Source organism: Peromyscus eremicus, chromosome 2, assembly GCF_949786415.1.
Source record: "Peromyscus eremicus chromosome 2, PerEre_H2_v1, whole genome shotgun sequence".
In the NCBI taxonomy this organism is placed as follows: Eukaryota; Metazoa; Chordata; class Mammalia; order Rodentia; family Cricetidae; genus Peromyscus; species Peromyscus eremicus.
Window position 1 is genome coordinate 128393675 of NC_081417.1, and position 69970 is coordinate 128463644.

The following is a 69970-nucleotide window of genomic DNA, read 5'->3' on the forward strand; positions in this document are numbered from 1 at the left end:
GTATGGATTTTTGTATATTGATACAAATTTAAGGTTATTTTTGTTATACTGTATATATGTTTCTACTCTTGTTTAAGGTATTGTATCTATGCAGCTTATTTAAAAATGTAATGTAAAGTTCTGGTCCTTGAAAGCTATTATTACAAACTGTTTAGGATAATTTAGAAATGCACATTAGCAGTTAGTCATCTATAACAATCAAATTTGTAGTCATGTTAGGTATGCTTTCAAGGTTAAACAGATACATTTTAGATACATAGATGGTCTTCAAACACTTCAGAGATCTACAGAATATGGCATTGAAGATGTTTTAATAACATAAGACTTTTCATGACAGTGAGACATGTCTGCTCCTGGCAGCGTCAATCTACTTGAAAAAAGGATATTGGTTATCAAACAACCTCCATGTGGAGTTTGCTTTCTTGTGGCAAAGCTAGCCACTGGGCAAGAAACGGCCCTTGCCTTGACTGCTGACAGTATGCTGGCCAGATTCAAGCAAGGCACAAAAGAAGGTGACTGCCAAACTTTGGCAAGACAAGGTAGGAGAGTCTTTCAAAATTCTTGCTTCACAGAAATGTCTGTCAGATATTCTAGGCCTGTAGGCTGAAGATGGATGCCCCAATGCTGCAAAAGAACCTTGGGTGACTGTCCAGGCAGCCAGCTGTCTCTGTAATTTCTATAGCTTTAGAAGCTGTCTGTCTGCTTTGCACTTCCTGTCTATTCAGGTAATATTATATCCTCAGGTCTATGATGGGGTTGAAAACTAGATAGTTATAGTTACAGTTTTCCTTGTTACCAAATTCAAAAGAGAAACTTACAAAAAAAGGTGTAAAGTATATAAGGTTAAGAGACATAAAGCTTAAGTTGTTTATCTAAAAAAATGTTTTGAGGTCTAAAAAGATAGTTTTGGGTTGGTAGTACAAGTTAAAGTAGAAAGTAAATTAGGTACAAAACTTTAGGTTTATCAAGATAAGATAGATAATAGAGTATTTTTGCCAAAATTGCTGAATACAAATGGACTGGACATTGTAAATGTAATTCTTACCTGATAATTGTTCTTATTGTATATAGTTCTCTTATGTTAGAGTCAAAACATTTCCTTTTCATTTAGACAAAAGTGGAAAATGTTGTGGGATATTTATACACTGTGTGAAGATGTATTGCTGTTATTGGTGTAATAAAATGCTAGATGGCCAACAGCTAGGCAGAAGGTATAGGCAGGATTTCCAGGGAGAGAAAGGAAGAGGAGGAGAATCTAGTTGTGCAGGGGAAGCCAGGAGACACAAAGAGGAAGCAGGAGGTGCAAGATGGAAGAGAGGTAACACCATGTGGCAGGACATAGATAAATAGTAATGGGTTTATTTAAGTTATAAGAACTAGTTAGGAACAAGACTAAGCTATAGGCCAAGCTTTCATAATTAATAAGAAGTCTCCATGTCATTATTTGGGAGCTGGCTGCCAGGACAGGACTCATTACACCAGGGGACTATGAATTTACCCCATTTATGCAAACTGGGCTCCTATTAAAAAAAAAAAAACCTACAGAAATCTTCCCAAGACAGAAGACCCTAAACCTGGAGAAGTGAAAGCTGTCTCCAGCTCAAAGAGTAAGTGAGGAGTTGGAAGGGAGGAGGACTTGGGAGCAAAGAACATGGCAGTCTGCAGTTCCCAGAGGAAGTAAGACCCTGAATGTGATATCACAAGGGGCTGGTTCACTTCTGCTTGCACATCTCCCTCTCAGAAAGGAACACAACCATGGAGGCGCCATGACTGGCCAGCTCTAATGTGCCAGTGTCTTCTCATATTGTCCTGAGCCTTTGCTACTGCCCCCCAGGGCCCCAGAACAAGCTCCATTCTTCTTCACAAACACTTTGAAAGCAGCACCCCTCAAACATACTGGCCATCACCTTCTGCTGTTTGCAAGAGCTATCACATTTAATCCTAACAGCTCTTCAGAGGAGCAGATGGTGTTTCTATTTTAGAGAAGAGGAAATAGGCTCAGCAAGAATGTGTACCTTGTTCAAGGTCACACTAAATCTTAATGTAGATCCTTGTCAATCCTGTCTTCTCTGGTCATATTCCACTGAACTTTGTCTTCTTCGAGCTAAAGGAAGCCTCACCTCAATTCCTTTGATTGCCAGGCTGGCACTAATAGGCTAGGATGCGCGATCCTGCCTCCTGGGAAGGGCAGAGGCTGACTTAGAAACTGCAGTGACTGAGGAGAGAGTTGGCCCCAAAAGCCTCTAACAGATGCCAGATGCTTGGTAAAGTGAAGTGGGATGTAGTAGCTCATTTCAGGAAGGAGATAGGTGTCTTTCCTGGCATGGGAGGGCCAGGGAGTACCCAGGAAGTGGCCACTCTTTCTCTGGTTACAGGCCTGGAGAGATGCAGCTGACAGCCAGTTCTAATAAGACACTTGGAGAACACTTGGTGTGCCACAAGATGTTTTGGTAGTACAAGTAAGGAAACTGAGTCCCAAAAAGGGGCTAAGGGTTTTCCCAGAACACCAAAGGGTGTGGTGGGGGAGTAAGGAGTCCAGATCTCCTGAACACACAATGCAGTCACATGGATCTGCCATCTTGGAGGTAGGTGCCTGGGCTGTGCAATGGAAGAGGGCACATGCTCTCCTAGAGGCTCCCACCAACCTGAAGAGATGGGCCCTGTTTGAGCCCTCTGGAGCCACTTAACACAGTTAAGACACGGGGGGGGGGGGGGGGGGGGGGGGGGGGGAACACAGTGACTTACTTGAAGAGGTGTACAGTGAGTGCTGGACGTACTCACTGAGTATACCACCAGAGAGGTTCAGACTAACCCAAGGTCACCCAGTCAATGCACCATGAAGCAGGAATTTGTCTGCATGGTCTGGGTCCCCTCAGCCCCAGAAGGGCCTCCTGAAAGAACACAGTCTTTCCAGCCTAGACTGAGGGCAGCAGGAAGCGGTACAGGCTCTAAGAAATCTGGACCATCCCGGTGATGCCCCCACCCCAACTCTTCTGATCTGCCCTGCAGATGTCCAAGACTCTGCGGATGAGCCTGGAACTTCAAAAATTCCTTCAGAATGGGTCACCTACATTTCCCACAGAGTGAGAGTCTGTGTTTTTCATTCTTCACTAAACCCTGCCTTTCCTATAAAACCTAGCTCAGAGGCACAGAAAATGACCATGTGCAAAGCCACAGAGGAAGTCGTATCAAATTCCAAAGAATCTCATAGACCAAGATCTCTGACCACAAGGCAATGTAATGAGAAGTGAACAAGAAAAACATAAACCTTCCTAGGCCGAGAAACTAAAAACCCACCTCCAAATCATCCAAGAGTTAGAGGGAGGAAATTATAAATGACATTTGTAAAATATTTAGAATGGAAGGATAAGAAAAGCACAAGCACTTTCTAAGTCATTTCCCCTGTGAAGTCATCCCTGACCCAATGCTGTTCCTCCAGATAACTTTCTACCCTTCTCCCAGCTCTGTGTCCAGGGGGCTGACCTCTGGGCTGTGGCAACAGGTTTCCTTGTCTTTGGCTTTTAGTAGGACTCAGCTATGGGGAACTTGGCCAGAGATGAGAGGAAAATCATAGGGAAATGAGGCCTTTATTGGCTGGTAGATTTCCCTTGATTGCTGTGAGCTGGGTATGGCCTCTACCTTAGGCCTTCTCATATCTCCCATTCCCAGCTGCTGACAGCTATCTGCAGCCCTTGCTCCCTCATTGGTAATAAAGTCTCTACATGGCTTCCCTACCACTAACTACACCTGTATGCAGCACCACTGCTAAACTCTCCTGAAAATACTCAGGGTGCTCTGCGTGTTTCCTGTGGATATATATCCCCACTCTTGTCTAATGTTTGACCATCAATGCATTGTTATCTCATTTCCACTTCTGAATGACTAAGCTCTGACCCTGTTACCTGTATATGTTGTGTCCCAACTGCTAACCTATCAGCACCTGAGATCAGAGACTGATTCATCATCTTGATCTCAGCGCACTCTCACACTCAACAAAATGCACTGATTATCATATCAAATTAATAGGAGCAAATAGGAATCCCATCAATATGTGTTTATTTATAGGAAATTTGGGGCAGATTAAGACTTGGGCACAAAACAGTAGAGAATTTTATGCTGGAAAAGAAATAACCCTTGGTCAAAGAATGGATCCATGCAATTGAGAAAGCAGGCCCAGGCCCAGGCCCAGGCCCAAGGAATCCCAATGGAGCATTTGTGCCAAGGTATAAAACCACCTGTGGCTCTAGTGGTTCCCCAGTCACACTTGTTCGCCATTCACTTCCTCCCGGGTGACTTCTGTGTTAGTTGCTTTTCATGCTGTGACTAAATACTCAGGAGAAGCATTTTATTTCGGCTCACACTTTGAGAGTGCAGACCATCTTGGTGGGGAAAGTATGGCAGGAAGAGAGGCTCTACGCTGTGGCAGCAGTTGCATGAGGCAGCTGGTCACGCCCCCAGAGATGTGTCTCCTTGGCAGTTCTGAAGCCGGTGAAGCTAACAATGAAGATTAACCATAACGCTTGTCTAGTCTAGAAAGCGAACCCTATTGAGTTCAGAGACAGATGAAGCACAGATGACCGCAGGAGAGCTACGGAACCATTCAGTCTTTTTCTTTCTGCTTCAGAGAGAAGCTGGACTTGCTCCCATTCTACAGCCTAGGAATCTGAGGCTGCCTCCTTAAGATCCAGATGGCTCCTTGGGACCGCTGCTCAGTTAAGTCCTTGGCCCTCGGGGAGGCTGCGAGCCCCGTCGGACTTCCCACTTCCCGGAAAGGCTGGAGAGAAGAGTGTGTGTCCTGGGACGGGGGAGTCCCTTTCCCCGCCCCTCCCCGCCCCGTGGCTACGGCGTGGCTGAGCCCGGGGCGGAGCTGGCGTCTCCTCGCGGACGGGCGGCGGGACGGCGGCCGCAGCCCGGGGCAGGCAGGCGGACAGGCACAGCGACCGGCCCGGCGGGATCACCCGCAGGACGACAACCCAGCGCGCTGCGGTGTGGCGGCGCCGACAGAGACCCGGAGCTGTCCACCCAGGCGGAGCGCGGTGAGTGAGCGCCGTGTCCCCGCGCCCCTCGCGGCCCGGTCTTGCTTCCACTTTCAGTTCTTCTTGGTCCTCGCCTGGCACTTTCTGGAAGCGACCCCAGCCCGAAAGCAGGCTGGTCACCGTCCTCGGCCCCGGGTCCGAGGCTCAGCGCCCGAAGTCCGGGGTGGGGGTGGCGGTGGCGGTGGCTGGTGAGGGGGCGTGTCTTCAGGAGCGGAAATGTCAGGCTAGCTCCTCTGGGTCCTAGGACCTGTTTGGCCCTAGCAGCTGGAGATAAGGGGAGGTTCTTAGGGGCTCGAAGGAGGTGGGGGCGGGTCTGGCTGGACAAGCGCTGTGTCTTATGCTCTTACTTTTATTTTGGATCTTGTCCTGCAGGGCATACCAGGCTAGATTCTGAGTTCAAACTGGGGCCATCTTCTGGCTGTTTGAGCCAGGCCCCAGGGAGGGGCAGGTGTGTCCCTGGCAGGGGGCTAGATATTAGAAACAGGCTGGGTCAGTCAGCCTGTGCCTTCATCTGGGAAGATTAGATGCTCAGTCACAGAGAGAGCAAACCACTGGCCACCCACCCAGTAATTAAAGTGGAGGGTCTACGGGGAAGGGGAACAGAGGCGCTGTGAGAAACAATCTCAGTGATGGCATGAGGCTGAGGAGAGACAGCAGCTACAGACAGAGCTAGGAGGGGACCTGCCTTCTTAGCTTACCTCCTGTACTCAACCTCCAAGTTTACTCTTTCTAGGAAAAGTCCTGGGCCTTAAAGTTCTGCAGCAAGGAGAACTTTACTCCCTTCCTCTCCCCTTATCTACACCAGGCCAGTGAATAGACCGAGCAGAAAAAGAGCCTTTGTACCCTGTCATAGGCCGAGTTCCTCTTTATCCCAAACCCCAACTTCTTATAACTGGCTATGCAAGGTCACGCTCCTCAAATCCTCTTCCTTTTCCCCATCTTCAGTTTCCCCATCTATTCACGCAGGTTGGGCCTCTTGATTTCTCAGGGCTATTTTAACTTGAAGACTTGTATTCCTATTTGTGTATGTGTGTCTGGTATTATGGGTAACTGAAGGTGGGCATGCAGGTATGGGGAGGCCCAAAGCTGACATCAGCTGTCTTTCTCACTCACTCTCGGCTTAATTTATTGAGGCAAGTTCTATTTAAAAATAATTACATTTATATATGTGCATGCATATACACATATATATACACACTCATGTATGTACCACAGTGTACATGGAGGTTAAAGACAGCTTGTGGGAGTTCTCTCCTACCATGTGGGTCCCATGGAATCAAACTCGGGCAAGCAAGTTTACCCATTGAGCCGTCTCACCAGCCCAAGGCAAGGTCTTTCTGAACCTGGGGTTTCCAGGGATCCCCTGCCTCTACCTCCTGAGTGCTAGGGTTACAGGAGGCTGAAAGGCCTTGTCAGGTTTCTCATGGGTTCTGGGGATCAAAACTGGTCCTCATGCTTGCACTACAGGCTCTTTCCCCGCTGAAGCATCTCCCTGGCCAACTCTAAGACTCTTTGAGTCTAAGCTTTCCCTAAAGCCTGGCCACCAATGTTATGCCAATCCTGACTTACTCTAGAGAGAACTAGTCAAAGAGCAGTCAGCACACAAGGTTGAGGTCTGGAGGAGGCTACTGAAGGAGGCAGCATTCATTTGGATGGAATGAGAAATCAGGAATCTACCAACAAAAAGACACAGGCAGGAAGGAGAGTAAGGGCATGCTCAGGGGTCAAGAAGTCCAGGGTGGCTGCTGGTGGGAGGTGGGCCGGAGAAGTTAGGGTGCAGAGTTGAAAGGCAAAGTGAGAGTTTCTAACAGTAACAGAGTGGCCATACCAAGGTGGAGGACCCCGAAACCCCACTGATTGCATGAGTGATTTTGGAAGCCCTGCCTCAGGCAGAGCCTACAAGGGAGACAGCAACTGAAGTATACAGAGCTCTTCATTCAGCCTGACTTTTCTTTGGGAAGAAGCTGGTGGTGGCTAGAATAAATGAGAGGACCTTCCACATCTTCAAGCTTCTCTCAAGAGGTCAGGAACTCTCTCTGCGCTCCAAACTGCTCTCATTTTTCCTGACTGTTCCATTCTGCCTGCCTGCTGTGATGAGAAGGAAAAACTGTTGCAAACATTTCTGTAAGTTTGATCTGTTGCCAAAAGTAACATCTCTCTATGCTCAGTGCCTTTGGTTACACTAACCACCTTATTCCCACCCTCTTCCCCAGTCCTTTCCCAATAGTTATCAAAAATGTGAGAAAGGAAACTGCTTCCAAGTCAAGCCAGTATGAGGTGAGGGATAAGCTTTGTCTGCCGCTGTCTCAGGCCTCATTCGGTGTGGAGCTAGGCTCAGGGCTCAGACTAACCTGAGCTGAGGACAATTTAGAGTCAGCATGGAGCCTGAGCTCACTGCTTAGCTTGTACAGCCTAGTGGTCAGGGTCTGTGCTCAGTTTGTGGCGGTCTCAGTCTTGGCAGTTGCCTGGATCTGCATTCCCCAATAGCTTATATACATTGGTGGGGGGATGAAATGCCTGAGATGCTCAGAAACCTGGCTATATCAGGATGTTCAAGGATTTACATGGACTAAATCCGTGGTGATGTAAGCAAGCCAGTTCTGAAGCAGGGGCTGGATCCCAGGACTTGGGGGGCTCTGATGGATGCCCCCTGAAATCTGTTCTGTGTCTGGGATCCTTCCATTCTAAAAGGCAAAGCAGACAGACATCCAGAATGACCAGCAGGATGGGTCTGGCTGCTCACCCTCTGCCCCCAGCGCCAGGCACATAGTAGGCATTTTGGTAATCTACGGAGTGTCAGGTGCAAGGGGAAGGCCAGAGGCTTATTCAGGTTTGGGACGGAAGGAGGTTGGCTTGGAGGAAAGGAGTGCTAGCATTTGTCGGAGGAAGTAGCACTCTTCCAGCCCTGCCACCCTCCCCTTCCTGCAGCGCCTGCAGCCACACTTAAGGCCACCCAGCTGGCCCTGTGAGGGCCCTTTCCTCTTTCAGTGTAGAGAAAAAGGAAAGGACATTTTTGGTAGAAAAGTCCCTTCTGCTCCCTGGGAATCCCCGGTGGCCGGATGGACTTTGGGATATCCCAGAGGAAATCAAAGTCCAGCTCCCCCCACACACATACACACCCCACCCCCGCCCCAGCACAATGTGGCCAGGCTCTCTCACACTATACAGCTGGCCCTTGGGGCCTCCAGAGAACATCTTATCTGGGGTCCCTGTTCCCTGGTGGGCCTGCAAAATCCTCTGTCACTTCTATAATGGTCAACAGTAAGTCATGTAAGTACTTGTTTGTAGCCCAGGCTCACCTGCAAGATTCAAAGAAAGCAGGGAGCAAACTAAACAAAATAAAAGGCATGTGGGAGTGCTAAGGGGGGCAGGGGCAGGCGGGGCTGAAGGAGTCCACAAAAGGTCAGACACTGCTAGGGGATGAGTGTTTCAGTGAGGTAAAGAAACTGCCCCAAGGCTGACAGTTAATAGGAAAATGATGTATGGGGAAGTCAAAGCCCATTTTATAAGGCCCTGACCACCTACTTCTCCTGCCCTTATCCCTGGCAGGGCATCTTCAGGTCCCTGGGCGTAGACATCCCGCTCTACGAAGCCTGGCCATGGCACTGTGCCTGAAGCAGGTGTTTGCTAAGGACAAGACTTTCCGGCCCCGGAAGCGCTTTGAACCTGGTACACAGCGCTTTGAGCTTTATAAGAAGGCACAGGCCTCGCTCAAATCCGGCCTGGACCTTCGAAGTGTGGTGAGGCTGCCACCTGGTGAGAGCATCGATGACTGGATCGCTGTGCATGTGGTGGACTTCTTCAACCGCATCAACCTCATCTACGGCACCATGGCTGAGCACTGCAGTGAGACCAGCTGCCCAGTCATGGCCGGTGGGCCTCGCTATGAGTACCGCTGGCAGGATGAGCGCCAGTACCGAAGGCCCGCCAAGCTCTCGGCGCCCCGCTATATGGCATTGCTCATGGACTGGATCGAGGGTCTCATCAATGATGAGGATGTCTTTCCTACACGTGTGGGTGAGCACTGTCTGGGTGGACAGTTAGCCTAGCCAAGGAGGGTCATTCCCATATTGTAGAAGAGGAAACTGAGGCAGGATCTCGGTTACAATCAAACCTTTACCAAGGACAACGTGACTCCCATTTGGGGCTCCTCATGTCCTCCTCATGGAGGCAGGATTCAAACCTTCTTTGCACAGCAGTACCTCTCAGAGATAAATGATACAGATCCTGCCTGGCCAGGAAAGGCAGTGTGTGCGCGGGCCCCACTAGGAACTCTCCCAACAAGACCACCAACACTGTTTCTCCACTTTCCAGAACAAATAACTACAGTCGTGCATGGGCTGATCTGGCTTCCAGCTTCCTGAGAATCCCCTTTGAGCCCTGGCCCCAGAAAGGGAAGGACTGGAAGCTGGATCGGCCCAAAAGGTACCTTTTCCTCAGGCTGTACTCTACCGTCAGGTCCAGGCCATGGGGCCTTTTCTTATCTCAGCTGGGCCTGGGCGGGGGAGGGTGGGGAGAGGAGATGAATGATGTCACCCTGGCCCAGGTTCCCCACCCAGAGACACTGTGTTCATCACAGCAGCCCCACCTGCAGCCTGGGTCCCAGGGATCTGGGCTTTGGGGATTCAAATGGGTGGGGGCAGATGGTCAAGCCTAGAGGGAAGGAGTCTGAATGCTGAGGAAAGCTGGGCACTGAGTCACGATTCAAGCCCATGGCTCCTCCCCAACTGTTGCTATTTCCTGCACTGTTGTTTGTGTACAACAGGTCCCATCATTTTACACAGAAGGACACTGAGGCCAACAGTAGGAAAGCACATTGACTAGAAAAGGGATCAGAACTGGAACTCGGGTGTCGTGGGGCCCGGATGCCATAGCCCAGATAGGTTGGATAGGAGTTGTGGGGACTAGGCCGGGCTCTCAGAGAGGCAGAGCACAAGCTCCAAAGAGCAGTGAGAAGGAAGGGGGTCTGTGGAGGTGTATGGACTAGGGCTCAGTCTGTTCCTGCTTTTTATTCTCCTCTAGCCTACATCTCTGGGTTTGTGAGCCCTGAGTAAACTTTTAACTGGATGACTGGATGATTTTGTCATAGCAGAAAAGAGGGTGTAAGCCACCAGGATCTCTGCCTTTCCTGGCCAGGCAGGATCTGTATCATTTATCTCTGAGAGGTACTGCCGTGCAAAGAGGGTTTATATCCTGCTTCCAGTCTGTACTAATTAATAATTGCGTGTCCTCGGGCGAGTGACTTCCCCTTTACACATCACCTGCATTTTATCATATCTAGAATGACTATCAGACCCATCAGCACAGTTGTAAAGAGCAGAGGACAGAGGTACAAAGGGCCTAGCTCAGGGCTGGGCTCACAGAGGGAAAGTTCTTTATGTTATGGGATATCTGAAGGAATGAGTGATATCGGAAGTAGTTCTTGAAGTGTTGGCATGGGAGATGGGGTATGAGCCAGCTGTGAGAATAGTAAGCAGAGGAACTGGGGGTGTGGCTGGAGTGGGCAATCTGGATTGGCTCATAAAGGCTCCATGCCTTTGCTCCATGCCATGCGGGGATATTAAAACTTAACTCTGAATGCCCATGTTCTTAAAAACTGGCCCACAACCTCTGCATTGACCTGTGTAGGAGAAAGTGATGTGCATATCTCTGCAGGTGCACAGGTTTCTGGGGAATGGTTAGGCCATAATTTTCATTGTGGTCTGAGGCAGACTGGCCAGTGACAAGCTTGAAAAGCCCTGCTTCAGGCAGTGGGAAATGTGGGAGTGATCTGTGTTACAGAATAGGAAAAGCACTTTCAGATTGGTGCTTCATTAAAAAGGAAAGACGGGGACTGGTGCTGGAGCTCAATGATGTGAATGAATTCCTGGGTTCAATCCCAGCACTACCTACCACCCAAAAAAGAAAGGTACAGGAGAAAACCAAGCTCTTGCTCTGCCTTCCTCTATGGTCCTATGCTGAGAGGTGAAGAGTGCCTGTGGGGAGGGGCGGAGTTTTGTCCCTAGGATTTTGACCCCCCTTCTACCCCTCTCCACCCGCAGGAGTTCCCTTCCCCAAGAACTTCCAGCAGGTCTGCACCAAGATCCTGACCCGACTGTTCCGCGTCTTTGTCCATGTCTACATCCACCACTTTGATAGCATCCTCAGCATGGGAGCAGAGGCACATGTCAACACCTGCTATAAACACTTTTACTACTTCATCCAAGAGTTCAGCCTGGTGGACCAGAGGGAACTAGAACCACTGGTAAGGCCAAGTCTCCCTTACCCTTCACTGCCAAGGCTCTTCCCTGGAAGTTCAGATCCAAAGGATCCGTATGAAACTTCTGTTGTTGTTTGGTTTTGCTCTTTTTGGGGGCCCTCCACCCAACTCCCAAATAAATCACACACTGAGGTTTATACTTAATTATAAATGCCCGGCCTTAGCTTGGCTTAGTTTCTTGCCAGCTTTTCTTAACTTAAATTATCCCATCTATCTTTTGCCCCTGGGCTTTTCCTTTTCTATGCCTGTATACCTTTCTTTGTTTCTTACTCCATGGCTTGCTGTATAGCTGGGTGGCTGGCCCCTGGCGTCCTTCTCCTTCTCTGGCTCCTAGATCATCTTCTCCCATATTTCTCTTTCTATATCTTCTCTCTGCCTGCCTTGCTATTGGCCTATCTTTTCTCCTGCTTTGCTGTTGGCCAATCAGTTCTTTATTACACCATCAGGTGTTTTAGACAGGCACAGTAACACAGCTTCACAGAGTTAAACAAATGCAACATAAACAAAAGTAACACAGCTTAAAATAATATTCAATGGGGTTGGGGATTTAGCTCAGTGGTAGAGCACTTGCCTAGCAAGTGCAAGACCCTGGGTTCAGTCCTCAGCTCTGAATAATAATAATAATAATAATAATAATAATAATAATAATATTCTACTACAAACTCCCATACCCAGGTGGATAAATAAGGGGAGACAACTCATTTAACAGTGGATTCTGTACTCTCATAGAGGATTCATGGAGGTGTCAGTTTACAAACCCAGATCTGCTGCCATGGTTTACAGCTGGAGTGGGAGAAGAGTTAGGCTCATAAACCCCATGATTAGGCAAGGATTGCCCAGCAGGCTGAACTCAAACTAACCCTTCCTTCCTTTGTGTCTCTACAGAGGGAGATGACAGAACGGATCTGTCACTGAGTCCAGATCTGGATGTTGTTGCCAATCAACTGGACCATCGAACACAGTGTAGCTGGGAGAGGGGACCCTTAGGAACCTGTTGGGAGAGCAATCTGAAGGCCTATAGGACCCCTCTAGAGACCAAACAGCCCTGGACTTCTCCGAAGTCTGACTGTGTGTCCCCGACTGCACGGAGAAGGGAGGGCTTCAAGTGGGCAACAGAAGGAAAGGAGGAGGTTAGCCCCTCACATTAAGTCCAAGAGTAGGGTAGGCTACCAAGTGTCTGCTCTGATACTTCACCCTTTCATCCTACCATTGTGGGTCTCAAATCCATTTTGGGAATATGGATGTGGCTGAAGTGATGGCAAGAAAATTATGAGTGTTAGTGGCTGTATCTGAGCAAGCAGGTAGGTGTGGGGAGGGGGTGAGTGTGGGTGTTTTGATTGTGGGATTTGCCTGAGAGATCCAGGTCCTTCCTGGCACATAGTAGGCCCTCCTGTTGGATGGATGGATAAATGGATGGATGGATAAATAAATGGATGGATGGGTGGATGGATGGATGGATGGATGGACAGGCTGACCATAAGTCCATGACCCCTATAGGAGTAATGACAGCATAGTGACCCAATTCAACTCTGACCACATGCACAAGTGTACAAAATGTGCATGTAGATGGACTTGTACCTCTGAATCTTCTAGACCACCATTTTCTATCAACACAAGTCGCAGGCAGCTGAGAGGAGGTTAGAAAGTGCAGCTTTGCCCTGAGTTCCTTAAACCCCTGACCTACCACCATGCAGGCTGATTTGCTCAGCCAAGGATGTCCATAAATTATTTCACTCATCTGCTTCCTGGAGGGCCTGGTAACAGTAAGCCTCTAAGCTAGGCCGTGGTGGCACATACCTTTAATTCCAGCATTCATGAGGCAGAGCCAGGAGGATCTCTGAGTTCGAGGCCAGCCTCGTCTACAGAGTGAGTTCCAGGACAGCCAGGGCTACACAGAAAAACCCTGTCTCAAAAAACAAACAAACAAACAAAAAAAACCCAGTAAGCCTTTTGAGGGTTGAGATTGATCCCTCATGTCCACAAAGATCCCCTGGATCTTGAACTGGAACTCAAGATACTTCAGTCTCATACCCAGAATCTACTGACCTGAGTGAAGGCCAGCACAAAATAGGCCTCTAGTCCAGAGAGCCACTGGAACTTGAACTGGGAAATCTAGAGTCTTTTCTCCTATCTCAGGACACCGAGGATCATGTAGCTAGTGGAGACCTTCCCATCCTAAAAATACCTGCCTCCACCCAACCATTCTGAGACATCCCAGCTGCTTGGATCTCCAAGCACAGCTATCCAAAGAGGCTGGGATGCTCTTTCAGTAGCCATTACTCAGTACCACCATGCTGAGCCCTGGGCAGAAACTCACAGGTAGGGAAACCATGGCAGAAACAGGCTTCTGCCCTTCCAGAGCCTTTATCCTGAGAGGCCAGGATGGAGAACAAGAAATCATGTAAGAATCCTGTCTATCTCTCGGTGTGCAAAGGAGGACACTGAAACCCGGAGGCTTTTATAAAGCTGGTATAAAAGCCAAGGCTCTTGACTTCTACTCTAGGGCCTGCTGATTGTGACACTGAGATGCATGTGGAATAGGGTTTGTCAGACACTCTCCAGGACACAACTTCCTGCTTTGAGCAAGGATTTCTAGCCTGATGTCAGAGAGCCCCACCACCCCTGGGTTGGCTCGAGGTGACTGCTGAGACAAACCTCCAAAACCAGACCCGTCATCATGGCCTCGGAACTGCCTGCCCTCCAGAGAAACAGCTGGGGCTCTCCAGACCAGCAGGACCTGGAACTTCTCTCTCTGCTGGCTCCAGAAAAGTCTCCAAGGGAAGCATGCTGTCCTGCAGCTCTGGCAGTGGTTCAGAACTGGGGAAAGTGGGAAATTTCCCCCACACTGGGCTGCAGAATATACTCTGAAATCTAGGCTGTGAAAAGGGATGATGGGGGGAGGGAAATATATTTTTGTGAAAAAGGGAAGATTTTGCTATTTTTGGTAAAATAAAGACACAAAGCAACAGCTGGTGGGAAACTGTGGTCTGGGTGCCACCTGGGTCTTGGCAGATTGTAGGAGAGACCACCAGAATGGGATGAAAAAGACAATTCTTTCCTCAGCTCCTGACCATATAGGCATAGCATGACTGACCTAGCTCTCCAGGGTGAGGACACCCAAGTTCTCTCAGGGCTTCTAATTTTAGATAATCTAAGTTAGGAGCCTTGAGCAGGAGAGGAGAGGGCAAGGCAGGCCCTTGCCTTTAAGGGACTCAGTCTGATGGGGGAAATCTCCTTGTTAAGGCACTTGGCCCTGGCTATCTCCATTCATATTTGGGAGGTCTGGAGGAACCAATGGCTAAAAGTGCCGTGGGAAATTCATCCACAACCCCAATCACAGGAGAGGAAGCCTCTCTCAGGACTCAAAGTAGGGGAGGTGTACCAGGTTTCACTCCAGATCTTATTCCCCAGGAGACAGAACTAACTGCTCCCACACTGTAAGCCACTCAGCAGCTTGATTGTGAAGCATCAACAAAGGCCCACCTAGAGCTCCTCCTACACCTGCAAAGGAGCCAGGAGGGACTGCCTGGGAGGGGGAGGCCTGAGCTCTAGCCTCAGCCAGCCCCCAAGGTCTTATCCATTTTATGGTCAGAAGTGGTGAGCTAACAAGATGGCTGAGTGGATGAAGGCACTTGCCGCCCAACAATGCACACTTAATGACCTGCGTTCAATTCTCAGGACCCATGTAAAGGTGAAAGGAGAGACGCCAGTGTGGCACGCACAACTATACATACATCACACACACGGTAGTAACATTTTTTGTTGTTGTTTTGAGACAAGGTCTCATTATGTCGTGCTGGCTAAACTGGAACTCACTCTGTAGACTAGCCTGGCCTCAAACTCACAGGGATCCACCTTTCTCTGTCTCCTGGGTGCTGCGATTAAGGTATTCACCACCACACCTGGTATAAATAAATTAAAAAAAAAAAAAAAAGTGGAAGTGAAGATCTGAATGATCTCTAAGCTCCTTCATTCTCAACCCGTGAAGGTAGATGATAATAACTTAGCTAATACTTACTATGTCTCTGGTACAGCCTCAAGTGCTTGACTTATAATCAAGTCTCTCTTTAGCCAGCTGTCTGGCCTTCCTCCCAGCCCCCCCAACGCCCCCCCATCTCTCCCCTCTTTTACTGCTGTAGAATCTATAAGGTTCTCCATTTTGCTGCTCCTTCTAATGCCCAAGGTCCAGCATTCTAAAAGAGTGGTGTTTTCAAACCTATTACAAACCACTATCTCTTCAATCATTGGACAGTCCAACTGCCAGCAGGTCCACAAACATTACGGAAGTAAGAATTAGATTTATCTCAAAACTGAGGTGTTTAGAAATACATTAGAAGCACACACACACGCTACTTGCTTTGAGAGATTGCGAGGGATGCTTAGAGGATAAAGAAGAGCTTCGACCTCAGTAATGACAGAAAAGATCCTCTCTCACCCAAACAGGCAAAACCTAGCAAAAGCAGCTTACCACCCTGGGGCAGAACATCCCCCATTGATGCTGCATAACCTGTGACTTTCATGAACACCACAGCCCCTTCTATGCTCCCTGCTGCCACTGTATGGAGCTGTGGAATGTAGTGGCATAGGCCAAAAGAAGGTCTGGGTTTCACATGGTTTGCCCTCCTTCCTGGAATCCCGCCAGAGCCTTTATCCAATGTTAATTAACCTTGGTTGCCATGTGCATGGGAGAGTAGTTAACTTTGAGAATCTGGATGACAATCTATGTTTGAGCAACTCAGGACTAGTTGGCTATTGAGCATTGGGGAATAGGCTAGAAAGGCCTGTGAAGACATGAAGCTTGGTGGGCCTGGAAGGTTGGAAGTTGGAAGAGGTTGGGATGTACATCCTTTGGGTAGGACTCAAATTCTGGAAGGGATGAAATACAAAAGCTTAGGGGAAAGACTCCCTAATCTTCATCTAGATTGGAAATCTAGCAAAGTCTTGAATACTCCCACTTCCTTCCATCATAGAGTTGAACACACAGACCAGCAGAGAGAGGAGGGAACTGATGGGAAAGCTGAGAAGCTCTTTAAGTGCCTTGCTCACAACAATACTGAATGGGATAGGGGTGTTTACTTCCCCCACACAAACAAAAACTGCATCAGAACCTGAACTAAAGCCGAACAGCAGTCCTCCCTTCTCTCTGGTACCTGCAGCCTGCGGCAGGGAGGCAGGGAGGCTGGCTGAGGGATTAATCGAATTAGTGTATACACACACAGCTGGTTGTGGTATTAATCTAATTAGTGTGCACACACAGCTGGTTGAGGTATTAATCTAATTAGTGTATACACACACACACAGAGTAGAATAAGACAGTTTGTTTTAGCTGGTGTAGTGGTACACATCTTTAGTCCCAGCACTTGGGAGGCAGAGGAAGATGGATCTCTGTGGTTTCAGGACAGTAAGGTCTACACCAGTGAGTTTTAGGACAGCCAAGGCTACATAGTGAGACCGGCTCGAAAACAAAAACATAACAAAACAAAAAAAGTTTCAATTACTGTTTTACTCATACTCTCATGAAATTCCGTAGACACAGACCTTTACAGAAATTTTATAGTTGTGTCTGGTGGTGTGCGGGTCTGTAATCACAGAACTCTGGAGACGGAGTCAAGAGAAAAAAAAAACGAGTTCGAGGCCAGCCTGGGGTATATAGCAAGGCCTTGTCTCAAAATTAAACTTTAAAAGGAAGAAATTTTAACAGAGCTGCCCTCAGTTTAGAAAAGCCTCGGTCCTGGCTCGCAGAAGTAACTATTTGCACCTGCGGATCTTCCTCTCTCAGCTTTGAAAACAGTAACACACGCCGGCGACCTACCACGGCTCCGACACGCCGCGCCTGCGCAGTGCATTCGGCTCGCGACTCTAGCCACGTGTGGCCCTCAGGGCGCAGGCGTGACTCCGCCCCCTCCCTCCCCTTTCGGCCCGGACCCGCCCCCCTCGAGTCTAGCTCCGCCTCTTCCGCGTTCTCGGCAGAGACCTGCAGGTGGGGGTGCGCGCGGCCGCTCCCGCGGTGGTCAGCTAAGGTAAAAGTGAGGCAGCGAGGAGTCCCTCCGGGCGGAACGGGACCGGGGTCTGGAGTGCGGCGGTGCACCCGGGAGGGGCAGTCAGGGCCTTCTGAGCAGTTCGAGGTCACGACCCGATTCCTCTGCGGAGGGACAGCCGAAGGGGACATCCTTTTAGGACTGCCCTCTGAGCTGCTTCCCTGCCGAGACTGCAGCGTGTAAAACCCCATTCGAGGCTCTCAGCCTGTGTCTGGGGATGGGCTTGGACTGTGACAGGTCGGGACCCGGTGGGTACCTGCCGTCGGAGCTCAGCCTGTATGGGATTTGAGCCTCAGACCAAACAAGGATCTATCTGCTCAAGGCTGTAGGAGGGCTCAAGGCTCATACAGTCCGCTGGCATGAGTACGTTATCAAGTGTGTGTACTTAGTTGTGGTAAATTAACTATTTACAGTTATTTTGCAATACAATATTTAAAAGCTCCTGCCACATTTGTCCAGCAGAGAGATGTAGAACTGTGGGTAGGATGCAGGCTCTCTTCTATAGCTGTAGGACTGTGGACGATCAGAAGCGAGGAATGAGCGTGGGAGTGCTTGACTTTTGGGTCAGCCATGCTTTCCCATCTCCTATCTGTCTATCCTAGGACAACTCATTTTCTCCCTCAGAGCCTTTTCTCTATTAAAATGGATATAATAATGTCATTTTGAGGGTTAAGTATGATTACTTGTAAATTGCCTACATGCAATGGGTATTGATACGTAACTGTTGTGATTTCTAGGAAAGAGTATTTTGGTCTGGCACATTTCAGGGAGGCCCTGGGGGAAAAGCTGATGTAACCGGAGCCTTGGAGCCTCTGTGGGATTTACACACTGGAATTGACCTTGCAGTATGAGGAGGGAGCTAAAACTTGTTGACCGCAGGCCATGTGCCAAGCACCAGCTGAGTAGTTGACATATAGTGTCTCCCTGGGCCAGCTAAGCCAAAGAGCTTCAACCCACTGTCCTTAGCTTGAGGCCTTCTAAAGGGCCCTGGGCTTGGAGTGATATGAAGAATAGACACAGGGTCAGGATTCTGTATCGATGTGAGCTAGTTGGGAACCTTGGAGCCCCTTCCCCAAACCTGCTCACACCTCAAAGTTTCTCTTTTTATAATCGAGGGTTAGTAGCTGGGCTTTGGCTTGTGTAGGAGTTGTCATTGCTGTAGTGCTTTAGCAGATTTGGCTCAGAGGGCCTGGCAACAGGCAGCCAAACTGTGGGGAGAGAAGGTCTGAGAACAAGCTGGCAAATTGCAGCACATGCCTCGTTAGGAAGAGCATGGTCTCCTATTATGTGGTCTATAGTAATTCAGTAATATGGCACCTGTTGTAGCTTCATGGGTGCTCTTATGACCTCCTTTTTTGTAGCTTCGTGGGTGATCACACCACATCTTATGACCTCCTGGGTGAAGCTTCTCATCCTCCCATCTGCTGGATTAGACACTCCCATTCCAGCCTCCTGTAGCAGAGATCGAACTTCCAATAGAGTTCTTAGCAAAGAACTCTTGGGGTACATTACTCATATGTACCCTGACAACAGTTGGTAGCAAGGAGCCATGTCTGTGTCATACCTCCTCTTCAGGGCACAGGACTGGCACATAGTAGGTCTCTGTAATGCTTGTGGTTAAATGAGTCAGTAACTTTTTTTATTTACTCGCTTCGGTCCTTGTTTTACAAGCTGTCAGGTTTAGAAGGAGACTTTGCATTTTCCTTCATGACTAAGGAGGGCCCTGGTTTAGATGGATGATGCCCTACTTACAGGCATCAGAGGCACAAAGGTGCAGGAACTATTCATGAATCAAGATTCTTCATTGCTATTATTGATTTCAGGCCCTGGTCTTGCTATTGTTGAGTTTAGTTACGAAAGAAGTTGTGCCGTGTCCAGGGACCTGTATAGTCTGTGATATAGCTCATGTAGGGAAAGCTCACAGGTGGATGACTAATCAATTGTTCTGCCCTTGGCCTTGGTAAACAGTAGTCCCTTCCATGTGGGACCAGCAGCTACAAATTCACATTTTTCCTTGCCAACAGCCCCAGCATATGGAACAAAAAGTCCTTTATTGATTGTGTATGTTTGTGTGTGTGTGTGTGTGTGTGTGTGTGTGTGTGTGGGCACGCACACACATTTTTGAAGGCCGAAGGAACAAAGGAACCATCTGGTTCCACTACCTTCATCTTATAGATAGGGAAAAACTGGACCAAGATTACACAAGGACTCAGTCAAGGATAGAGAGTTCTTGAAGTGAAATGTCCAGACAATTGTTTTTTCCAATTCTACTCTAGTGAACTAATTAATTAATTTGAGACACTATGTCAGTATGTATCTCTGACTGGCCTGGAACTCAGTATGTATACAAGCTGGCATTACACTCAGAGAGATCCACGCACTTCTGCTTCCCACATGCTGAGATTAAAATTACCATCACCACCTCTGACCTTATTTGTATTATGTACGTGTGCACATAAGTGCAGGTGCCCAGAGAGACCGGAAGAGGGTGTTAGATTCTCTGGAGCTGGTGTTACAGGTTATTTTGAGCAATTCGGCATGGATGTTGGAACTGAACTCAGGTCCTTTGCAAGAGCAGCACTTGCCCTTAACTACTGAGCCATCTTTCTGGCTCTCTACTAAATAAAAGAAAAAACCTTTAATTAATTAATTTTCATTCTTTGAGATTGGAATCTCTCTGTGATGCCCAGACTGGCCTCTGATTATTAAGCTCAAGTGATTACCCTGCCTATAAGGCCTCCCAAGTAGCTCTACATGATTGATAAAGCTAACACTTACCAAGTACTTACTATAGACTGAACTATAGTTTTTAAGTATATTAAACTATTTTATAGACTCAGAAACCAGATAGGAATCATTCCCATTGTTCTCTAATCCTATAGTTCTGGGTTTTAGTATGGTTGTAGTGGCAGTCACCTACCCAGTGGAGTAAGCAGTTCTCTGGAGAGCTGATCCTGAAGCCCTCTTCCTCTGGGAGTGAAAGCCATCCTCCCAGTAATGTCTCCCTGAACACTGAAGAGATGTCCCAAGAGGAGTCCATAATGTGCCAGAAGGCTGGACAAAGGAATGAAGCAAGTCCACATGAGCACTAATGGATCTTAGTTTGAGACTATGAATATACTTACAAAATTGCCTGTTGGGCTGGTACTGTAGCTCAATGGTATATCCGTGGCCTAGCGTTCACCAGGCTCCAACTTTGATCCCCAGGAGCACAAAAATTGTCTGTTTATTGTCAGGCAGTAAAATGCATAGTTTTAGGGAAAACTCAATCCTGGATCTTTCAATAAAGATTCCCATTGTGACATGGAAGGATTCAATTCAGCAACACATACAAGACTTATGCTGTGAAGAGCCTCTAGTATTGAGAAATACACGCACCAAGGGTAGCAACATTTTTTTTTTCTCTCCTGTAAGTAATTGTCTCTTCAAAGCCTTCTCCCTCATGTGTAGTTAAGAAGATGGATCAGTGCATAAATAACTGAAATCAGACTGACTTGGGCAAATGAAGTAAGGGATGTAAGCCAAGTGGGAGTTTGGAAGGAGGAAAAATCAATCCCTACATGACCAGATTCCTGAAGGGAGAGAAGTTAAGCTGGAACATGGAGGAAGTTCATTCCTGGGAGAAAGGGCAGCTGGAGCCCTGTTGGGAGGCAGAAATGCCTGGAAGGGGGCACACACACACGAGGGCACAGGCACACTGAGGAGGAGAAGGGGGTTTGCTGATGTGAGGAGGAAAGGCTAACATTCGTCAAGTGTCTGCTTTGTGGCCTGCAAGGAGCCACATAGTTTACACGCTATAATTTACTTAATCCTTACAACCTCTGTAAGAGAGGGACATTATCCCCAATTTAAAGACTAGGGAACCAGACCTCAGAAAGATTAAAGTAGCTTCACCAAGCTCGGGTAAAGCTAGTAATCGGACAGCATAGTTCAGACCGACCTAGGAGGGTTGAGGTCAAAGGCTCCTCTTCTTTCCCTTATGCTGTAGGGCTCCAGATGCCATGATGAGGCCTCTGTTGATTGTGGCTGTGGGACAGAGGCTAACTGGAACAAAGAAGCTTCCAGAATAGGGACTAAGTGAGGAGGGTTTAGCTGTAAAGTACCTGAGATGCCTGGTCTGAGTCTGCTTGGGCAGGCTATGTAGGCCTATGACTTCTGTCACAGTGCTGTCAATCAATGCATCTCTGTCCTTAGCTCCTATGATCTTAGAATGAGTTTACAGAGGCTGTGGCACCCTTGGATTTCAGGTACAGATCCTGAGGTAAAATGGACAGTCTCATAATGCTTCATTTTTTTCACCATCAAATTCAACAAGAATCTGTAATGGAAAGAGCTGGAGCCAGGAGTCTGGCCTTTGGTCCAGGTATCACTCATCCCCCCCCCCCCCCCCCCGTTGTGTTTCTCAGCCTTCTTCCCCCAGGATAAAGGGTCCGGGCTCACTTGGCAGGTCTTCTGTCTTGCTAATGCCATGTGTTGCTTTTCTCTCCCTGCCTGAGACTGTCTAAATATAAAGCAGAGAGGATGAACCTGAACTCAGAAAGAAGGGTTTAAACTCCAGCCTTTCGTCCCTGTGGGGAAGCAGTAAGTCAGGTACGAACTTTAAATCAGACTGTCTGGGTTTGAGTCCTGCCTCTGTCACTGGCTAACTGTGGGACTTGGACAAGTTATTTAACTCTGCCTAGTTTCAGATTTCTTCATCTGGAAAATGAGGTACAGATATTCCCTACCTCGTGGGGCTGCTGTAAGAACTAAAATGACATTAAGCAGCTCAGTGACTACCAGGTAATAGATACTTAGTGAATAATAGTTGTATCAGTAACAATATTAGTAATTGCATTAATACCCAGTCTGGTACTAATTTCACAGGAAGTGTATTTATTAGGGCCATTCTCCCTACTCTCTTACTCTGACATTGCTGTTTTCTCTTTTCATTGCCCCACCAAGAAACTTAGAAATGCTAGGTGATTCTGTCACAGGGTTCTAAAGCATGACACCACTTAAAGTACTTGGTGGGAAACAGTCAACAGAAAAGCCAGTGGCTTGATTGAAAATCTCACCTGACTCATGTTTTCCACACTTCTCTCCACAGTAAACAGGACCAGAGCAGGTGTTCACTTCCTTTTGCACAGCCTTCAGCAAAAGCGCCAAGCAAGGCCCCTTCAGTTCACTTGCCAAAAGGAACAACAGTATGGTGTCTCCAGAAAGTGGTGTCTAATTTAGCTCCTCCCAGCTTAAACCCCTCCTTAGCTTAAGCCAGTTCTTATTGTTCTGTTTTCCATGAATATGGAAAAGTTCTTTCTGATTATAAAGGGTGGATGAGATCAAGATTTTCTCATGAGAACCTTTTCTGTACTTAAAGCCAGAATCCAGTTAGGCCTCATCTTCGCTTCGCCGGGCTACACCGCCTGGCTGCTTTCACCTCATCCGCAAAACCTATTTTCCATCCCTTGGATCACATTGGTTATGCTTCTTTTCTTTCTCGGAGTTTTTCCCTCTTCCTAGCAGTGACCCAGACTGTGCTCAGTCTGCTAATAAGAGTCCAGTTAGAATAGTTTAAGGGGAGAATGCTCCGAACTCTCATTGAGTCATTAAGCAACAGCCCTATGCTAGGTAGAGGGACCCAGAGCTGACTCAGGTTAGTCCCCTCTATCTCTGGCTCAGGCTAAGGGAAGACTGTGATAAAACATCACAGATATCCTGGTGAGTTGTACACAGTCGTGGGAAATTGGAAATGATTTAGGACGATCAGGTAGAAGCAACCCTTTGATGTGCAGTTGTGGGAAACTGGAAATGATTTAGGGCAATCAGGTAGAAGCAGCCCTTTGGCCAGACTGCAGGCCAAGTCTTCTGGAAAAGAATGGAAGCATAGTGTAGGAAAGCTGATCTGGGCAGTGCAAGGGAGGCCCAAGGCACCCCAGCAGAGGCAGCGGCACCTATTAGACGTCCTGCAAAGACATGGCAAGCTCAGGTCTGGCTTTTGGGATTAGGAGTAGAAATGCCATAAACCTTAACCTTTTCTGTGTCCTCCATATATATACTCTGTCTTGGAAGTCAAGGGTTGGATCCTTTGCATTCTCTGAGTCTCAAGTTCTTGGTGAAAAGGGAAAGTGGCCCAAATATGGTGGCAGAACAATCAGGCTAACTGGGCCCTTAGATTCCCGTGTGTATGTATCTAAAACTTCTCTCTGCTTTTGGCCTTTGCTGACACATTTTCTCTCTTGCTGTCCAGATGTAGTATCCAGTGTCTAGGTTGTTTTCCAGAGCTATGGTTGACATGAGGAGGCTGTCTCACAAGGTGTAATAATGGGAGTTATGTAGTGCCTCTTAAATGCCAGGCATTTAAGTTTGATATGCACACTCTACTTTAATTCTCACACATATGTTATTGCCCCTGTTTTGTAGGTGATGACGGTGAAAAAGAGTTAAGGAGTGTGTCCAGTTCTGCCTTGCTAGTAGAAGTCAGGGCCAGAAGCTGAATCTAGACTCTAATGTTTGAAAGCCCATACGCTTTCTACTTCCTCAGCCCTAGAGTGACTCCAAATGGCTGGGTAATACAAAGTCTGTAATGGAATTCTGGATATTGCTTTTTTTTTTTTTTAACAGTAGACTAGCTGTTGGCAAACTAGGGTTTGCCACCCGTTATTGTAGAGACTGTAAGCTGAGGGTGCTTTCTTGCAGTTTTAAGTGTTTGGAGATGGAGAATCAAGAGGGGATGAACATTTTGTGAGACATGAAACGTATTTGAAATTCTAACTGTGGTTTCCATAATTAAAGTTTGGTTGGCATATGCCATAATCACTCATTTACATACAATCTGTGGCTGCACTCTCCTTAACAAAGGCTAAACTGAGAAGATGAAGCAACAAAGTGTAAAATATTTACTATCCGGCCCTTTACAGAAAAATAATTGCAGGCTGAAGAGATGGCTCAGCAGTTAAGAGCACTGGCTGCTCTTCCAGAGGTCCTGAGTTCAATTCCCAGCAACCACATGGTGGCTCACAATGAGATCTGGTGACACCTGGTTCTCTCTTCTGGCTGCAGGCATGCAGGCAGAACACATTTATTATTATACATAATAAATAAATCTTTAAAAAAGAAAAGAAAAAGAATTGCTAGCCTCTAATAACACTAAAGGCAGCAAGCTAAAGTTCATAGATGTTCAAGGTTGACCCTGGAGGGCAGTGGTGGGAACAGGAAAGCATATCAGCCAAACTCCCTTGGGCTCTAGAAATAGTTTCATTGAGCCTGGGAGATTCCCTGGGGAACAAAAGCACAATAGATAGGGCTGTCCAATGTGCTGAAGTTTCTAATAAGCAATGAACAGGATACTTTGTGGATGAAGTCATTCATTCAGATTCACTAGAGCCCTTTTGAGCCAGATGCTGTATTAAATGCTAGGAATAGCTAACTGGAAATATCTACATCTTGCCTTTGAGGAACCTGTAGCCTGGTGGGAGAATCACGGTGTGTATTTTGTGTTGTAATGGAATGCTGTGAGCTAGATGAGATGCTGGAGAGAATAGAAAAGGAAGTCCAGACTGCTTCTAAAGTTGATAGGATCCTCTCTGCAATTTGCTATGGGCCTCGAAAGATAAATAGAAATTCCTTTGTAAGGAGCTGTAGGCAAGCTGAGGGAAAACCTGGAATGTGAGCATTTGGAACTTACGTAGATGGGAGAGAAATGATTTAATGACTTTATGGCTAGCTGACTGGCAGGATGATGTAATCTGATAGGGAAGAAGAGAAATCAGGAGGAAGGAAGCCATGGTAGGGGCTGGGGACAAGTCCAACTTGGGAAATGTGATTTGAGGTAACTTTGAAATGCATCCAGTTTCCAGTTAGAAACCTTTGAAATTTTGGCACAGAAGCCCAGGATTCAGACTTAAGCACATTTTCAGTGCTTTTCCCCCAGAGAAAAGGGGAAGTGCGAGTGTGTTTCACTGAGAAGAAGTTGAGCAACTTTGGCACATGATAAGTAAAGCCAAGGGGTTAAATATAGCACTGGTCTACAGAAAATGAAGTCATCACATTGGGAATCAGCGATGATTGTTGTGGGCACAAAACTGTCTCCATTCTTGCCACCTGCTGCTCTCAGGGTCTGCTTTATCTTGTTGGCACTGTTACCTCTTGCCTGAGACTTGGGCCTGGCTACTAGGAGCCAGAGCCAGGGCTTAATCTTCTCTCACAAGCAAGCAGCTGAAAGAGTCAGCTTGAACCCTCTGTGTGAGACTTTAGGAGCCAAGAGAAGGGTCCAACTCTGTCACCCTGGCAAGTTACAGCTTTTCGTGTCTGGAATCCACAATGGGAGTAAGTCTGAAATTTCTTTATTCAGACCCTTGATAAATTTTCTAGTGTTTGGCATAAGTATTTTCAGTCACCCATCGGTTTTAAAGCCCGGGGACATCTGTGTACACATTGCTTCCTAGTGTAACTCACAGAGCGGGGGGGCGGGGGGGGGGGCTCTTGGGTTGATCAGTGTCTCCCCTGGTCCCCTTGAAGCTATCAAGTCTCACACCCTCTCTCCTGCTTTTTGAAGATTTCCGTGCTGGATGGGATGAAGCAGAGACAGGTGGTAAACTGAAGGACATTGGCCAGGCAGAGGCCAGTGGATAGCTCCCTGTGTCTGGAAGACGCCATCCTTGGGGTTCCTCTGGGATTTCAGGAGCCTCGCTGCTGAGTTGAAGAATTTTGTGGGTAAGATGGGTGAACTGTTGACCTCCTCCCTTTTTTTTTACAGCCACAGCTTTAATTACTTTGTGTTCATTGGAGATGCGCTGTGGCTGTCATGTTGTGTGTGTAGGTCACGGGACAACTTTCAGATGTCAGTTCTCTTCTTCTGCCAAGTGGGTCCCAGGGATCAGACTCAAGTCATCAGACTTGGAGACAGGTCCCTCTATCTACTGATCCATCATGCCAGTCCCCATTTACCCTTCTCACATTACTTTGAATTGAGCTTCCCTCCTATTTCCAGAGAAAAGGATGAGTTCAGGGTCATCTGAGCAGTTGATGGTTTTCAGTATTTGCTTGGGTGGCTTGGCTTATCCACCCACGTAAAGGGGTGGCTTTAGCCATCTCAGGTCCCATAGTAAACAGGATCACATTTCTTCTGGAACAAAACGGCAGAGGGACCGAAGGAAACTGGAACAGTAAGTAAAACATGTTTATTTCCTTTTGACTATAAAAGTAAAGCTACCACGTCATAGCTCAATGAACCAAGCACAGCAGAAGGGTAAAAAGTGAAATGTGTGTGCCCATGGAGTCTTGTTCTCCCCAAGGAAATGTTGGAAATTCTGTTGGTTTGTTTTTTATATCTCACACATGGCACAGATACTGAGGCTGTGGTGTGTTCTGTGTTTTGCTCTAGCTGGAGGCCTCGTCATGGTATCAGTCAAGCCTCGGTGACTGATTTGGGACACATGAGGGTTGAGTAAGGTTGTTTTAGCCTGTCCTGTGCTTTTTCGTAATACTCAACAGCTGTGTGTCACCTGTCTTCACCTGAAGCTTCCTGGTGACACTGCCATCTTACCCTGCTCCCCACTCCCAGAGCTGCCCCTCCGCCCATCAAGTTCTCCCCTTCTTGATGACACTGCTGGTTGAAAAGGACGTATTAATACACCTACACTGAGGCCCTACTCTGTGGCTGATCCCGTGCTAAGCCAGGGGGTTAGAGAAGAATCAACCATTGGCCTCTCTTTTAAGGATGGTCATAACTGTCAAGGACAGTGACTCCTCCACTGTCTCCCGTCGTTTGACGGGACCATTTCTGCCTCTGTGGCTTCCTCCCTGGTTCTATAACATGCCCTTCCCTCTGATTCCTTGACGGGATCATTTCTGCCTCTGTGGCTTCCTCCCTGGCTCTATAACATGCCCTTCCCTCCGATCCCTGCTGCCCCTGCCTCTGGTGCAGGCCTTCCTCACCTCTCCAGCCTGCTGCTGCAGCCTCAGTCCACCTTGTCTCTCAGCATCTGCTGTTTGTGCTGTATGTCACAGCCAGCTTGAAGGCCATAGTACCCTCCCACCCCCCCATTGCCTAGAACAGGGGTTCACAAGTGTGCCACACAGAAACCCTTGCAGGGGATCTGCAAGATCAAAACTCTTCAAAGTAAGCCGGGCAGTGGTGGCGCATGTCTTTAATTCCAGCACTCGGGAGGCAGAGGCAGGCGGATCTCTGTGAGTTCGAGGCCAGCCTGGGCTACAGAGTGAGTTCCAGGAAAGGCACAAAACTACACAGAGAAACCCTGTCTCGCAAAACAAACAAACAAACAAAAAAGTCTTCAAAGTAGTAACCAGGTATTATTTGTTGTTTCATGTTGTTGCCCAGTGACAGTGAGGAAGCTGCTGATGCCTTAGTACAAGTCAGGGCAGTGGCATGGAGCCATGCTCACAGCCATGTTCCTCCATGCCAGCTACTTAGCCATTTTAGCTTAAGAATGTCCTTGATGAAGCAGCAGAAGATGTTAATTTTTCTGAGTCTCACCTGAGGACTGTCTTCTAGTGTTCTGTATGATGTATAGAGGATGCACTTACAGGGCCCTTCTTTTGCGTAGCAAAGCACAACAATGATATACCAAGGAATGGCACTTGTAAGCACTGTTTGAATTGTAAGCTGAGCAAGAAGCAGCTGTTGTCGTTTTCTGTGGAAGAATGATGGATGGTTATTAAGGGTGGGAAGAATACAGGGACCAGTGCTGGAGGGCCTTGTGGACTGTGTTACATGAGCTTAGATGGCTAGCTTAGCTTGCTTTTCTCAGCCTTTATAGTATGCTTCCTACCCAAGCCCTGCCCTTTGCTACCACTTTGTTTCATGTTCTGTAAACACACACTTCCTGTTTCTGCTTCCATATCCTTCTGATGTCATTCCTTCCACCAGGAATTGCAATGTGGCTATGAGAGCTCCTTGTGACCCCAGGATCAGAGCAAAGGGAGAAGACGAGTCTGAGTGTTTGCCCCTTAGCATCTGAGTATCATAGCCTACAAAGCATCTCCCTGATGCCGTTTTCACTGCAGCTGTGTTGAACCACATGGCCCAGCCTTTCTACACATGGAAGTTGTCTTAGTTAGAGTTTCTATTGCTGTGAAGAGACACCGTGACCATGGCAACTCTTATAGAGAAAAGCATTTAATTGGGGTGGCTTACAGTTTCAGAGATTCAGTCCATTATCATCATGGCAGGACATAGTGGCATGCAGGCAGACATGGTGCTGGAGAAGGAGCTGAGAGTTCTACATCTTGATCTGCAGGCCACGGGAAGTGAACTGTGACGCTGGATGTAGCATGAGCATAGGAGACCTCAAAGCCCACTCCCACAGTGACACATTTCCTTCAACAAGGCCATAACTACTCCAACAAGGCCACACCTCCTAATAGTGCCACTTCCTTTGGAGGCCATTTTCTTTCAAACCAACACAGAGGTCCTGAAATTAAAAAAACCTCCAGCTCTGTGGAATCTCACAGATGGAGCTAATTTCATACATGGCTCCTGACATTTACTGTCTTGTTATATTTGACCAGCTTCTGCTCAAATATGCCTTTTCCTTTTCCCTTTCTACCTAGTGATGTCATCAGAAACCACATTTACAAACTCCCAGGTCAGACAGGAGAAGATTGTCACCTTATACTTCATTCTGGACTGCCATAAATAATGTGCTTAGACATTGGTTTGTAGTTTGTTTTCTATAAGATGACAAAACACAGAATACTATGGCATCTCAGGGCAAGAAGAGACTTCTGGAAGGTTAAAGTTAATATAGTAGTGAGGATGTGACTATTAGGCCTTTGTGTTTAGGTAAACTAGAAGAGAGCTTCCCAACCTTTTTGACATCGGAGCACATGCAAGAAACACGTGTGTAAACAGTGAGCTGGGGGACTGGAGGCCTGCTGAAAGATGAGAATCTCATAGCACTTGTCTTAGTTAGAGTTTCTGTTGCTGTGATGAAACACCATGAGCAAAAGCAAGTTGTGGAGGAAAGTGTTTATTTCAGCTTACACTTCAGGTAACAGTCCATCACTGAAGGAAGTCAGGGCAGGAACTCAAACAGGGCAGGAATCTGGAGACAGGATCTGATGCAGAGGCCATGGACAGGTGCTGCTTACTGGGTTGCTCCCCATGGCTTGCTCAGCCTGCTTTTTTATAGAACTCAGGACCACCAGCCCAGGGATAGCCCCACCTACAATGGGCTGGGCTCTCCCCTCATTAAATACTAATTAAGAAAATGCCCTACAGCCAGATCTTATGGAGGCATTTTCTCAATTGAGGTCGCCTCCTTTCAGATGACTCTAGGTTGTGTCAAGTTGACATAAAATTATCCAGCACAGTACATCAGTAAAGAAGCACTGTACTAAGATTTATAAACAGTAGCCCTGGTGCCTGGTTGTCACCAGCTCCCACCTCTGCCTTCCAGAGTTAGTGTTTGAGAACAGCGTCATCACAGGTTAGAAGCTTACGTTCTTGAGCCAGAGTGTAGGCTTACATTCTAGCACTGCGGCTTGCTTACTCAATAGATGAGCATGACATAGCACGTTTACCAATTTGTATCGGTTTCTTCATTTGTAAAATATAGGCAATAATTATGCTTTCCTCGTAGTTGTGATGATTGCATCAGTGAGTCTGTAGAGTATAGTAACTGTAAAGGACTTCAGACATTGCCTGGCACGTGCAGACCACATGAGAGTGTGCACTGTAGATACTATGGTAGTGTGCACCGGAACTTCTGTTGCTACAGAGGCACAGATGACCCCAGTCTCCTGGGTTCCCTCTTCTCTTATCTCACATGGCTTACTCAACCCCTCCCTTAAGTGTGTGCCAAACTTCCTTCAGGTCCTCCATTTCTGTTTTTGTCTGTGGTTTTGTTGTGATTGCTGATGGGGACGGGACCTAGGGTCCTGTGCGTGGTAGACAAGCACTCTTACTAAGCTACTCCCAGACCCTCAGTTTCCTTCCATTGTCCATTCTCCTCAGCTGACCCTGAGGAAGCAGCTGAATTTGTCTCTGATTATGCCCTTCAACCTGCTCTCCACCAATCTTTTCTAGAAAGCCCTTCAGAATGAAGGAAGTACTCAGACAGATTGGGGTCCTCAAAGAGCTCCAGAGTTGGAGCAGGGAGTGAGTAAGAGTTATTTGCAGAGCTGAGTGAACCATATGACCCTCTGGTGTTATACATGAGACATGAAAGCTGGCAATCTGTGTGTAGACTCTCTCTGGTAACCTGAGGGACAGTGGGGCTAACTCATCAGGCTCTGTCAAGAAATGGCAGTTACTTTGGAAAGTAGACCTTGAGGTTATCTAGGGAAAGCAGTGGCTAGTACCTGTTATTGCTATGGGTTGTGCCCCCACCCCCAGGACTCCTTGGCCTCTCCCAATTGTTCCATGAGTGAAGGTGCCAGGCTGAGTCTTAGATCTGTATCCTTAAAACCTATACAGCTATACTTCTAATGTAATCTGTTCCTATGGATGTATACGTGTGTATGTATGTAAGTGCAGATATACATTTGTGCACAGAGGTGTGGAGGCAGGAGGTTAACACCGAACATCTTCTTCAATTGCTCTCCACCATTATTTAAACAGGGACTCACTGTGTGGCCCTGCCTTGACTCTTGATTTGTAGACCAGACTGACATTGAGCTCATAGAGATCTGCCTGCCTCTGCCTCCTGAGTGCTAGGATTAAAGGCTTTTGCTTCCACACACAGCTAAACACTGGATTTTAATACAGAGAAATCTGGACACAATTTGAAAAACTGTAATTAGCCTCTAAATTACCAAGTGTTTTCAATAAAAGTTTCCCAGTGTTGAAGAGCAAAACTAAGGCCTTGAAGATGCTAAAAGCTCTGCCACTGAGCTCCTTTTAATACATTTTTGAAGCACATTTGTTTTGTTTTGTTTTGTTTTTGGCTATTAAAGTCTGTGTTCTCTTTTTATTTTTCCCCCTTCTTTTTATTAAGAAAAATTTTTCATTCGTTTTACACACCAATCAAAGATCCCCCTCTTCCTCCCCCCACCTCCCCAGCCTCCCCCTCCAAACCCACCCCCTATTCCCACCCACAAGAAGGGAAGGCCTCCCATGGGGAGGCACATCCAGTAGAGGCAAGTCCAAACCCTTCCCCCTGCCTCAAGGCTGCACGAGGTGTCCCATCATAGGTAGTGGGCTCCAAAAGCCCACTCATGCACCAGGGATGGATTCTAATCCTACCGCCAGGGGGACCCCCAAGCAGATCAAGCTACACAACTCTGTCACCATGCAGAGTGCCTAGTCCAGTCCCACCTAGGCTCCATAGCCTTTGATCCAACTTTCATGAGTTCCCTCTAGTTTGGTTTGGTCGTTCCTGCATGTTTCCATATCATGATCCTGATGCACTTGCTCATAGAATCCCTCCTCTCTCTCTTTGACTGGACTCCTGGGGCTCAGTCTGGTGATTGGCTGTGGATCTCTGCATCTGCCTCCATCAGTCATTGGAGAAAAGCTCTGTGAAGACAGTTAGGGTATTTACCAGTCTGATCACTGGGGCAAGCCAGTTGAAGCACATTTGTATTGACTGTGTCGTTGGGATCTTAGAACAACTTAGCAGGCAGACAGGGAGGTGTGTTTTTAAACCAATTCTCAGGATGAAGGAACTAGGCTCTTAAGAGGCAGAATTGCTTGACCTTGAGGTTGTCTGGTAATGCCAGCACCAGAATGTCTCCTTTGTTCTCCTGACCCGGCCCCACGTGCCTTCCCTGTCTACAGTGTGCCTCCCCTCATTCCACGTGTGCCTCTACCAGAATACACAGATGGGGTCCCCAAGCACTGCTAATGTGAGAGGGAGAGCTGGAGGCGGTAGAAGTTTTGGGAGCCCCCAGACCACTGCTTGCTGGAACCTGAAAAGAACTGCTTGCTCACTTTCTCCTCACATTACCTAGTCTAAAAGAGGACCAGGCTTCTAGAAAATAAGTTAAGGACCTTTTGTGTCTGAGACCTTTTAGGAGAGGGAATGTGATAGAGTTGATGGGATTCATAGCCTAGACTACCCTTTCCCTGCATCATCTGCAAGGCACATGTGTGCCCACATTTCTTTCAGAGTATGCACTGGGCACCCAAGGGGTCTATGTGCCGTGCACCATATGTGCCATATACGATTTCCATTTCAGTGCAATTTGTGATGGATGATATTCACCTGATGCTGTACTGTGACTTATAGAAGAGACAGAGGTGCATAGGGGACAGTAGGAACACAGGGAATGATCAAAGCCAAAGAAGATCAGTGTCCTAGTAGAGCTTCTCTTGGAGACTTGGGGACAGAGGCTGGAATACCAGCCACTAGTTCTACACAGTACTACCCCTTTTGCCTCATGCCTGACTTCCAGAGTGATTGATTGCACACACTGTAACTCATCTGGAGTTATTGCGGAGCTGTGTGGGGTTAGGACTTTTGAGCTAGCTTTCATGGTCAGGAAGAGTTCCTAAACCGGGGAATCAGGGAGGTCAAGGTGCAGTGTGATTGTGGGGCTTCCCTGAGGATGCATTTGTCCAGTGGCTGAGACATACTCTGTGATAAAACTAGAGTGTGGCCCACCTCATTCCCAGCAACCTCTCCCACCCATTACCTCTTGCTGTGAAAACAGGGTAAGTTATGCATGCTTCTTTCATTTCACTGTTTTCATACGTTTCCTTCCTAGTTTCAAAAACAACTCTCCCTCAACAAGTTCTGTTTGCAAGAAAAACCTTAACCATTTGTCCCCTCTGGCGTACCTTCTTCCATTGAGATCCATGCAGAATAGACCAGGTATTCTGTCTTTGTGTGTGAAGCCATAAAATCTAATATTGAATGTGTGGCTCTGCCCAGGGGTATGCTGCTTCCACCAGAGGCTCCACGGTCCTGCTGTGGTAAAGAGCACGTATAAATTGCCGCTAACAGGGTTTTCTATCTAGAGCTGTAAGTATGTCTGAGAGTCCCCTGTGAGTCACAATGCCGCCAGCACTCCTGCTGTTCTCCACACTGCCTGCCTGTTGGCTGTTTGGTTTGTCCACAGGCCACTAATCGGAGTGTGGCCGGGGAGGGTGAAGGAGCTGGAACCACAGTCTGTTCACTCCACTCTGGGTTTGCAGCACTGGTGAGAAAATAGTTGGGACGAGCGTTGACACTAGATTGCACACCAGAGGGACAGTAGTCCAGTCGTGTCCAATCCCACCCCATCCTGTCCCCCTCCTCTAAACCCTCAAAGATGAATGGCCTTGTGCTTTATTTCTGAAGGATTTCTCACCACGTCCTGTAAATGCATCTGAATAGCATTTTTCCTTGTAATTTGCCTTATGAGTGTGGCTACTTCAGTGACAGTATTTAATCCTTTGAGAGTCATATGGCATTGTCCCCAGGTAGAACTTGTGCTTGAAGCTGTTGGCAGGAGTAGTATTTTTAGATACTCTGTGGATTCTTTTTATCTGTGTGTTTTTTCTTCTCTGTGCTGGAGTATAATTGAAAACCTGCTGCTATCAGTTCCCTAAAATGGAAGGATGGATGCATCTAAGTAGAGCCGTCAGACATTGGGCTGCTTAGCTGTAGTTTCTGGATTGTGGTGTTGAAAGTGCCCTTCTGCATGCTTCCTGCTAACAGCTGCCAAGTGCCTGCCTCTATGCACAGCATGTATTTGGGCAGTGGCACTAAGCAATCTTCCATCAGATCCTTGGAGGAGGGAGTGAGCCTTCCCCTCAGTGAGCAAAGAGCCAGATTCCATTTTAAATTTCTCAGGAAAAACCAACCCTCAGAGCCTATGTTTATTGAAGTTTGGTGTAAAAGTCCCTCACATCCTCTGCCCATCAGCTCTCGGGTGCCTCTATTTTAGAAGGATGTAGAGGTTTAATCACCCTGGTGGGGATTTAGACCCAGAGACTTCAGAGAAATCTTATTATTTCTAACTGCAGGCAAAGAGTATTAAGGCTCCACTCTGGATCAGGGGCATGACATGTTCTATAAGTAATTTATCTTTAACAGGGGAAGGCCCCTACTAGAGTGGCCTAGAAACAAAACTGCAGTTGGCTGTCATTGTTCCTCCTTTTCTCCTTCCCATCCCAGTCTCCTGCTGCCTCATTCTGTCCTGACCCTTCCTGCCCAATATGTCCCGTGTCTGTGTCTGCCAGCATGGGAGCCAGGTGCCTGCCAGGGAGAGATAATGATGTTTTTACAATAAGTGACCTCATCCAGCAGCCTGTCTTAGACTTGTCAGCTGCAGGCCTCCCTGCATTCTTTCAAGGAAGAACCAGGGAAGGAGAGGGTGATGTGGCACTCATCTGTGCTCCTGGGAGTGAAGAAATTGGGGGCTATTCTCAACCCAGCCCCCCTACCCATCTTGTTACCTTTGGGGATAAGGCAGACTCCATAGCAGGCCTTTCACAGCCCCAGTGCATATCCATGGAAATATTGCTCAGCTTCTGGTTTTACCGTCAGGTTCTATTCCTACCTAGCTCCTAGCCCCAGGGATCCTCCCTTTCTGATGATCACAGGTGGGCCCTGCTTGTAGATTGCTTGTTCTGTTTGGGAACTCTGGTTTAGCTGCTGGCAGATCTAAATCCATGTGCTAATGAGCTTGGCAAATGCAGACTTCTGGTCCCCTCTCCTAATCTAGCTGCCTGTCTGAGTCCCTTCCTACAGTTAATGATCTCCTATAATGGTTTTGCCTTTAGTTTTGCCTCCTGGGTCCAAACAAATCAATATCCCTCACAGATGTTTAAAACCGTCAGTATAAAACTCCTGGGTCTCACTCTTCTCCTTCTGAGTGAACTCACTGCTTGATCGGTACAGTGCAATTTCCCTCCCGTTCCCTCTTGTCTCCCAGAGATGGGCAGCAGTGAGCCCCTTCCCATCGTGGATAGTGACAAGAGGAGGAAGAAGAAGCGCAAGACCCGGGCCACTGACTCTCTGCCAGGAAAGTTTGAAGGTTGGTCTAGGCCTGAGTGCTGCAGGAGGGGGGAGGCATCTCTGATATCCACGGGACCAGATTCCAGGCCACCTCACCTTAGAGCCAGCTTGTCCTTGTGATTAATAAGACAGGGGTGAGTGAGAAGCGGTCAAGAGGGAGAAAGGATGGGCAAATCTCTCAGGCGAGGCACTGGCCTCCTCTGAGTGGTGTGAGCATCATCTCAGTGGCAGAACAACCAATCTTCGAGAGCTGAGAGCCTCCCGTGTGTCAGCCCCTCTTCCATATGAGCCGCCGCCTCGTGGTTCCTGGAAGGCTGGGAGGCAGAAGAACCAGGAAAGAGGAAGCGAAAACACCCAGGCCACAGCTGCAGTGACACCGCAGTCTTCTCCCAGTGGGAAACTGGCCTCCCAGAGGCTGCAGCGACTTGTGTTGCGTGTGCTTGGCTCCTCTGAGAATTCATTGCATCCAAGGGACAGGATGTTGCATCATCAGAAGTTTTGGTTGACCAAGCTCAAGGCACTAGGCTGGGGGATGCCAGGGTTACCTCTGGGCATTCGGTGAGAAGATGTGAATCACTGGGTGTTTCTACAAAGTGGTCAAAGGATGAGTAGCCACCTTTAGGAATAGCATATCCCCTTTATATGGTTTTTCACTGTAAGACTTGAAGTAGCTTCCCCTCATGGGCCCTCTTCCTAGCCTCGCACATATACCAGCAAACTGATAGTTTTGTAGACTGTTCTGATAACAAACACTGTATGAATCAGGAATACTTTACTCCAATCAGCTAACATCCTGGTATGTGTAAAAGGCCCGTACTAAAGGATGTTCTAGGGAAAAAAGCATGCCATTTAAATCACCTACAAATAATAGTGAACAGTGTAGCATCCATTCATATAGACAGCTGCAAGACCAGACTGTAATGGAACCAAGAAAGTACTTAGAATAGAGGTTTATGGTTTGTTCTTTTTTTTTTTTTCTGAGATAGGGTCTCCCTATATAGCCCTGACTATCCTAGAACTCACTGTGTAGACTAGGCTAGCCTTGAACTCATAGAGATCTATCTTCTTTGCCTCCTAGATGCTGGGATTAAAGGCATGCACCACCACACCTGGTGTGTGTGTGTGTGTGTGTGTGTGTATGTGTGTGTGTGTGTTGGGCAGTGAGGGAGAGTAAAGTACCTGGGACTTTAGAAGAGTTCACAGATCAGCAGGTCTTTTGTTTGTTTATTGAACACAGAAGGGTTTCCTGTCACTCAGGGTTAGTTGATGCAAGCACAGACATCTCATGACTGAGAGTGATAAAACCTCTTGACGTTGATTAAGTCTTCTGCCCAGGCCCTGGGTTTAAAGTCTAGGTTGCCTCAAGAGAGCAGCCAGGGAAAGAGCAAGGGAGGATGAGGTTGGCTCAGCAGGGGTTGTGGTAGAGCCACAGCTTCCTTTGGAAGGGGCTCAGAGAACTTTAGTGTTCTGAACACTCGTCCAGCCTGGGTCTGTCACTGCTCTGTATGACCATTCTGACCTGGAACTTTAAGACATTGTTTGCATCCTGCTCTGTGTCTTGATTTCCTGTGGGTGACTTTCAGAAACCTCTGAGGCTCCTCCGGTGACCTCCACTTTTGTATGTATAAAATAGTTATTATTATTCCATTCACATCCTCCATTCCTGGCACAGAGCTTGGCACATAGTAGGTGTTCAGCAAATGAGTAAATGAATGAATGCTGTTCATTCAAATAATACCCTTCTTCGAGGATCCCCGGATGGCCCAGTGGGTTTCCCCCTTCTCTTCCCCTGCTTGCTCCTCCCCCACTCCTCCCTCTTGCCATGCTGTCCCTGAGGTACTCACCAGGGCCTGGGTTACTCTGGGCTGCTGGGTAGGTTTGCCTTCCATAATGGACTCAACCCTTGGAGGGGAGGGGCTGGATTCTGTCCCTCACTCTGTCCCTATCATATTACCCGACACAGTAGATGCCCAGAAAGCAGGTTCTGAACTGAAACCCCTCCTCTGACCTCATCTCTAAAATGAGGAACAGGGGTCTGCTGAGTCTTGTTGAGAGTCGGGAGCTGTCTGGGAAAGTTGGGAGGTCCTTGTCACTGAGGCTGCAGAGGTACCATGGCCCCTTCTGCCTGGGTAAGCAGACCAAAGCAGCCAAGTGACAGTAGCTTTTCCCATCCTGGCTTGCGGTGGGGTGACTCACTTGGTGTTCTTCTCGCCTGTTTCACCTCTAGATATGTACAAGCTGACCTCTGAGTTGCTGGGAGAGGGAGCCTATGCCAAAGTCCAGGGTGCTGTGAGCCTGCAGACTGGCAAAGAATATGCTGTCAAAGTGAGTGTCGCACTGGGTCTCCACCTCTACTTTGCAAAATTGTCATTCCTAGCTTGTCCCAAACCAAATAGTGTATTATGCAACATGGTAGCTCAGAAAGAAGAGGATGGAGGGGAGTGCATACCTGTATTCGCTGGACTCAACTCTGGGCTTTTCTACTTAATTGCTTTGTAACCTTGAACAGGTTACTCAGCCTTCTGTCCTCCAGTTTCCTCTTCTGTAAAATGGGTGTAAATAATAGAACTTATATAGGATTATGGGGATTAAATAAATTAATATGTGTAATGTGCTTATATCCATGTCTGGCACATAGTAGGCTGTTTCTGATTTCTGTAATAAACAGTATCAGCTTTGGAAGTAGAAGCTCTGTCTGAATCATTTTTAACAAACTTAGTTGACTTCAGGAAACTCACTGAACCTCCTTAAGCTCTGGTTTCTATAACTAAATGAAAGTTAGTTAGTTCCTGCCCTCAAAATCTGGTGAAATGATTATGAAGGTATGAGTAAAAATGAACTGGTGAACACACTTGATAAACCACAAAGTACAAGCGATGACCAGTATCAGGACAGTGAGGCCGAAGATCTGAAGTGACTGAGCACTCGGCTTTGGGGCAGGAGACGTGGACTTAGCCTCAGTGCTGCCTTTAAGTAGCTGCATGACTCTGGCATGTCTCACTTTCAAACCCTTTGGCTACTGAAGGAATAGAGGCAGAGCTGTGGTTCTCAAAGTTGGGTCCCTCGGCCAACAGCACCAGTATCCCCTGGAGAGAGTGAGAAATGCACATGATCTGGCCCTAATACATTAGAAATTGGGCCTGGCCCAGCACTGTGCATGTCCCCATCCTGGTGAGTGTGATCCTCAGGACAGTTTGAACACCCTGATGGAGGGTGGATTTAAACTGCAGTGGGCAGGCATCAGCCAGTGAGCTAAGAGCACAAAGAGCCAGGTTTCTCAGTGTAGGAGAGAACCTGGAGCTGCATCTTTGCAAATGTGCCCCAGTGATTCTGAGACCCACTGTTTGAGGACCACTGAGCTCTATGGAAAGGCTTACTGAAGCTGGAGGCATATTGGTTAAGCTTATTCAAATCAGCCAACTGAGCCATCAAGTCTAAAAGCACTGCCTCCTTAGAGAACCCTGCTGAACTGGATCCATAAAAACATCTCTTCCAACCAACTCTCCTCAGTCCCAACTGTGGATCATCTCTGCTAAACCTTCTGGCTGGGGTATTGTTCTACATATAACAAAAGAGCTACTTCCATTCCTCTTTGTAAACAAATTACTATAAATTAAAAAGAATTTGTAATATGCCTAAAAGTGATTAAAGCATACACACATACAAAAATGTTAAACTGAATGGAGCCCAGTGTGGTGGCATACAACCTCTAGTCTCAGCACTTGGGAGGCCAAGACAGGCAAGTCTCTATGAGTTCCAGACCATCCTGATCTACATAGTAAACTTCAGGCCAGCCAGCACTATATATATAGAGAGAGAGACTCTGTCTCAAAAAGCATATGGATGAATGAGTAGGTAGGTGGATGAATGGATGAGTGGGTGGATGGGTGGACGGATGGGTGGATGGATGGATGGATGGATGGATGGATGGATGGATGAGTGGGTGGATGGATGGATGGATGGATGAACAAGCAACAGTTCTGCTTCTTCCAGAATGAGTCACAGGAGGAAAACATGTCCCTCTGATCCGTGTCCCTCTGGAAGCTTTAGGCAACCTAAGACAAGCTAGGTCTCCCAGCATGACTCCCCAAGACATGGCTTACTACTGCTTTTCCTCTAAGCATCCACTCAGTGACCATAGAGCTGGGATGGAATGTCCCAACAATCTGATCCACACTGCCTCTAACTCAAAGTAATTATCCATGTTCTGCTCCCTGGCTAGTGGTCAGAACCCGTTGGTTATCTCCTCAGAGAGAAGTCAGCTGTTGCTGGAAAGCCTGCCTGCTGGAGAGTTGTCTCTGACTCTGACCACTCCTGCTTGATGAATGCAGCTAAATAGCTCAGAGTAACATGGTTTCTGTTCCCCAGCGCTGCACCTTGCTGATAGGTCCAGAGTGATTTCCTAACAGGTGTGACTAACTTCCAAGTTACAGTTGGATACACATGTTTGTGCTACATCATAGTAGAATCTTTTGAAGTGTTGTGCCAAGCAGCTAGAAGGAAGGGGCAGGATGTTCCCTTCTGAGCTGTGAAGCAGAACTAGCTCTGCCTGCAGGCTCTGTTAACAATGCACCAGGGCTCTGGATGGCTCCAGAGGGCTTCTCAGAGTCAGCTAGACCCCCACACAAACCACTGCTGAGTGGGCTCATGTCTTCTTGCAGTCAACACTTGCCAAGCAGCTCCAAGTGGAGGTGTAGCCATGTAGCGGGAGCTGCCCACACTATGGGAGGAGAAGTGAAGCCTCTTGGTGCTGAAGGAGCTGTCTAGGCTGGGTGCAAGTGTGGTCTAGAGAGAAGACTGGGAGTAGACAGAAGACATACACTTTCCTTACCTTTTTTACATGGTTGTCAGGGTTGACCAACACGGAATGTCTGAATTACTTACACAGAGAGTAAGATTAGCAGAAGAGGAAGTATTTTTCTTCTATCTGTAGGAGTTGCAGAGTGGCATCTGGGTAGAGAGTCTTTGCTTCCTCTCCACTCTTCCTCCCTCATCCTTGCCTTCCTCTATCTCAACACAGTCATACCTGCTCTTTGGGATTAAGAGCCAGTAGAAATCACTGTCTCGGGCTAGAGACATGGCTCAGAGGTTAAGAGCACTGGCTGCTCTTCCAGAGGTCCTGAGTTCAATTCCCAGCAACCACATGGTGGCTCACAAGCATCTATAATGAGATCTGGTGACCCCCTCTTCTGTCATGCAGGCATACATGCAGGCAGAACACTGTATACATAAATAAATAAATCTTTAAAAAAAAAGAAAGAAGTCACTGTCTCACTGGTTGCTCCAGCCCTCCATGTATAACCAAGAGCCAGCAGCTTCATATTTTATTTATTTTTATTTTATGTGTACATTTGTCTGTGTGCGGGTGTCAGATGCCCTGGAACTGGAGTTGCAGACAGTTGTGAGCTGTCATGTGGGTGCTGGGTATTGAACCTGGGTCCTCTGGAAGAGCAGCCAATGTTCTTAACCACTGAGCCATCTCTCCAGCCCCAGAGCAGCAGCTTTGTAAGCTGCCGTGATAGTGCACATGGCCAGAGACAACAACATGGAAGCCCTAGGGCCTGTGTCCTGCTTCCCCATGTCACTGAAGCCCACTCCGGACTCTGCTGGAGAGTAGATTTGGATTGTGTCTAACCTCGCCTCCTCCCAGGGGCTCTGGCTGGGGATCTGTCTTGAGGTCAGGTAGTGTACATGACAGGTTTCATTCTTCCCACAGATCATTGAAAAGCAAGCAGGGCACAGTCGGAGTCGAGTATTCCGTGAAGTGGAGACGCTATATCAGTGTCAAGGAAACAGGTAAGTTATGTAGGTGACTGATCCTCTGGGGAACGCTTGGCTGCAGGAGGGATTACTTCTTACCATCCCGACTCCAGCATGTCATTGGAACTGCTTCTCCACAATTGCATGTAACTCCTTCCATCTTTCAAGGGGGGAGAAGGGATAGTGGTAACTCCCATAAATTATCTTTTCTTGGCTGAAAATACCGTAAATGACAGTAGTCCATAGGTAGGAAAATGAGCACCCCCAATCAGTGTCTATTTGAGGAAGAAATGGGGTTTCGTTTTCTTCCAGTGCCTATGGAAGATGGGCCAGCAGCGTAGTGCCTGGTAGCAGTCTTTAGGGCTGCTTTAATACAGACACCATGTTGAAGACCGTTCACTGCTGTTTCCTGTTCCCAATGTAAGATGCCATTACCGTGCTGAAGCTGGACCAGCACTCTTTGCTTGATGATAACTGGGCCACAGTAACCTTTAGCCCTGTGTTACACAGCTCCAAATGAGTGGCCCTCCCACTGTGGCTTTAAATCAGGGTCACCTCCAAGATTTGTTCCCCCCCCCCTTCCTTGGCAGGGTCAGCAGGGAGCCAGTGGCCTAGTATTGATGGCTTTGTCATTAAGCTTGGACGATGGGGGCCGCTGTTGATTTAACTCCAGGCACTGCCTCTACAATCTTCTTTCAAATTAGGCCATTTTGGCCATCTTATTTGGACGCCTTCACACTAGTAAAAGCCTGGTATCTCCCCAAGTGGTCAGCATTTTTTTACGAGGGACAGATTTTTATTTCCAGCCCTGCAGCTTCTTAGTCCAGCATTAGAGACTCGACTGGGTTTATTTCGTTCTTCCAAAGAAAAAAGCCCCCAACACCTCCAATATCCAGGCTGGTGGCTTCCCCACTGAGCTACAAGACGACCTTGTTGGCAGAGCACTGCAATCCTCGGGTAGACAGAGAGTGCTCACCGGGGAAGGCCACAAGTGCTACGGTGGCCAGGAACGCGGCGGTTTCATTAAGCAGCGCTTAGCAGTTAGGGTCTAGCGGTGCCCACGTTCGGCCCCAAGTCTATTTGACAGCTGTTTCCATCTTCTCCAGGCAATGTAAATACTGCCCCATGATTTATGGGCAAGAGGGAGGGCAAGTAATTATTTGCTGCTTGCCTCCAGGACACACACCTACTATTCAGTGTTATTAGCCGCAATTGCTTCCAGTCGGCTGCAGATTTTATTCAGTTTAATGTGACCAGGACTTTTTATAACTCTACCTAGTGGGTTTTAGGGTTGGGGTTTGACAGCACAGACCTGGTGAAAGCACCAGAGACTAAACATTATGGAAAGATAAGGTGACCTGAATCTTGCTAACACTGTTGGCTGCTTCTCAAACATGAGTCTTTAATAGGCATTCTGACTTCAAGTTGATTTTTGCCCACTACAGCCACTGTATTGGATATTTATTAGTGGACTTTAGCATATAATGCTCCCCCCCCCTTCCTTTTCTCTATTTAAGGAACATTTTGGAGCTGATTGAATTCTTTGAAGATGACACACGGTTTTACTTGGTCTTTGAGAAATTGCAAGGAGGTATATCTCGTTGAGTATGTGTTTGGACTTTGGATTAAGACCCAGGGTGGTGATCATCCATCATGAATCCCAGAGACTTCTAAAATGAGTCAAGCTAATAAAAAGGATGAAGGACTTAAAAACTGCCCTTGGTTTGGGAGAAGGGAGGCCGGAGGGAAGGAGGATAATTAGCATTTTGCAGAGCTTAGAATGTCACCTGTGTGGGCAGTCTATAAATGCCTTTTCATTATAATAGGAGCCATATATAGATACTATTAGTGATCAATTTATCAATCCCCTGTTTTGACACATTTACTATTTAACTAAATTAATTATGAAGTGGAAGCTTTGGCTTACATTGTGAAGTCCAGAGAGGCTAAACAGAGGAGAAGAGGGCCCCATTGTTTGGAACACAGACTCAGGATACAGAGGAGGACAAGAACATGCCACCCTTCAGGTAGAAGGAAGATACCCGTCTGCCACCACACTGCTGTCACTGGAATGTACATTTAAGTTGCTCTTCTGACCTAGTGAAAGCAAAAACAGCACATTCCCTCCCCTTTGCTCACCCAGCCCTAGGACACATTCGCAAGGTGAAGTTACAGGAATGTGCAGAGCTGAGTTGAAGGCTCCATGGAGGGGCTTTTAGAAACTAACAAGCTAAACTTAAGTCACACTTATCAGCCACCGTGACCTTGGAAACATCAGTTAGCCTTTTCCAAATGGTATTCTCATCTGTACAGTAGAGCTATTGGTAGCACCTACCTCGTAGGGCCGCTGTGAAGACTGAATGAGATAGTAATTGTGAAATACTTAAGCACCGTGCTGATAGGCACAAAGAGTCAATAAGGGCTGGCTGACTGTTAGTAAAACAACTGACTGCTTGGGGACACCTGAGAAGTATGTAGAATAGTATTCTCTGCCTAAAGAATATTGGGCGCAACTGGGGTCCTCTCCAGCCATATTGCTTAAGGTGTAGCTCTAGTGGTGAAGCCAGACTATGGGGTTAAAAGGGTTGTGGGTGGGCTCAAGACTGCCTATCCCCCCAACAGTTGGACCACAGTCTTACTGAAAGGAAGTATGCACATGCTGGATTTACTAGGCTAAAGTCATAGCTCCACAACTTGCTAGTGTATGAGCTTAGGCAAATTACTTGACCATTTTTGACATGAAGTTGCCCATTCATAAAATGGCAAGAGGTTCTATCTATTTTGTGCATTTGTGTTGAGATAATGTATTTAAAGAAGATGGAACAGTTCTTGGCACATAGTAAATACTCAATAAATGTTCATCATTGCCAACAAAATTAATGACATGTAAAGGAGATTTTTAGGAGGAAAAGCAATCTTGTCTTCTCATATCGCTACCCCCAGGGTTTTACTTATACAATGAGGGTGGGAATTTCCACTGGAAGGTCTGTGTTCTCATCTGGATCTGAGTTCCGATGAAGAAGAGGAAATGTCTCTAAGCCCCCACAGCCCTGTGCGTGTGTTCACTTTTAATTCCTTTTGGTTTCAGAAGCCAGATCAGCCCCAGTAGCATTAGCATCTTTTTACCTTGTATATGATTTGTTTTCTGCCTCTGAACTCATAGACAGGCATAGAAGGTAGCGATCTGATTCAGCAGACTTGTGCTGGACATTAAGCAGTGAGTGAGCCCTGTGTCCCTACCCCAGACTCGTGCTGTAGGAAGTTATGCTTACCGGAGCCTCCGCCTCCAAAGCCTTCTTTCTCATCCCTCTGCTCCCCAGGCTCCATCCTCGCACACATCCAGAAGCGGAAGCACTTCAACGAGCTAGAAGCCAGCAGAGTGGTGCGGGACGTTGCCACTGCCCTTGACTTCCTGCACACTAAAGGTGATCCAAGCCTTGGCCTTGGGTGGGCAGGTTGGGCTGGCCAGCCTCCAGGTACCAAGGTAGAGGTCACAGTCCCGACAGGGAACCTGTCTGAGAGGTAGCAGAGCTGGCACCTCAAGATTCTAACTTGTTCACTTGGAAAGGAAGGTGACATGACTCCTAGGCTTCACTGTGGAAGGTGGAGGATGGTAGTAGAGTGGCAGGACAGAGGTCCAGGAAAAAAAAGGGAGAAGAAGACTGGAGTTCACACTGCCCAAAGCATGCGTGGGTTTGTGCGCTGTTGCTCTATGTGGGTGATGTTTCTTTTCTTTTCTTTTTTTCTTTAAATTCATTTGATTTTTTTAACTATGCGTATGTGTGTCTGTGTGGTAGTGCATGTAAGTAATCACTGGTGCCCAAGGAGGCCAAAGGCATCAGATCCCCCTGGAGCTAGACTTACAGGTGGTTATGAACTGCCTGCTTTGGGTGCTGGGATCCACACTTCTGAAAGAATGATTAATACTCCTGACCATGGAGCCATCTCTCCACCCACCCCCCTTTTCCTTTACAAATAATGTAAAACTCATAAATGAATGGCCCGTTCCCATGTGAGCATTAACGTCATTCCTTTTCATCTTTTAAAACATATCACCTGGATTTCTCCTTCACATTAGCCTGATAGGGTATAGTTAGTCTTGTGTATCTGATAGTTTAAAAACTTGTGCAGTGAATTAAATCTTTTCACATGTCTGTAAGTCTGTTAGACTACTACATACATTTTTTTTAACGCTATAGAAAACTGAGTTACCCTCCTGTAACCCTCTTGTGTTCCTTCAGTGGTAGCACTCACCCTGTGGTGTTATGGTAAGGATTAGGAAAGATGACTGTGTCCTCCATAGTACTTAACACATTATACTTGTTATGTGTTAGATGAATTCACTTATGTAATTGTGTGTATCTTCTGTGCATATGTGTGCACACATGTCAGGAACTATACCAATGTATAGTGATGGGGTCACTATGCACAGTTCTTGTCATATATATGTATATATACACAGTACGTACAGAAGATGCACACAGCTATGTACATAAATTCATACATAATAAAGGCTTATAGCAGTGCTGTGTATGTGTATGTGTGTATATGTGTGTATGTATATGTGTGTGTATGTGTGTGTGTGTGTGTGTGTGTGTGTGTATGGCCCCTAGCACAGAGTAGTCCTTTGTTAAATGTTACTTCCTCTACCCTCTCCCACTAGACATAAAGAGTTTTTATTTCTAAAATTACTTTCCTTGAAGTAAAGCGTTCTGCCTGGTTGGGCAGGGAATGGAGGTGGCACAAATAGTTTGAGTTAGCTCTACTCCCTGCACAGCTGTGGCGGTGAGCGCTCAGACCCAGCTGTGGGTGTGTTGTAGATGCCTTCCACTCTGTGTCAGACCTATATCATATCCAGGTGTGGCAGGTGAGCAGAGGTTCAGGCTCATTGACTCCTCCTGGTCCCTCAGTGGCTGAAAGTGATCTGCAAACTGCTAGTGTCCATGCTGGAGCCCTGACTTTGCACCTGGGCTGAAAATTCCTAGAAGGGGGTGTCTGTACTTTGTGCAGCGTGATGAATGGAGGGGGTTCTGTTTCTGAAAGCTGGGATGCATGCAGGTAACACCTGCCTGACAAAGATTTACAGCCGCTCCCCAAGCTGCCTCTGTAGATTGCAAAACTGGGTCACGCTTTTCACGGGAGCATACCTTGGAGGAGGGGTACAGGCAGTTTTATTTTTTATTTATTTATTTATTTACAAGAATGCACTAAAGGGAACAGAGGCCAGTGGTGTCTTAGGAGTTCTGAAGTGCTTGTTACCATCTAGCTGGCCCGCTGCCCGTGTGACTAGAAGTTGGAGGGGATGAAAAACGATTTCCAGCTGAACTTGGCTGTTTTCTAAATAACTTCATGCCGGAAAGATGAATTGGGCAAGAATGGGTCAGCCCCAAAACAAGTTCCCTACTTTTAAATACTGGACCTACTGCAGCTTAACCTCTGGGAAATGAACCAGAGCAGCTGGATGACTGGTACGTTCACTCAGGCAGACCCATTATTACAGCCCGGCTCCCTGAGTTCTCAGGCTGAGGCACAGATGGGCCATGGACACCTATTTGGAGAGTAAGGCTCCATGTGCAGCTTGTGATCTTCTGTGGGAGCACTTGCCATAATGGAAAATATCCTTCACTTTTAGTATGGTGAGCGGTAGCCTGACTCAATTTGTGCAGGCCGGGCTGAGTTGCTCTGGGTTCTCATTCAATTAGGTGACTGATGAAGTTACTTAGCTTGCTGGAGCTCAGCTGTTTCTTCTCTAGTGAAGTGACTTCAGAAGCCTGGGCCTGGCCTGTTATAGGGAATTGGAAGGCTGCCTGAGAAGATGATCATCCAGGGAGTTTGAGTGTGGCAGGTTCGCTTTCTCCTCGCTCTGTAGAAGCAGCAGCTGTCTGACTCTTGTTCGGTCTTCCAGGCCTGTGTCTCAGTGCTGTGTGCGCTGTGTGCACTGTGGCAGGTAGGAGGGAAGAATTCTGTGTTCTCTGCCAGAAACACCATGGCCTCATTTGTTGACTCTGTCCCTTTCTATGGTTAGAAGATATTTTTCCCCCAGGTGCCTTCTTGGCCATTTCAGCAAAATTTAACCCCATCATGGGTCAGCCACTATTTGCCAGGCCTCTGCAGGAGGTCTGGCCCAAACACTGGGGTGTCTGTCTCTAAAGAGCAGCATGCTCGGTCAAAGCTTTGCTGCAGACAGGGCAGCCGCAACAGACATGCCATGCCGAGCAGGTGAGAAGGAACTTCAAGAAGCCTTGGGAGAATTGCAGGCTAACACTTGGTCCTCTGAGCATTCTAGGAGTCACACTGGAGGAATCTTTTTCTAAAATCAGTTGCACAAGAAGAAATGAGGTAGAGCCATCCAGACCCCCAAGATACTCTCAAACAAGGCACTAATTATTTCTGCATCGCTGTCCCAAGCCTTGCCATCTGCAGGGCTGCCTGCTCTGCTTCGTGTCAGGTGGCACAGTACGAACTCGCTGATGTCTCCGCAGTGCTGAAAGTAGGCTGGCTGGCATTCATGTAGCGCTTCTGATCCCTGCCAGACTTCTAAAGCCTCCACTTCAAAAGAACTTGCAGAATCAACTGTGCTTTCTGTTTGTGTCTCTGGTTACTGCTGCCTCCTGCAGCTCGTTGATTTTTTAATGTACCATAATTGGGAATTAATCCGCGAACAACAGCATTTGGGAAAAATTAATTGTGTGTAGAATGTTTGATAATTATGTGCATATGTTAACCCCTTCTTTGCTGTTTGTCACTCTAGGCATTGCTCACCGTGATCTGAAGCCAGAAAATATACTGTGTGAATCTCCAGAAAAGGTACTTAGGGCCTGGTTTGGAGTATTACAGTTCATGTTGATCAGGAGTGCCTCCCTGACTCAATGCAGGGAGTTAGAAGTTCCCCTGACAAAGAACCAGGTTCAGCTTATTATCATGAACACATGAGAATGTTGTACCTAACATGGAACGTTCCCACATTCCTGCTAGATGTGGCAGCTCACACCTGTAATCCCCACACTCAGGAGGCTGAAACAGGAGGGTCACCACGAGTTCAAAGCCAGCCTTAGCTACAGAATGAGAGCCTGTCTGAAATGACCTCCACACACACCAAAAAAAATTCCAGGTAGTTGGTCTTTGTGCCTCTTTGATCTTATCATCTGTATAAATGGCTTCAGCCTGAGAGCTCGTAAAACATGTGAGCCTTGCACAACATTAATATTTCCTATCCCAGTGCTTCAGAGTAGTTGTATGAGTCAGAGACAACTAAAAAAATGTTCTTTTATGTGCCTATGTCTCTGCCTATAAATGCTAATTATAGAGTGGTATTATGTGTCCACTATTAGAGTTAATAGTTAGGAACTCCTCTTGATAAGAGTTTGTTTCTATTTCTATCTCCAAAGGTGCTCATTAATAGTAAAACATCAATGCTTATGTTGAACAGTGCAACCTATGTAAACATTACCTTAGCCCATCTATTAGTAGATGGAAATGTTTGCTTTTCCATAAGAGTCTATGGATTTAACAAATTCTGTATTAGAAGAGGTTGATAGTACCAGTAGTCCACATCCACAGCTTCATGTGTGTGCATGCATGTACTTATGCAAGAACAGTTCGTCTGGGTGCAGAAGCTTTAGCTCATGGCTAAGGGATAGCTGGAAGTGAACGTGTGAGTCAGTCCACTACACACGGTCCTTTGTGGGGATGCTAATGTATTAGCTCAAGTAAAATTTTGTGACTTCTGCTGGTTTTGGAAATGCATACCTTTAATCACAGCACTGAAGGGGTAGAGGCAGGTGGATCTCCATGAGTTCCAGGCCAGCCTGATCTACATAGTGAGTTCCAGGACAGCCAGGCCTACATAGAATCTGTCTCAGGAAAAAAAAAAAAAAGATTTTGTGGTGACTGTGACTTCCTTTCAGTGGTTCTGGCACACACCTTCATAATGTATCATTATTATGATCATTAATAAAAATTACAGTTAACATTTCAAATATTCACATTGTACCAGGCATCTATGCTTATTTAGTATTTATAAAACATCTTAAGATAGATATCACTAGTATCTTCATTTTATGGATGAGGAAACTGACTCTCAGAGAGGTTTTTTAAAAAAAACTTACACAAAATCATTCCATGGCAAATGGAGAAGCCTGGACAAACACTAAGGTAACCTGCCTGGCCCTAGAGCCCATGGATGCTCAGAACTTCCTGTTACTGCCTCTGACTTACAAGGTGTTTTCAGCTTCTCTATTTCATTTGTTCCCCATAGTACATGTTTATTGCCCCTTTTTATGGTTAAAAAAAAAAAACCTAAATTCTAGGAGAGGCTAAATGTCAAAAGGCATTATCAAGAAACAGAAAAGATAACTTGAATAATGGGAGAAAATATTTGAAAGTCATTTATCTGATAAAGGTTTAACGTCCAAAATACATAAAGGCCTCCTAAAACTCTACAGCAGAGTGGCAGCTCAGTTCTGAAATGGTCAGAGGACTTAGGAAATAGACTTTACCCCAAGAACATTTGTAGATGGCTCACAAGCACATGAAAAGATGCTCTGCAGACCAAAGTGATGGACACTACTATACACCTACTAGACTGGCTACGTTTTTTAATAGAAAATGATTAGTGATGGTGAGGATATGGTTAAGTTGGAATCTTCAAACATTGCTGGTACTATGAAATGTGGGAAACGGTTTGGCAGATCCTCCAAAGGCTAGGTGTAGAAACAGGGTATGACTCAGCAGTTCTCCTAGGTATGTGCTCAAAATTGAAAAGAGAAACTGGAACAGGTATTCGTGTGCTAACCTATATAACAATATGATTCATAGTGGCCACTGTGGAAACAACCCTGTGTCCATCAATAGAAAGATAAACAAAATTGATCTCTACATACAAAGGGTTATTACTTAGCCTTAAAACAGAATGAAGTTCTGACACCTGCTTTAACATACATCAATCTTGAAAACATTTATGCCAGGACTGGAGATACGGCAGTGGGAGGGGGGACGGGGTACTAACCTAGCATGCACAAGGCCTAGGGTCCCATTCCCAGCACTGCCCAAAACAACAGTGAAAACATTTACACTAAGTGAAAGGAGTACATATACAAATACGTATGTCCCAATTACGTGAAATAGCTAAAACAGGGCAATTAATCAAGACAGAAGTAGGCTGGAGGGGTCAAAAACGGGCAGTAATTGCTAGAGTTTAGTTCCCACTTAGAAGGATGGAAGAATTTTGGAAACTGATGGTGGTAATGGTGTATATAATTGATGCCACTAGGTTGTAATTTAAGAATTGCTAAAACAGCCAAGCAGTAGTGGTACATGCCTTTAATCCCAGCACTCGGGAGGCAGAGCCAGGCGGATCTCTGTGAGTTCAAGCTCTACAGAGCGAGATCCAGAATAGGCACCAAAACTATACTGAGAAACCCTGTCTCGAAAAACCAAAAAAAAAAAAAAAAAAAAAAAAAAAGAATTGCTAAAACAGGGAGGTGTGATACATGCCTTTAATCCCAGCACTCAGGAAACAGACGCAGACGCAGGCAGTCTCTGTGAGTTTGAGATCAGCCTGGTCTACATAGTGAGTTCAGGACAGCCAGACTATGTAGAGAGACCCTGTTGCGGGGGGTGGGGGGGTGGGGGGCAGGGGGTGAGGAGGAAGGGAAGGAAGCTATGATGAAAAAAGAGGGAGGATCATAATAAGGTCACAGCAATCTTAATACCATCTAGTTCAGCTCCTCCCTTGGGAAATAAGATTGTATAGGGAAGAAGAGAGTCCATCCTCAGGTGCCTAGCTAACCCAAGGACAGCAAATATGGCCTGGCGGATAGAGCAGCTGCTGTTGACAGCCAAACCCCTGTTAGTCATGCTGTTGTCCCCACGACCTCCGGCTTCTTATAACAACTCCTGGATTCTGTCTTCCTTTGCAGGTGTCTCCAGTGAAAATTTGTGACTTTGACTTGGGCAGTGGGGTGAAACTGAACAACTCCTGCACACCCATAACCACACCAGAGCTGACAACTCCAGTACGTATTCCTAGTATGTGCCCCTGCTACTGTATGGTGGAGCATCTGAATCTGTGGCACCCTGAACAGACGGATAGGAAAGGAAATCGTACGTAGCACTTAAATGGTCCTTTGGCTCTCAAACCAATCCCCACCCAGTTGCTAATGAAACTGCCATTGGAGCTTTCATTAGGGGTGTGGCCCCTCTGCCAAAAAAGAGTCCATTGTCTCCACAAATACAGACTGCATCCTATCTCTTGTCCCAAATAAAAACAGACACTGCACAGCCCGCCCTATTGCATGGAAACTGTGGAGAGCCTGTAAACCCCTCATCCCTGCTTATCCCCTTATGGTAGAGGATAGGAACAATCATCCCACCCGGGAAAGTACATAATTCACTCTGTGGGAAAACTGTGAGGTCCCAGGCCACATGCCCAGAGGATCACTTGTCCTATTGCTTCTCCCCCTTCACATTTCGTATTTCAAATGGTAGCACTGGGAGCTGCTTCTCCGGAAGACATCTCCCCCACATCCTTAATATGCTGTAATTAGGATGATTCTTTGGAGATTTGCATGCTTCATCAGTGAATGTTCCTAATAGCCTTTTTTTTAAAAAAAAAAGACTTGCCTTTAAATATGCTTATATTGTGTCTTAGTCTAAGCAACATTATTAGCAATGTTTCTATGTTGGCATCCAATATATAGCACTCGCTTGTTCTGGAATTCATTAACTCTAATTGCCAGTAACAGAAAATATTATCTGTTCTTGAGAGCACTCACCATCTTCTAACCAAATTAGGGTAGGGTAGAGGGGTGGGTAGGAGTAGGTGAGCCTGAAATAGTGAGGGGGAAGCAAGAGGCATATGTTTAATTTGTCTCACCAGTCTTCTGTGCAAGGCCTGGGAGGATCCTGGCCCGAGACTGCTGTGGCTATGCCACTGTCCATCCTGAGCCTCATTTCCTAAAGGGCAGGGAGACTGGACATTTCATCAGAGCTCTTCAAGATTCAATGGCCTCTGAATTTTAAACCCTGAGGTTTCCTTCCTGTAAGCTAGTGAAGAGCTGGGCAAGAGTCACTTTAAAAAACTCTCTGCAGGATAGAAGCAAATCTCCCCAGATTACCCCCCTGTGCCATTCTTGGCATTTAAGTGTATACATACAGGGTCTGCTTTATAGAGAGATGAGGTAGGGAGGCCCTCCTGGGGCTCCAAGACCCAAGAACACAAGACAGTAACTTAGAGTTGGCCATGTGAGCCACAGGGGATGACACCTCAGCTGGTTTCTCTTGTGTCTTTGGGGTACTAATGAGTCCTACAGCTTTCACAAGAACTGTGACTCCATCTCTTCATCCTCTTGCTTGAATTACGTTTTACACTTTGCCATCTGCTCACCCGTGAACTCACTCTCTCTCTCTGCCATCTCCCCTTCCCATGCCCTTACCCTACAGTGCGGCTCTGCAGAGTATATGGCACCTGAGGTGGTGGAGGTCTTTAGGGATGAAGCCACTTTCTATGACAAGCGCTGTGACCTATGGAGCCTGGGTGTGGTCCTCTACATCATGCTGAGTGGCTACCCCCCCTTTGTAGGTCACTGTGGGGCTGACTGTGGCTGGGACCGGGGAGAGGTTTGCAGGGTGTGCCAGGTAAGTGCTGCTAGGGCCTCACTGGGCATAGGTAGAGGTCAGCGTGATGGTGGGGTGGGTACCAAACAGATTTAGGATAGGAGACTGTCCCATCTGGGAGAGGTTTTGGTGCCCTCTTCTGGTAGGAAAGCCAAAGGTAAAATAGAGATAGACGTTCAGTCAGCTGACATTCTGGGGAGGGTTGTTGAGAATAGCAAACCTGAACAGATTCTAGTATGTCTGGTCCAGGGGAAGAGACAAGAACTGTAGGTAGGACAAGCACAGACCAAGATGTGGAGGCATGAAACTACTGCATGTATACAGCGGGAAGGAGAGGGGTAGCATGCTGGCGGTGGCGGGAGGTGGCCGGGAGCCAGGAAAGAGAGTCTATGGATGATATTTACACATCGCTTCTCCTGTCCTACAAGTAGCATAGCCATTTTGGCCTTCTGAGGTCATTGCGTATCACTGTGGGACCTGGGAGAGATTTAGGAAGGAGGCTCTGTCTGTGGCATTCTCAAACCATGAGCATCGCTTGTAGTAGAGTTGGAGCCAGGGTGACCAGATCAGCAGCAGCATATCCTGCCTATCCCTGGCCAATGTGATCTCAGAAGGCACTCTCTATGCCTAGAACAAGCTATTTGAGAGCATCCAGGAAGGCAAATACGAGTTTCCCGACAAGGACTGGGCTCATATCTCCAATGAGGCCAAAGATCTCATCTCTAAGCTCCTGGTTCGAGATGCGAAGCAAAGACTCAGCGCTGCCCAAGTTCTTCAGCACCCGTGGGTACAAGGGGTGAGTGCCCACAGGATAGGTGGCATGAGATCTCACTGGCCTATTGGAGGTATCACAAGGAAGCTCTCACCCCAGACAGTGTGGCTGCCCTAGGCTGGGGATAGGGGAGACAGCAGCTTCCGCCATTGTATGGTAGAAGGAGCTGACTCCTGGCTCAGACCCGTGGTGTGCCAAAGATTTGCCTCTAACCTTGGCCACAGACCAAACCCCTAAAGCCCTCGGGGGGGGGGGGGATCTGACACATGGGTCCCTCTGTTAGCAGAGGAACCCATCCCAGGAAGCAGTCTGGAGTTGCCATTCCGGGTCTATGGTATAAAATTTTGTTAGCTAAGAGCACTCAGAGGCAAGCAAGGTCCTGCAGCTTATGTGGTTGCACTAGGGTCATGTGATTCTCCTTGCAGCTGGGTGTCAGGGTGCAGGGGTCTAAAAGGCAAATGGTAGTGTTTTCCATGAGTTCAGGAGCCAAGTCCTCACTGTACAACTTTAAATCCTTCACGGGCAGTCCCAGTAAGAAGTCTCTGTGTCCTCGGTCTGCCAGACCCTAACCAGCCTCTGTCACCCCGCCACTGGAAGGAGGCAAGCATTGCCAGCCCAGAGTGATGTCAGGGTGGCTCAGTAGCTCATTCTTATGCACTGCGTGTCAGAGCCAAGCAGTACAGAGATGGGTAAGGCCCAGGCCTGTCTCACCCAGTGGAGAGAGGTAGACCTTGTGTAACAGATGCTGTAGAAAGTGCTAAGGGCAAAAAGCAGCAAGGCCTCTGCTGAAGTAGGGTGGGAGAGTGGCAGGGAAAGTGACCTTTGAACTGGATGTCAGAGGATCATTGAGACTTTACCAGGAAAGGAGGACTGTCTGCAGAGGCAGCTGTGACTTCCGAGTGTACCTTTCTTGCTCACTCTCTCCTCGGAGGGCCTAGTCCTGCAGCCAGCATAGCCAAGTCCCTGTGCTGGGCCAAGCACCTGTAGTAACCTGCCCCTCTGCTGGCCTGGGTGGGGGCAGCTCTTGGAAGATGGGAGCAGCATTACCCACAATCTGTCCTTCCCATTCTAGCAAGCTCCAGAAAGGGGACTCCCCACGCCGCAAGTCCTCCAGAGGTAAATGCTTCCATCTTACCCGCTGCCCTCTTACCTTGGCCTTGACTTTCCCTCAAATCCTCAGCCATATATGGGACATGGGCCCATCTTCAGGCTCTGATGCCCTCTCCAGAGAGTTCTCTGCCCACTTCTCAGTTCTCACCAATCTTCACATAGATCTCTCTCTCTCTCTCTCTCTCTCTCTCTCTCTCTCTCTCAGCTTCATCTCAGTCTCTCTTTGCAGGAAAACCCCTGTTTTCTACCCAGTTGAATGTGACTATTAATCACCATTTACACCCCAAAGATGGTCCTTATCTGTGGATTATTCTCTCAGGAGGGTCTTGCTCCTAGCATTGGTAAAAGGAAAAGGAATCGGGGTCACTGTAAGGCAGAGGGACAAGTTGTCACATATACTGTTAGGCTTCTATGTCTTAAATGCTTACCACATGTTCAGTGTGGTACTAATGGTATTCCATATACAATCATTTGTAGCTCAAAGACCAGGGTCCATCTTGAGAAATGTAGTGAGAGACATGCAGTTCTAGCTGAGGGTGTAGTCCAGGGGTAGCACATGAGCTTAGCATCAACAAGGCCCTGACTTCAGTCCCCAGCACTAAAAACAGGAAAAAGAAGAGAAATACAATTTCATCACATACAAACATCAGAGGTGACACTGGGTGGTACAATCATGTGCACGTGTCAGCAACTGAAATGCCACACAGTAGGTGATGGTGCTGTATCCATAGTCTTTACAACAAATTTAAGTTTTTCAGTCCCCGTTTTAGAGGTGGAAAGGTAAGAATCAGCGGGCTCAAGTTAACTTGTGCTGGGACCCATTGCAGCTGTAGATAAATTCCTACCAAGCTCTACCCATAGAGCCGGAGCTAAGCTGGACAGAAACTCCCTTAGGGACTCAGCCTCGTGCAAACCCATGTTCAGCATCCACGAAGCTCTGGACCACTGCAGCTCTTAGGAGGAACTATCCACAATAGTCTCCCTTTGTGCACCCCAGGCTGCTTCCAAGTGCCAAACCCTGGGTCCCTCTTAGATGATTATTCAACAGACCCAAAGCGTCTGGCCGATTCTGGCTCTGGGCTGGGTTCTAGGAGCACAGAGATAAATAGCACAGGCCCTGTACAGAGCCCCTGCCTGCGGGGGGGGGGGGGGGGGGGGACGGGGGGGGGGGGACGGGACAAGTGCAGCATCTTGGCTTGGGAAGAGCTGGGACAATGGTAGAGCCTGGAGGTGGGTTCTCTGAGAAGAGGCCATTTGCCCTGACTGTCCAGCCCATGAGACTCAATGGCCATTCTCATCTTAGTCGAGCAAAGTTCCAAACCCAGGCAAAGCTGCTTTGGAGAGAGCAGCTGACCCAGGAAAATCTGCTGGATTTTGTGAGCGGGTGCATCTGCGAGCCTGCCTGCCTGCCTGCCTGCCTGATCTCAATCCTGCTGCCCTCTTCTCCATGCCTTTTCCGGCCCCTACAGAAACAGCAGCACCATGGACCTGACACTCTTTGCAGCTGAGGCCATTGCCCTTAACCGCCAGCTGTCTCAGCATGAGGAGAATGAACTGGCTGAGGAACCTGAGGCCCTTGCTGAGGGCCTCTGCTCCATGAAGCTGTCCCCTCCTTCCAAATCTCGCCTGGCACGAAGGCGAGCCCTGGCCCAGGCTGGACGAGGCAGCCATGCAAACGCATGTTCAACACCTATGGGGCTCTGAAGGACTGCAGGCACATCTTGTAGGCCTGTCCAGGCAATGCCCCCTGGAAACCTGTGAGGTCAAAGTATGAAGCAAGCAGAGGGACCTGCCCCGCAGCTCCAAGCAGGCCTTTTCCATCCACAAAGGCTCCGTGGGTTCCCACCCATCCCCCATTTCCCTTGGGTCCTTAGAGGAAAAAGCTTTTTCCAAAGGGGTTGTCTTTGAAAAGGAAAGCAATCACTTGTCATTTTGCATAATCGCCTGCAGCAGGAACATCTCTTCGCTGGGCCCCAAGTGCTCCCTGTGTGCAGATCCCGGATCCAGCTTGCGGTGGGGGCTGCTGGGGCTGCAGCCTTCAGGGAGCCAGCGTCCGGGAGCTGACAGAGGCTGCCGACACACATGCCATGCCTCTTTCCTGCCGGCACTGTCACCTTCTGGCAATCCTCCCACCTTCCTCTGTCCTACAGACGTCCTCGCTGCCTGTCCTCTCCCTGGCTGAGCAAAGCCATCCCCTCAATTCAGGAAGGGCAGGGAGCCAGATCAGTCTTCCAGTCTGTAGCACAGAGAAGCACATAATCTTTCTTTGCCGTGACCGAAATGTATTCCTCATTTATCATCCTCTTCCGTGTTTGGGATTGCTGCTAGAGTCAGTATTATTTCTCTTTTTAAAAATGTTTGCTTTTTTAACCATGTTCTTCCAGCAATCATAGAACTTCAAACTCCCACTGCAAGCCCGTGGACTTCCCCAAGCAGGATATCCATGTGCTTAGATTTTAATCCCCTTTTCCCCACAGTCCCAACTGATTTTAAGCTGTTACTATGACGAACACTTTAGAGAAGGTGTCTTCGTCTGCTGCTGCCTTCTCCCAGGTCTTTTGTGGAGACGGGCACAAACCCAAGGCACTTAGGCTGCTGTGTCCGAGATGAAGCTAGGTCACAGGCAGCCCAGCTGCCCTGCTCTAAGAATGCTGTGCCCACTGTGCCAGACATGGAGGGGCAGCCATTGTCAGATACACTGTGGAGTCACATAAAGAAAACAGATTTGCATATGCGACACACACATTAGTCAGCCACAACCACCAAATTCTCTCGTAACTTGTGCTTGTTTTAATAAATAATTTTAAACTCCAGCTGTGGCAGCCTTGGTGATCCTTCTTCAACTGGAGGCAGGCCTCCGGGATGGGGCCGAGCTTAGTGAGGTTATAGGAAGGATTCCCAAATATAATAGCACATTTGATCCATGAGGTGAGATGGAGACCTTTGTTTTTCTGTTGGTAGATGAGGAAATGAAATCCATCAAACACCACTTCTCCAATAAACGACTGCTTTTTAAGGGCTATGTGTCAAGAAGAGGTTGTGGTTGGGTCAGTAGCCATCACACAAGTAGGCTTCAAAAGGATGTAACAGATGGCCCTACCCACCCACGAAAGACAGTATTTCTCCTGTCTAAAGCATTACAATGCCTTTATTGAGGACCTGCTGTATGCCCAGGACAGCACTTGTCCTACCAGAGTTGATAAGAAAGAAAAAATGGTGACTCCCACCCACAGCCAGACTAGAGAGGTAGGTGGGATGGGCCTTTGTAACTTCCCAAGGTGTCAAGAAGGAATCTGGATGAGATTAGGGCTCAGGTCACAGGCTACCAGCTATCCCATAGTATGAATGCCTGCACACTGTGGTGGCATGGTTGATGGTCTTCCTTTTGTATCCCTTCATCCACCTAAAGTGAGGCCAGCTGGAAAAGCAGATTGGCAGAATGGCCCAAAGGCTCCTAGTCCCTGGACATCCAGAACTCAGAAATGAATTCTGTCTGTGGACTTAAGCACTGGCCTGGTCAGCCCTCCAGACTGGCCCCAATAGGAATTTGGGCACTTCCCAGATCAAACACATTCTATCAACATCTCCAGTCTTCCTGCAGCCCAAGACCCCAGGCTCTCATCCCTCTGGCCTTTGCTCAGGCTGTGCCTTCCCACCAACCTCCTCACACTGGCCCAGATAGCGAGGTCCTCTCCCTTGGACAGCCGTTTAAATGATACTATGCCAGCTTCGGTTTTGCTAGCAATTGTACACTGATTAAGTAGTAGGTCCATTCCAAGGAGTTTACAGGCATTCCATTTGCACAGCTCTCCTATGAATACGTACTATTATGTTATCCCACTGGACATGAAAAACAAGCAAAGTAAAAGTAGATGGCCCAGAGCTGTAGAGCTAGGAATGAATGGTGGGATTTGAATCCTTCCAGAGAGGCTTAGGACCCAGAGCCTTGCTGCTTTGGTCCAAGTCCCAGCTCAGCCACTCATGGCTTTGTTTTCTGCACAAATTACCTGTAAGTCTGTTTCTCAGCTCTGCATGGGGACAGTGGTGTTTAGCTCACCAAGCTGTAAAAGTTACGAAGTAATGAAGGTGAAGGGTCATGCATTCCAGATGCATCCAGTAGGTAGTCCACCCTCTTTGGTTATCTTGGTTCACATACCCTATCTCCTGGGTGGAATGAATAAAGCTTCACCACCAAGGTTGGAAAGAAGCCCTCCTCCTTGCCCAGGGAGCCCTCTGAGAGCCCCCTGTGTGGTATGCAGATTGAGATGAGTCAGGTCTCTGGCCACTGAGATCCTTATTTTGAGAGGCTGCTCTGCCCACCACACTGTGCTGGGGTCCCTCTCCGGAGGTGGGGGCACAGCCATGGTGCCAGGGAAGAGTCTGCTATTGGAAGCTGGAGATCCTGGGTTCTAGTCATGTCTGTACCACCATTCACTGGGGTACCTTGGATGTTCTGGCTCTGCTGGACAGAGACAGGTATGGTGGATGCTCCAAGGGAGCTCTGGATGGTGGAGCCTTGTCCAGGTATTGAAGCTTGGGATGGTAAAAGCCAGCTTTCCAGCTCTAGGAATCACACTGGGCTGTAATCTTCGGGGAGCCAGCTTCAAGGAGCTGGCAGAGAGTGTCGACATCATGTCTCTGGCAGACTTTCCATCTTGGGAGGAGAGAGCTGGTCCCATCCACCTAGAATGTCTCAGACACCAGGACTCATTTCTCAAATCCAGCGAGAGGACATTGGTCTAGCCTCAGTACTAGTTCAACTGGACCCTGGGAGCTCTGGCCATGGGATAATCAAGTCTTTGGGCTTCTACATGTCCATCTGCTTGAACTCTGGGGCCTCTTCTCCCTCTTGGTCCACTGCCCTTTATCAGACCCAGCTCCACAGACAGCTTACATTGGTCTCATGCCAACTACTGCAGCGGCTTCAGGTCTGAAGGGACCCTAGAAGCAAGGTCCCCACAAAGCTGATGTTTTTGTTTCCATGGTAGCAGTTGCCTTGGAAGCTGCTTCCCTGACTTCAGCTTCTGAACCATCCAAGAAAGCTTCCCGTCCCTCAGGGGACTAGTACATTAATCACACTCTGTTCCAGGGTTCTCACCCTTCATGGAAAATAAATAGAAGCAAACCAAGCTGGGGCTTGTTCAACCACTCTCCCTCCACACACTCAACCCACACCTGGACGTGGCGCTTCCAAGAAAGAAAGGGCGTAGACAGACACCTCCGCAGCAGACACCCACCGTAGGCTGGCACCTCTGTAGGCATACACCCTCTCAGCCATTGCCTTGCTGGGAGACTAGAGAGATGCTATGGTGGGACCTCGTATGTGCCATGGCTTAGTTGTGCTCTGAGTCCTGTGGCTCCAGGATAACCCATGCTCCCATGCGAAGGACTCTGGTACTAGGAAAGGCTAGAAACTCATGGAGCTTGGGCTGCTGCAACTCACTGTCTCCCACAGACCGCTCCCTTGAACTCATCTATAACTCCAAGCAGATCACTCAGGGACCAGCATGTATTTTCCTCAGGGACTGTCTAGCACACGCTGAAGAAAGAATAGGAGAGCCTCCCTCTCCATGTGTGTGTGTGTGTGTGTGTGTGTGTGTGTGTGTGTGTGTGTGCAGCTGAGTGTGTGGATATGTGGATACGCATGCACATATGCATGCATGTGCACATGTGTTTGCATGCATGGAGAGGCCAGAGATTGACCTCAGGTGTTACTACTCAGGGGCCATCCATCCTGGGGTTTTGTTTTGTGTTTTATTTTTGTTTTTGAAACAAACTTTCTCCTGGGGACCTGAGACTGATTCAGCTAGATTGGCTGGCCAGGGAACTTCAAGGATCTAACTCTCTGTACCCTCCACAGCAGTAGAACGATAAGTGATATCATCAGCCCAGCTTTTAATGCTTGTCCTGGGAATCGAACTTAGGTCCTCATGCTTGCACAGCAAGCCGTTTACTGACGGAGCCAGCTCCCCAGTGCAGATACATCGCCAAACAAAACATCTAAATTTGAATTTGGTTTTAAAGATCAGGGTGTTCTTGAATCTGGAATTCACTGGTGCCTGCTGCAAGACAGAGCAAGTGGTGAAGCCCAGCCCATCCCCAGGAGCTTTGTGTTGCTGACAGTGTGGGAGAGCTACCCTCAGCCTTGGACTTTGAGAGGAGCCAGTACTGGCCCTACTGACCCCCTAGTGCAGCCAATACTTATGGGTGAGTGGGAGGCAAGGCATTGTGAATGCTGTTGAGACTCCTGAGGGAACATGTATTCATGGCCATTTATTTTGACAACTCCTTCCAAAGCCAGCCGTCAGAGATGCTTTACAAGTGACAAGGACATGGGATATAAATTGATGCTAAATTAGAGGAAAAATCAGGCCTTATCCTGGGAACATGGAGCTAGTAGTGGGAAGGCTTGACTTCAGGCAGGGGCACCATCTTTATGGGGCCTCAGGGCCCATCTATGCTTGTGGTGCTACAGCAGAGGCTCCCCCAGATGACCCTGGAACCTTAGCCCCTCTTCCCCACACTGTACAGCAAGAGAAGACTGTCGGGGGCTGGAGAGATGCCTCAGAGGTTAAGAGCACCAACTGCTATTCCAGAGAACTCGGGTTCAATTCCCAGCACCCACATGGCAGCTCACAACTGTCTGTAACGCCAGTTTCAGGGGACCCAACACCCATGGCAAAAACACCAATGCACATTAAATAAATTCTTTAAAAACAGAGAAGACTGTTGGTAGAAATGGAGCTTACTTGGTGCCCTCCCCCTTATGACTCAATATAGTGGTGCAGGGCCAAGCCCAGAGCTCTGTCCTATAGCCAAGGTCTCTGTGACCATGGCATTCTGCAAAGTTCACAGCTTCCCAAAGAGGCAGAACAGAGAAGAGGAGGGAGCCAGCCCTTCAGGTGGGGTGGCAGGGCAGCCCAGGCATGCTCAGGAAGGATTGTCCATGTAGGTCTTGAGGGACAAGGAGAGGTTGGTTTACTAGACAGAGCCAGGCATATGCTCAGCAGGGCGACAAAAAAGAGAGAGAGCTTGAGGAGGGAGAAGCAGTGGAGGCAGGGGATTTTGAGGCCGGTGGAAACCACAGGCATGGTGCTAAGAGACAGGGAATGAGAAGGAGGCCTGGAGATTCTGTGCAGGGTAACGTAGCCTTGGGAAGGGTCCCCAGGTCAGAGGAGGGAACAGGCCCATGCTATAAGACTGGGAATGCCCTGATCCACATAGGTCCAGAAATGCAGTTAATGATGAGAATTAGAGCTAGGAAAGGGACAGGAATCGGGATGAGGCTTGACTGGGTTACCACTGGCTCTTTGGTAGATTCCCCAAACAGACTGACCAGGTCAGCCAGGCTGGGTAGAGGACTCGCACTAAAAGGTCCCCACCATGTCTCAGCTTCATGACACTTCTCGCCCAGTTCCTCCATCCAACCTACCCTAACTCGCTACTTAGTACCTCTGCTTTCCCAGCCGGGAATCCCTAGTGCTTCGCCTTTCATCCTACGGGCAGCTAAAATGGGGTGGTACCAATACCTACCTAAGATAAATGCCTACCTAAGAGAAGTCTTGGACAAAGACTTCTCTAGGTCCAGCAGCTGACAAGGTGGTAAAAGAAGTATGGGAGGAACAGGGAAGAGAGTAAACTTAGAGGACTACTCTCCTTCCGTGTCTCCAAACAGGGCTCCAGGTGCACTGCTAGGCCAAGGGGCAGAGGCCAGCAGAGTCAGCCTGGAGTGTTCGAATGTGGAGTCTCCCCACATCTCTACCCCCTCGAGCACCACATGAAGCCACAAGCCCAGTCTTCCTGCTCAGGAACCAACAGTGGAACCTGGGCTGCCTGCCCATTGGGCCTTGGGGACCCAAACGGAAGCTCGCATTACAGGCTCATGAATAACTCATCACCTCACTGCCTGCACCTCTGAGAAGCCTATGTTCCCTAGGCCTGCCCCCCACAACCCCGCCTTGCATTTCTTTAAACTTTAATAGGCCCAGGCTCCAAGGCAACTAACTGAGCAGGGTCCACAGAGCTGGGGCCAAAGTCTTGAGTGAGAGAACTTAGGCCCAGCTCCCTCAGGTCCCGGGTGGTAGCTGATAGAGGTGGACCCCATGGAACAGACCCACTTCCCTAGAACCCTGGCCAAAGTAGAAATGTGGCCAGGCAGGAACCCCAAGAGTGACCTCCAGCATCAGAGCCCTTCACAGGAGGTGGAGTAAGCTGGGGTGCTGAGGTCAAGCTAGGGCTGGAGGCCCCTAGGAGAGTTGTGGGATAAGGTTGCAGATAAGTCCCAGAGTCAGCAGCCCAGAGACTTACAGTCCAGAAGTTTCCACCCTGGATGTGGCACTCTAGCAAGGAGGCACTCATCCAAGAAGACCAAGACTCCCAGGAGGCCTGGAAGCAAAGCCCTGGGTAGACCTGCATGGACATCCCTATCAACACCAGAGATTTCCACTGCCTGCAGCTGGCCTGTGTGGCCCTCGGCCTGGTGGCCGGCAGCATCATCATTGGTGTCTCCGTGTCCAAGGCTGCTGCTGCTGTGGGTGGTATCTTTCTTGGTGCCGCTGGGCTTGGTGAGCTGGCACTGGGCTGAGGTGGGGGGGGGGAGATTTCACCGGAAAGCAGGGGTCTGATGAGGTAAATGAGAGATGGGGGAGGGGGGAGCAAGGGTTGTCAGTGGGAGTTGATTGGGGGAAGAGAGTTCTAAGTACTGCAGCCTCGGCGTGCAGGAAGGAGAGCCTGCCTGGAGCTCCTTTGGGTGTGATTAGGGAGGACAGACTAGGTGTTCCACACCTTCCTGGCTACCTGGTGGGATCTGGTGTTTGTGGCAGGATTCATCAGCCTGGTTGGAGTGGGGTGATAAGGCCTACAAAACAGTACAGCTCAGACAAAAGACCCTCCTCTCCTCCATTGTGTCAGTAGCAGTTCTGTCTGTCTGTCTGTCTGTCCTGACCAGGCCCATTGATGTAGAATGCCATCTCTCACCCCACCCCACTGTCCCAGGAGAACCTGGAGCTCTAGGCTGAGCACTCTAGGCATAGCTTCAAACACAGAGTGCCAGAAACACTTGGTCTGGGAGGACAGCGGGGCAGGACCCCAGCCTGTGACTTCCTAAACATCAGGTCTGAGTGGGAAGGAGCAGCAATGGAGCCTAGAAGGTCACGCTAGAGGTCTTGGGAGAGGAGAGAGCTGGAGAGGCAGGAGGTGGGGGCAGTGATGTTGGTGTCAGCTGGCCCAGAAGGAAAGTAACCAACCTGCTCTTCACCTAAGCAGAGTGGAGCCAAGAGCCTGCAAACCTGTGGGCCACATAATCTGCAGACTCTTCCCAGGATAGGTGCTGAATCCCCAGTCAGAGCTGAGTCTGAGTGCTGGGGAGCTACACACACACACACACACACACACACACACACACACACACACACATACATACACGCACGCACGCACACCTCCCATGTATATACCCACAGTCTTGATCCTTTGTACCTCCGCCTTCCTACATCATAAACCACTCACCCCTAGCCTCCTGCCCCTCACACTAACCACAGCATCTCTGTGTCCCTCCTCAGGGCTCCTCATGTTCGCCTACCCATTTCTGAAGGCTCGGTTCAACCTGGACCACATCCTGCCTGCACTAGGTGAGTGCTGTACTCCCCAACAGACCATCTGACAAGTACAGTGCAATACCTTCTGTGTGCAAACCTGTGAGTGTCACTGAACATGCACACGTGTGAGACTGCTCCTGGCTGCACCTCTCTCTCTCTCTCTCTCTCTCTCTCTCTCTCTCTCTCTCTCTCTCTCTCTCTCTCTCTCTCTCTCTCTCTCTCTGTGTGTGTGTGTGTGTGTGTGTGTGTGTGTGTGAGACCATGGTTACAGAGTAACAGAATCCAGCCAGCTGCCTGAGCAGACATAGCTAAACCTCAGGAATATGTCTCCCTTAAGAGTCTTTTTACTCCCCAAAGTCTCCAAGATCTCCAGATGATATTCTCATCTCCAAGCCCCATAAAGACCCTCTACCTCCCCTTGGGTCCCATGACCTCTTAATAGTTCCCATTTACTTCCACAACCTACATCCAGACTCCCAACACTCTCGGTCCTGTGTAGCTTCACATACCCCCAGTTCCCTCCTTAAAAATCTATCACCCCTGGCTGGGCCGTGGTGGTACATGCCTTTAATCCCAGCTCTCGGGAGGCAGAGGTAGGCAGGTCCATGAGTTCAAGGCCAGTCTAGTCTTCATTAAATTCCAGAACAGCCAGGGCTACACAGAGAAATTTTGTCTCAATCAATCAATTAATCAATGAAAACCACTACCACCTCCTTCAAGGACTCATTTCTTCTGCCCCTCCCCAAATTAGCCAGAATATATGGAAGACCTTGAGGAATACAGTAGAGCAGAGACAGGCACTGTTGGAGGTTAGACAGCAGGAAGAACTCCCTTTCTCAAACTGGGCTTGATTTGGGAATGACCCAGTAAATGAGAATTGGGGGTACTCTCATCCTGCAGGAAACCTGCGAATCCATCCTAACTCAGGACCAGACCACGGGGAGGGAAGGTCTAGCAACAGCAGCAATAAGGAAGGTAAGCACCTGAAGTTCTGGAGTCCATCTTTATCTCTGCTCTCCGACTGGGCAGCCCTGTGAGTCCCAGGAGGAGCCTTGTGGGTCACAGGCAGGGAAGGGTCTCCAGCCCAGGGAAACAGTGATGTTGGGTCATGTGCACAAGCCCTCCTCATTTTTCTTCAGGGTTTCCCTGTCCTGCCCAGCATGGACACTGAGACACAGGGCCCCCTACTTTTCCTTCCCCTACCCCTTGGGCTTCGTGCCCTCGTTACTGTCCACTCTGCTCCCAGTTGGCAATGATACCGGAAACTGGGCATCTTCTCCCTTCCTGACCCTGTTCTCCACACTGGGAAACCCCAGGGAGGAATGTCCCGAAGGCAGCCCAGCCCCATGTTGATGTGTCCTGCCCCAGTGCTTACTCAGCAGAAGGACCCATTCTAGATGCCGCCCCAATCTCTTTACATATATTAACAGGTTGATCCTCACAACCACGTGCAGGGAGGTGCGACAATGAACTTCGTTATTTGTTTGGTTTTTTTTATGGGGCAACTGAGGCACAGAGGTGACATGACACACCCAAGATCACAGCTAGGAAGCAGTGGGACCAGCACTGAAGCCATCCGTCAGCTCCTGAGTCCTGCCCCTTTTCCACTGCACTTGGTCCCTAGGACTCCCCACCTCCCCATCCGTCCCAGCTCTGCCCTGGGTCCTGGAGCATTCTGACTTCTCCCTCTCTTTGGGCTCCCTGACCTGACAACTCCGTGGGGGGATCTGTACTCAGCCATCTCCATCCTGCTGTCTCCTCCAGGAGCCCGGAGCAGCCTGTCCACTGTGACCAGAACCCTGGAGAAGCTGAAGCCTGGAGGCCGGGGAACGGAGGAGAGCTAAGGCGCTGCCTCCTGTCCCACCCTCCCCTCTCCCGGTACTCCTGTCTCAGGGCCCTCCTTCAAGCTAGAAGATCCAGAATTGATCCGTGGGGAAACTAGACCTACCTTCTCTTCCAGTGAGGCTCCTCCTAGCAGATCCCCTCACTCCTGGCATCGTTGCAAGACCCGCAGGACCTCACTGGCTTCAGTCCCTCCCCAGGGCTCATCGCTGGACAACATCTCAACTTTGTTCCTTTGTTGATCTCTTGCTGGAATTTGGTCCAGGGTCCTGGCTACAGCCAGAGATGGTTGTTTTATCCTGGCCATAGATGCTGACCACAGGAACCACAGATGGGGCTCCTAGCTGAGACTGTCATGTCTATGTCAGGAGCACAGGTGACCACGGACGAGGTGGCTTTCCAGCTAAGCCCAATGCCGACACCAATGCTATTGTACTTCTCTTCTTGGGGCTTTGAAGCACCTGGCTCCAGACAGGCCCCCCCAGCATCCTCTATTCTCCTCACTTCTCTTTGCAAGGAGAGGACTCCTTGCTGCCTCTAAAAGGCCAGCTCATGATCCCATAGTTACATGTCCCCCTGTCCTATTCTAGAAGACTGTATCTCCTTCTCTCGTGGAACCTCCAGGAAGGCTTGAATTCTTTTTCACAAAAAAAGATTGTGTTTGTTGTTTGTTTGTTTGTTTGTTTGTTTGAAGACATGCTCTCATAGTGTAGGCTCAGTCATGCCTAGCTAAAGTTAGCAATTCTAGTTTTCTATTCTGAGTCCTGAACCCAGGGTCTTGTACATGCTAGGCAAACACTCTACCACTCAGTTATATCCCTAGACCTCACAAAAACAATTCTCAAGCCTACTTTGATGAATATGATGAATGATGCTTTTTTTTCCCCTAGTCCCTAGCACCAGGCAGTAGAACCTCAGCAAATGCTAATGGCTTAAAGTGAAGAAAAAAAAAAAAAACCTACCCACTAGGCTTTCCTGGAGAGCTACATTATAGCATATCTACAATAAGGTGTGAGACAGGGAGGGCCAGGTGTGTATGCACAGGCAGAAGACCACTCCACCCTCCACATCTGCACCTCCAGGGACAGCAATATTGTTTGATCTCCACAGACACCTGCTCCTTGTCCTGCTTGAGGAGCAGACACCTGCTGTTTTGAGGAGAAGACAAGCTAGGAAGAGTCTTATTCTTGCAGGACCCATGCAAATGACTCCTCTCAGAAGCCTTTGCTGACGTTGCCCAATAGTTCCGAGGACAGCTGATCACTTGAATGGCATTGGTCTGTGTCTCCATGTTGAGGATGAGAGCAAGGGGTCAGCCACACAGAAGACTCACAGTGAATGTTGGCAAACAGGCAACATGGGAGAGCCCATCTTGACAGATGAGAAACATCTCAGGATAAAGGACGCACTGGGCGCCCCAGAAAAAGTCAGGGAGCCAAGCTCTGCAACCAGGTCCCCTCTCCTTTGCATAGAGCTCAGCTCCCTGCCAGCAGTGGACTAACATCCACAAGGGGTGAATTGCACAAATGCTGGTCAGCCGTAGAGACTGGTTCCTCCAGCTAAAGAGAGGTGAGCTCTCTCTCCACAACCCTTTTGCCTGCTCCTTGCCTTTTCTCTCCTCCTTTTCCTCAGCATCATCACCACTCAAGCTTCCTTGATGGGTGAGAAACCCCTTCCTCCCATCCACCCTCATGAAGTCTTACCTCTGTGCTCCAAAGAGATGCCCAAAGGTGGAGAATGGGAATGAGAGATATAAATCCTAAGCTGGGGAGAAGGTGGCTCCTCCCAGGCAGGATCTCCCTAAAATAGGGTATGGTAAGCCTGATGCCTGAGGAGCCAGGCACAGAGAAGTACCTGTGACCACTGTGGAATAAATTCAAAAAATAATCACATGAAAAAGCAAGAACTACATCCGTTAGAGAAGCTGGCAGAGCCTTGAGGTGAGTGGGAGCTCTGGGGACCTGGCCCTTCCATTCACCTCTTTTCCCTGCTGTGGGCTTTCTGAAACCGCCGTTGTCCAGCGCGGGCGAATGCAACCTCTCCAATAGTACCCACTCTCCCCAGGGGCCCGTGAGACACACCTTCTCTCCTGGCCCTGCTTGGAGAAGAGAAGGGGTGGGGCCAAGCAGTAGCAGTAGTGTGGTAGGTAGTTCTTGGGCAGTACCGGGTTAGCGTGCGTTTGGGAGTGGACAGAGACCCAGCTCTTCCAGGAGTCTACTCCCAAAGGAAACGGGTTCTTTCCAGAAGCGCCGGGCCATGGCTGAGGCAGTTCAGTGTTGGGCCAGACGCTGAGAACATAGCAGTGAAGCAAAGCTGGGTGATGCTTGATCTAGGCAGTCCCTTGAAGTTGCAGCCTTACCGGGCCTTATCTGGAGGGAAACTGCTCCAGGTAAGGGAGTGGAAATGAGACTCCCATCTTGGCTCAGGCCTCCAGGGGCCAGAGCAAGAAGCTGGGAACCTTGGGCGACTCATCTGCAAATGGAGGTTGGCTCTGACAGGTCCTCGTGGGTCCAGGCTCAGAAGGAAGGATGCCTGTATGTGGACAGATTGGGTGGATTTGTGAATGAATTCATAGATAAATGAAGCGGCAGTGGGCAGAGCTGTCCTCCAGCCACACTTCCATGTCTATCCAGGCCTCTCTGCAACCAAGTCAACCCTCAAGCTGCCTCTCCCCAGCGCATCCTCCCGGACCTTCATCCCGTGCCTATAGGGGCATGCAGCCAGACCCCTTTCTAGTGTGCAGGACTCTGAAAAGAAACCCCACCCCCAGGAAAACTCTCCCTGCCCCCTCCCCAGCACCAAGCCCTCCAGGGCTGCACCAATGTTAAAGACTGCAGGCAGGGGCTTCCTGAAAGGAGCTGCACTGTTTCCACGCAGGGTGAGAAAAACTGCAACCTAGACAGTGTGGGCGGCGGGGAATTAGTTGCTGGGGTGCTCGCAAACCACGAACCCAAAGGAGCGAAGGCGAGAAGGACGTGCCAGGCTTGTAGGCTGGAGGCAGCCGATGGGAGCCTGGCAAGGCTGGCCGCCCACGCTGGGAAGGGGCTCCGGCCGCTGTGAGCCACACCAGGGCTCTGCTGTCTGAGCCCGCGTCGCTGCCTCCAGCCACAGCCCGGTGCTGCTGCAACCCAGCAGAGAGGAACTGACAGCCGAATTCGGCCTGGCGTGCCCACCCTCCCGGACCCCCTGCCTGCGTCGTTGGCTGCTCCAGCTCTGCAAGGCGGGGCACCAATCCGCGCCCTGAGCCTGACCAACCCCGCGAACACCGGAACTCCCTTCGTTGGGGGGTCAGCCTGGTCACAGCAGGGGAGTGTCCACACACCCTCTCAGGCAAGTACAGCTGCAGAAATTTGGGGGTTACTGGTGAGTGGGCGAGGACTCTGGAGGGACTGCTGAAGGAAAGGGGAAGATGCTTATCCTGTGAGGGTACCAGACAGGGGGCTGGGGATCTCTGGTCTTGAGAAAACAAAAATGAAAAAGAGAAAGGGGTTAGAGAACAGGAGACACACCACAGACTGGCTGCCTTGGCTCCCCTGCCCTAGCCTGGTCCCTGCTGCTCTTAGCGGATGAATCTACTCTAGAACCTCCCTCGGCCCCCTACACTTTCTCCAATGCCCAAAGTGAGGAGAAAGCTGAGAGAAACTGGCAGATAGCAACTCCAAATCCGAGAGACAAGTGAAGCCCAGAAGACAAGAGTTCCGTGGCTTCTGCGACCAGTGCTCCCTTCCCATTTGTTTCACTTAAATTCCCTGAGCACGGAGGGGAGGCAAGTACTCCAGTCATGGACACAGGAAGCCCCAGGACTAGGGGAGCCTGAACTGAGGGGCACACCATCTGCACAGGAAGGTAGAGCTAACTGAAGACTAAGCTGACTTGGAGACCAGTTCTCTAAACCTGGTGAGCTCAGCCCCCACCAAAGCAGAATCCAGAGGGCTGCCTGGGGGAATCTGGGCTGATAGAGCATCGGTTGGGGGTCTAGGAGGGTTTTGACAGTGAGGAGGAATGGGGAATGAGCAAGATCAAGTAGTGGGACAAGAGAAGGAAGGATGGACTGGA

General features: G+C 48.4%; 3 protein-coding genes across 6 annotated transcripts; all 3 read left to right on the plus strand.

Annotated features, from left to right (window-relative positions):
- The first annotated feature begins 4763 nt into the window (after positions 1-4763).
- Mob3c (MOB kinase activator 3C) lies at positions 4764-14266 on the plus strand. The gene is made up of 4 exons (XM_059254738.1): positions 4764-5036; positions 8586-9053; positions 11078-11280; positions 12181-14266. The coding sequence occupies exons 2-4, from the start codon at positions 8636-8638 to the stop codon at positions 12208-12210; spliced, it is 651 nt and encodes a 216-aa protein (XP_059110721.1). The 5' UTR covers positions 4764-5036; positions 8586-8635; the 3' UTR covers positions 12211-14266.
- Positions 14267-25872: 11606 nt separating this feature from the next.
- Positions 25873-56560, plus strand: Mknk1 (MAPK interacting serine/threonine kinase 1). 4 transcript variants are annotated; one of them, XM_059254740.1, is made up of 12 exons: positions 25873-26027; positions 35139-35240; positions 37449-37546; positions 40938-41017; positions 42499-42572; positions 44302-44406; positions 47733-47788; positions 50902-50997; positions 52424-52618; positions 53229-53393; positions 54442-54485; positions 55949-56560. In XM_059254740.1, the coding sequence occupies exons 2-12, from the start codon at positions 35141-35143 to the stop codon at positions 56181-56183; spliced, it is 1248 nt and encodes a 415-aa protein (XP_059110723.1). In that variant the 5' UTR covers positions 25873-26027; positions 35139-35140; the 3' UTR covers positions 56184-56560. The 4 variants fall into 4 exon arrangements, with proteins under 4 accessions (XP_059110723.1, XP_059110724.1, XP_059110725.1 ...); XM_059254739.1 differs by lacking the exon at positions 25873-26027 and adding an exon at positions 32885-33091; XM_059254741.1 differs by lacking the exons at positions 25873-26027; positions 54442-54485 and adding an exon at positions 32868-33091 and having other exon boundaries at positions 52563-52618.
- A 6332-nt stretch (positions 56561-62892) lies between these two features.
- On the plus strand, positions 62893-65916 carry Kncn (kinocilin). Its single transcript, XM_059255869.1, has 4 exons — positions 62893-63043; positions 64037-64105; positions 64973-65047; positions 65837-65916. The coding sequence occupies exons 1-4, from the start codon at positions 62893-62895 to the stop codon at positions 65914-65916; spliced, it is 375 nt and encodes a 124-aa protein (XP_059111852.1).
- Positions 65917-69970: the final 4054 nt, after the last annotated feature.

Bases quoted from the DNA above. Each gene is read 5' to 3' on its own strand.
- Mob3c (XM_059254738.1), top strand. From the start codon at position 8,636: ATGGCACTGTGCCTGAAGCAGGTGTTTGCTAAGGACAAGACTTTCCGG. The intron at 9,054-11,077 runs GTGAGCACTGTC...CTCCACCCGCAG, and splicing joins TGTCTTTCCTACACGTGTGG to GAGTTCCCTTCCCCAAGAAC. The intron at 11,281-12,180 runs GTAAGGCCAAGT...GTGTCTCTACAG, and splicing joins AGAGGGAACTAGAACCACTG to AGGGAGATGACAGAACGGAT.
- Mknk1 (XM_059254739.1), top strand. The intron at 52,619-53,228 runs GTAAGTGCTGCT...CTCTATGCCTAG, and splicing joins AGGTTTGCAGGGTGTGCCAG to AACAAGCTATTTGAGAGCAT. The intron at 53,394-54,441 runs GTGAGTGCCCAC...TTCCCATTCTAG, and splicing joins AGCACCCGTGGGTACAAGGG to CAAGCTCCAGAAAGGGGACT.
- Kncn (XM_059255869.1), top strand. From the start codon at position 62,893: ATGGACATCCCTATCAACACCAGAGATTTCCACTGCCTGCAGCTGGCC. The intron at 63,044-64,036 runs GTGAGCTGGCAC...GTCCCTCCTCAG, and splicing joins TCTTGGTGCCGCTGGGCTTG to GGCTCCTCATGTTCGCCTAC. The intron at 65,048-65,836 runs GTAAGCACCTGA...TGTCTCCTCCAG, and splicing joins CAACAGCAGCAATAAGGAAG to GAGCCCGGAGCAGCCTGTCC.